Source organism: Triticum aestivum, chromosome 6B, assembly GCF_018294505.1.
Source record: "Triticum aestivum cultivar Chinese Spring chromosome 6B, IWGSC CS RefSeq v2.1, whole genome shotgun sequence".
Lineage (NCBI taxonomy): Eukaryota > Viridiplantae > Streptophyta > Magnoliopsida > Poales > Poaceae > Triticum > Triticum aestivum.
This window is the reverse complement of record NC_057810.1, coordinates 385,057,794-385,129,882: the sequence shown is the minus strand read 5'-3', so window position 1 is coordinate 385,129,882 and position 72,089 is coordinate 385,057,794.

Below are 72,089 nucleotides of genomic sequence, written 5' to 3'. Positions count from 1 at the left end.
TGGTATTGTTGAGGAGAATGACGCTATGCTTGCACGTTTTCTAGGTGGATTAAATAGTGAGATTCAGACCATTCTAGACTATAAGGAGTATACTAATATCACTCGTTTATTCCATCTTGCTTGTAAAGCTGAACGTGAAGTGCAGGATCGACAAGCATTGGCGCGAACTAACTTTTCTACAAGCCGACCTTCATCATGGACACCGCGTGCTTCTTCTACTTCAACTGCACCAGCACCTCAATCAGGTGCCTCCTCCAGCCGTGATACAAGAAAACAGGCACAACCACCATTATCTGCCAAGAGCGCACCTGCCGGGCCTGCACAGAGTTCTTCTTCTTCCATGGCATCAACAGGGCACACAAGTGATATTATTTGTCGTCGTTGTAAGGGAGGAGGTCATTATGCGAGAGAATGCAAATCTCCGCGTGTGATGATTGCTACCGAGGGTGGTGGATATGAGTCCGCTAGTGACTATGATGAGGAGACTTTGGCTCTTATTACACGTGTAGAACATGGTGGAGATGATTCTGATCATGACACGCAATACATGGCTCCTGAAGACGCTGACAGGTATGAATGTTTAGTTGCTCAACGTGTTTTGAGTGTGCAGGTCACACAAGCTGAGAAAAATCAGAGGCACAATTTGTTCCATACCAAGGGAGTTGTGAAGGAACGTTCTGTGCGCGTCATAATAGACGGAGGGAGCTGCAACAACTTGGCTAGCATGGAGATGGTGGAGAAGCTTTCTCTCACCACAAGACCAGATCCACATCCTTACTACATCCAATGGTTCAACAACAGCGGCAAGGTTAAGGTAACACGTACTGTTTGTGTGCATTTTAGTATCTCTACATATGCTGATTATGTTGATTGTGATGTGGTACCTATGCAAGCATATTCCTTATTACTTGGTAGACCATGGCAATTTGATAAAAATTCTGTACACCATGGTAGAAACAATCACTATACTCTTGTTCATAAGGATAAAAATATTACTTTGCTTCCTATGACTCCTGATTCCATTTTGAAAGATGATATTAATAGAGCTAATAAAGCAAAACAGGAAAAGAATAAGAGTGAAAATCAGATTGTGGCAAAAGAATTTGAGCAACAAATGAAGCCTAATAATAAACCATCTAGTGTTGCTTCTGAAATTAAATTGAAAAGTGCATGTTTATTTGCCACCAAATCTGATATTGATGAGCTAGATTTCAGCAAATCTGTTTTCTATGCTTTTGTGTGCAAAGAGGCATTATTTTCATTCAAGGACATGCCTTCCTCTTTGCCTCCTGCTGTCACTAACATTTTGCAGGAGTTCGCTGACGTCTTTCCACAAGACGTGCCACCGGGATTACCGCCTATTCGAGGGATTGAGCATTAGATTGACTTAATTCCCGGTGCTTCACTGCCAAACCGTGCACCATACCGTACCAATCCAGAGGAGACGAAGGAGATTATGCGTCAAGTACAAGAGCTTCTCGACAAAGGTTATATACGCGAATCCCTTAGTCCTTGTGCTGTTCCTATTATTCTAGTGCCGAAAAAGGATGGTACATCACGTATGTGTGTTGATTGTAGAGGCATTATGATGAGGACATCAATACAATTGTTACACCCACAGCCCCTGCTGCTATAAATACTGGACCAATTACTAGAGCTCGCGCACGCCAACTAAATTACCAGGTACTTTTGTTTCTTGGTAATGATTCTAATGTTCATGAGAATATGATGCTGCCTAAATTGGATACATTTGTTTTGCTTACAAATGAAGGGCCTAGCTTGGAGAAGGATGAACATTGGATTAAGAACAATCATGGAGATGATGGCATGCGCAAGGGGAACAAGAACGGAGTTACAAGTGATGATTTCAGGACTTTGAAGCCACCATAATGGGTGCATGAAGCCTTGGACGAAATATACAAGATGCCACTTCATAAATTTCGTCCCGAGGCTATTATAGGTGCTGCGTCACCTTATTATTGGGCCAGGCCCATGTAATTTCGAAATACATAAGTATAGGCTATTTTTAGAGTCCGTATGTGTGGGGAAACAAGAGATAGGGTTGATTTCGGACCCCTCCACCAAGGGTCACGAAATTCCCCCCTCTTCCTCCATATATACAGCCCTTAGGGCATCGTTTAGACTTTGGGTTTTGTTTAGATTAAAAGTTCACCATAGCTGCAACTTAGCGTACTTCTTTGTGTTCAACGACCGGACAAAGGCGTCACAGAACCCCACCTTGATCAATAAAGCTTTCATCTTATATTCGCAATATCCAGATTGCAATCTCAGTTTCTTGCTTGTTCTTCGTTTGCTCGCAGGAAACAGACCCTCGTGGTCAGGTTGATCGTGCTCCGGCGTGGTCAATAACCTCTCGGAGTTGGTTTAGCGATTGCTAAGGCGCGACGTTCTCGCATGTTCGTAGTCGGATCGTCAAAGTCGACTGCCACCAAAGCGATATCCATCATCTCATCGAAAGACAGGACACCTTTGCCTCTATCAAGTGGTATCAGATTTCCAGGTTGCTCGGTGAGATTTTACAGTTTTTCGTAGTTTAGATCGAGTCTGTTCTTCATACCTACAGTCCACGAAAAAGCCACAAAAAAATTAGGGTTAGTTCATCATATCCGAACCAATCTGAGCCTTTGCATAATCTTTTTAGGGTTTTGCTTTGTTGAATTTGCGGTTGCATCGTCGTGTCTAGTTGCTGGTCCTAGAGTCTAGTCTTTTAGAGTTTCGAGTTCTGGTCATAAGTTGTCACGCCACCGCCGCACCATCATCATCGCCCTTGCCATCTGCCACTGCCGCTTATTCGCCACCTCTTCGAATCCGTATCCATATACCACCACCGCTGTCATATACCACCACAGCTGCCATCTACTACCATATATCCACCACCAATCCGAGTTCTTGTCATATTAGGTTTGTTTTCGAGATCCATCTAGATTCCGATTCGTGTTTCCTTGCCGGAGTAGGTTTCGAAAAAAAAAAGTCCGGAAACCACCCTCCATTTAGGCCCAAAATTTTTCGAAAACGCATTTTTCGAAAAAATTTCTGGCTATCCTATTTTTAGGTGTTTCTGAGTGTTTTGAGACAGGTGCCATTATAGGAAGTTTTTTTTGACCCGTTTCCAGTTTTTGGGTCCGGGCAGTCGAAAAAAAAAATTGGTCGAAAAAATTTCGTGCCCATCCTGTCAGTTTGACCTAGGAAGAGTTTTGAGACACTCGCCATTATAGTGATTTTTCGCAAAAAAAAAGCAGCGGAAAAAAAAACAGCGCAAACAAAAGAGCAAAAAAAATCCAGAGTGTGCTTTTCCCTTGTTTACGTGTCGCGCCGTGATTTTGTTGGTGTTCTAGGCTCGCGTCTCTAGCACAGTCTAGCCTAGGACCAACACAGTACCGCCGTTGAGCGTTTATTCAACTTTGCATCTCTGAATTGATTATTGCTGACCCTTTTTGCTACCATATTATAAGCCTTCCCAGCTCCACATACATCTACGTCGTGCGTTTGACTCTCCCTGGTAATCGCTCTATCCAAGCTTTGAGAGTTTTTGACTACAACGGTTGCCGATCACCGCCTGCTGCTGGGTAAGAACTGGTAAGAATTTGAGATTTGCTTGACGGATTTGTGACACCCACCACCACCTCTTGTTAGTAGTCTGTAGGATCATATTCTTGTGTGTTTCTATTGCTGCTAACCATGCCAGGATCACAAGCCGACGAGACTGACTGGGAGAACATGACGAATAAGGATTTGCATGATAAATTTCAGCAAATGATGAGTGGACAGGTGCAAGATGTGCTAAACAGATTTGAAGAGGCCATGGAGAAGATAGATGGCATGGAGAAGACGTTCTAAACAAAGCTCGATAACAAGTTTAATGAATTGCTCGCACGTCTTCCACCACCACCACCCGCTGCACCTAACGCACCTCTCCAACAACAACAACAACGACTACCTCCACGTCGCGAAACAGATCTCCGCCGAGCGAGCCGTGTTCCTCTTGCGTTTGGCCAAACTGTTGGTGCTGCTGTTGATACTTCTGTGGCTCCTGCTGCTGATGCGGAGGAGGATGATTATGTGGGAGATTACGAGGATGAGATTGCTCAAAATCAGAACTACGTGCAACCACCTGCACCACAACCACCAGGTCATACACATGCAAATAATCACAATGATAGGGCTTTCCCTCAGGTACGAGATCATGACCATCTTCCTAAACTGAAATTGAATATTCCACCTTTCGAGGGTAGATATGTTCCTGATATATATCTTACTTGGGAGTTAGAAACTGAACAACGATTTACATGTTTACAATATCCCGAGGAGAGACGGGTTGCCACTGCTGTTTGTGCTTTCACTAGTTTTGCATGTGTATGGTGGTCTGAACATTGTAGATAATATCCTATTCCAACTACTTGGGCTGCTTTGAAAACTGCTATGCATACTCATTGGGTTCCACCATATTATCAATGTGAATTGCTTTAGAAATTACAGCGCTTAAGACAAGGAAAAAATTCTGTAGAAGAATATTATCAGGAATTACAAACTGGCATGATTAGATGTGGTATTGTTGAGGAGAATGAAGCTATGCTTGCACGTTTTCTAGGTGGATTAAATAGAGAGATTCAGACCATTCTAGACTATAAGGAGTATACTAATATCACTCGTTTATTCCATCTTGCTTGTAAAGCTGAACGTGAAGTGCAGGATCGACAAGCATTGACGCGAACTAACTTTTCTGTAGGCCGACCTTCATCATGGACACCGCGTGCATCTTCTACTTCAACTGCACCAGCACCTCAATCAGGTGTCTCCTCCAGTCGTGATACAAGAAAACAGGCACAACCACCATTATCTGCCAAGAGCGCACCTGCTGGGCCTGCACAGAGTTCTGCTTCTTCCATGGCATCAACAGGGCACACAAGTGATATTATTTGTCATCGTTGTAAGGGAGGAGGTCATTATGCGAGAGAATGCAAATCTCCACGTGTGATGATTGCTACCGCGGATGGTGGGTATGAGTCCGCTAGTGACTATGATGAGGAGACTTTGGCTCTTATTACACGTGAAGAACATGGTGGAGATGATTCTGATCATGAGACGCAATACATGGCTCCTGAAGACGCTGACAGGTATGAATGTTTAGTTGCTCAACGTGTTTTGAGTGTGCAGGTCACACAAGCTGAGCAAAATCAGAGGCACAATTTGTTCCATACCAAGGGAGTTGTGAAAGAACGTTCTGTGTGCGTCATCATAGATGGAGGGAGCTGCAACAACTTGGCTAGCATGGAGATGGTGGAGAAGCTTTCTCTCACCACAAGACCACATCCACATCCTTACTACATCCAATGGTTCAACAACAGCGGCAAGGTTAAGGTAACACATACTGTTCGTGTGCATTTTAGTATCTCTACATATGCTGATTATGTTGATTGTGATGTGGTACCTATGCAAGCATGTTCCTTATTACTTGGTAGACCATGGCAATTTGATAAAAATTTTGTACACCATGGTAGAAACAATCACTATACTCTTGTTCATAAGGATAAAAATATTACTTTGCTTCCTATGACTCCTGATTCCATTTTGAAAGATGATATTAATAGAGCTAATAAAGCAAAACAGGACACGAATAAGAGTGAAAATCAGATTGTGGCAAAAGAATTTGAGCAACAAGTGAAGCCTAATAATAAACCATCTAGTGTTGCTTATGAAATTAAATTGAAAAGTGCATGTTTATTTGCCACCAAATCTGATATTGATGAGCTAGATTTCAGCAAATCTGTTTGCTATGCTTTTGTGTGCAAAGAGGCATTATTTTCATTTGAGGACGTGCCTTCCTCTTTGCCTCCTGCTGTCACTAACATTTTGCAGGAGTTCGCTGACGTCTTTCCACAACACGTGCCACCGGGATTACCGCCTATTCGAGGGATTGAGCATCAGATTGACTTAATTCCTGGTGCTTCACTGCCAAACCGTGCACCATACCGTACCAATCCAGAGGATACGAAGGAGATTATGCGTCAAGTACAAGAGCTTCTCGACAAAGGTTATATATGCGAATCCCTTAGTCCTTGTGTTGTTCCTATTATTCTAGTGCCGAAAAAGGATGGTACATCACGTATGTGTGTTGATTGTAGAGGCATTAATAATATTACTATTCGTTATCGTCATCCTATTCCTAGGCTAGATGATATGCTTGATGAATTGAGTGGCTCTACAATATTCTCCAAAGTTGATTTGCGTAGTGGATACCATCAAATTCGTATGAAATTGGGAGATGAATGAAAAACAACATTCAAAACTAAGTTTGGATTATATGAGTGGTTAGTCATGCCTTTTGGGTTAACTAATGCACCTAGTACTTTCATGAGATTAATGAACGAAGTTTTACGTGCTTTCATTGGACGATTTGTGGTAGTTTACTTTGATGACATATTGATTTATAGCAGATCTTTGGAAGAACGTTTGGAACATTTACGTGCTGTTTTTATTGCTCTACGTGATGCACGTCTGTTTGGTAACCTTGGGAAGTGCACCTTTTGCACCGACCGAGTATCTTTTCTTGGCTATGTTGTTACTCCACATGGAATTGAAGTTGATAAAGCCAAGATTGAAGCTATTGAGAGTTGGCCGCAACCCAAAACGGTCACACAAGTGAGGAGTTTTCTTGGCCTCGCTGGATTCTATAGGCGTTTTGTGAGAGATTTCAGCACCATTGCTGCACCTCTCAATGAGCTTACAAAGAAAGATGTGCCTTTTCTTTGGGGTACCGCACAGGAAGAAGCCTTCTCGGTATTGAAAGATAAGTTGAGACATGCTCCTTTACTCCAACTTCCTAATTTTAATAAGACTTTTGAGCTTGAATGTGATGCTAGTGGAATTGGATTAGGCGGTGTGTTATTACAAGATGGCAAACCGGTTGCGTACTTTTCTGAAAAATTGAGTGGGCCTAGTCTGAATTATTCTACTTATGATAAAGAATTATATGCTCTTGTCGGACTTTAGAAACATGGCAACATTATTTATGGCCCAAAGAATTTGTTATACATTCTGATCATGAATCTTTGAAACATATTAAAAGTCAAGCTAAACTGAATCGTAGACATGCTAAATGGGTTGAATTCATTGAGACTTTTCCTTATGTCATTAAACACAAGAAGGGAAAAGAAAATGTTATTGCTGATGCATTGTCTCGCCGCTATACTATGCTTTCACAACTTGACTTCAAAATATTTGGTTTGGAGACCATCAAAGATCAATATGTGCATGATGCTGATTTTAAAGATGTAATGCAGAATTGTAAAGAAGGAAGAATGTGGAACAAGTTTGTCGTTAACGATGGATTTGTGTTTCGTGCTAACAAGCTATGCATTCCAGCTAGCTCCGTTCGTCTTTTGTTGTTGCAGGAGGCACATGGAGGAGGATTAATGGGACACTTTGGCGTGAAGAAGACGGAGGACGTACTTGCTACACATTTCTTTTGGCCAAAGATGAGACGGGATGTTGAGCGTTTTATTGCTCGCTGCACTACATGTCAAAAAGCTAAGTCACGACTCAATCCTCATGGTTTATATATGCCTTTGCCTGTACCTAGTGTTCCTTGGGAGGATATATCTATGGACTTTGTTTTAGGTTTACCTCGAACAAAGAAGGGGAAGGATAGCATATTTGTTGTCGTGGATATATTCTCAAAAATGGCACACTTTATACCATGTCATAAAAGCGATGATGCTGTTAATGTTGCTGATTTGTTCTTTCGTGAAATTATTCGCTTGCATGGTGTGCCAAATACTATTGTTTCAGATCGTGATACTAAATTTCTTAGCCACTTTTGGAGATGTTTATGGGCTAAGTTGGGGACTAAACTGCTTTTTAGTACTACTTGTCACCCCCAAACTGATGGACAAACTGAAGTAGTCAATAGAACGTTGTCTACTAAGCTTAGGGCTGTTTTGAAGAATAATAAGAAAATGTGGGAGGAATGCTTCCCTCATATTGAATTTGCTTATAATCGTTCATTGCATTCTACTACTAAGATGTGCCCTTTTGAAGTTGTGTATGGTTTCCTACCTCGTGCACCTATTGATTTGTTTCCTCTTCCATCTTCGGAGAAGGTTAATTTTGATGCTAAACAATGTGCAGAATTGATTTTAAAAATGCATGAGTTAACTAAGGAAAACATTGAGCGTATGAATGCTAAATATAAACTTGCTGGAGATAAGGGTAGAAAACATGTTGTGTTTGCACCTGGAGATCTTGTTTGGTTACATTTGCGTCAGGATAGATTTCCGGATTTGCGCAAATCAAAGTTAATGCCACGTGCTGATGGTCCCTTTAAGGTGTTAGAGAAAATAAATGAATATGCATATAAACTTGAGCTGCCTACAGATTTTGGGGTTAGTCCCACTTTTAACATTGCAGATTTGAAGCCTTATTTGGGTGAGGAAGATGAACTTCCGTCGAGGACGACTTTATTTCAAGAAGGGGAGGATGATGAGGACATCAATACAATTGTTACACCCACAGCCCCTGCTGCTATAAATACTGGACCAATTACTAGAGCTCGCGCACGCCAACTAAATTACCAGGTACTTCCGTTTCTTGGTAATGATTCTAATGTTCATGAGAATATGATGTTGCCTAAATTGGATACATTTGTTTTGCTTACAAATGGAGGGCCTAGCTTGGAGAAGGATGAACATTGGAGCAAGAGAAAGCACGGAGATGATGGCATGCGCAAGGGGAACAAGAACGGAGTTACGAGTGATGATTTCAGGTCTTTGAAGCCACCATAACGAGTGCATGAAGCCTTGGACGAAATATACAAGATGTCACTTCATAAATTTCGTCCAGAGGCTATTATAGGTGCTGCGTCACCTTTTTATTGGACCAGGCCCATGTAATTTCGAAATACATTAGTATAGGCTATTTTTAGAGTCCGTATGTGTGGGGAAACAAGAGATAGTGTTGATTTCGGACCCCTCCACCAAGGGCCACGAAATTCCCCCTCTCTTCCTCCATATATACAGCCCTTAGGGCACCGTTTAGACTTTGGGGTTTGTTTAGATTAAAGTTCGCCATAGCTGCAACTTCGCGTACTTCGTTTGTGTTCAACGACCAGACAAAGGCGTCACAGAACCCCACCTTGATCAATAAAGCTTTCATCTTATATTCGCAATATCCAGATTGCAATCTCAGTTTCTTGCTAGTTCTTCGTTTGCTCGCAGGAAACAGACCCTCGTCGTCAGGTTGATCATGCTCCGGCATGGTCAATAACCTCTCGGAGTTGGTTTAGCGATTGCTAAGGCACGACGTCCTCGCACGTTCGTAGTCGGATCGTCAAACTCGACTTCCACCAAAGCGAAATCCATCATCTCATCGAAAGACGGGACACCTCCGCCTCTATCACTTGGTGAACTTGAGGTTCTTGTCGAGGTTGTGGAGGATTTTGTCGAGCTTGTGGAGGAGCTTGATGAGCTTCTAGAATGAAGCTTCTAGAATTGCCAAACCTGAAGGAAAAGATAAACATACACTAGTTGTTGGCATGCCCGTTGTCGGTGTCAAAACCGGCGGATCTCGGGTAGGGGGTCCCGATCTGTGCATCTAAGGCTAATGGCAACAACAGACGAGGGACATGATGTTTTACCCAGGTTCGGGCCCTCTCGATGGAGGTAAAACCCTACTTCCAGCTTGATTGATCTTGATGATATGAGTATTACAAGAGTTGGTCTACCACGAGATCGTAGAGGCTAAACCCTAGGAGCTAGCCAATGATTATTATGATTGTCCCTATACGGACCAAACCCTCCGGTTTATATAGACACCGGAGGGGGCTAGGGTTTACACAGAGTCGGTTACAAAGATGGAAATATAATATCCGGATCGCCAAGCTTGTCTTCCACGCAAAGGAGAGTCCCATCCGGACACGGGACGAAGTCTTGAGTCTTGTATCTCCACGGTCCCAACAGTCCGGCCAAAGTATATAGTCCGACTGTCCGGATACCCCCTAATCCAGGACTCCCTCAGTAGCCCCTGAACCAGGCTTCAATGACGGTGAGTCAGGCGCACAATTTGTCTTCGGCATTGCAAGGCGGGTTCCATCTCCGAATACTCGAAAGTACCTGTGGTAACAAACAGTGTCCATCTTCCCATCAATGTTGTACTCCTCGGCTTCTGTGCTTCAATAATGGCCATCTCCACATGTCGAGCTAATACGAGGAGCCGGGGCATTTTTGCATTTACCACCCCAGCCCTGTAGGCAAACCGTCTATTTGAAGGGACGGGGGATCCTCAGATCCAAACCTCACCTTCTTCCCTTGAGCAAGCATTCAGCAGAGTGCTCTGAAAAAACCATTCCAACATGGACGGTCGCCGCAACTCTTCTTATCGTTCCCTTAGCTCCAAGCAAGGTGACTGGGAAGACTGTTTAGTTCCTCAAAGCCGTTTGATAGAGTTGCAGACCCAAGGGTTTCTTCCACCGACGTTCATGGTCCCCGTCCGAGATGGACTTGCCACCTATAATGATGGGGAGCTAGCGGAGAGATCTCCTAACCCATCCCCGGGGGAGCGAATATGCCTCATCCTGCATCTGTAAGAGGTGTCGGGTTTCCAATCCACCCCTTCCTTCGCGGGCTCCTGGAGTTCTATGGCCTCCAGCTGCACAACTTCACTCCCGCCTCTGTGCTGCACATAGCAGGATATGTTGCCCTTTGTGAACTATTTCTGGGCTGCGAGGCTCACTTCGGGTTATGGAAGAAGTTGTTCTGCCTCGTCCCTCGCAACCAGGGGGAATCCATATGTCAAGTGGGCGGAGCCGAAGTATGGCGCGTCGTCGAGACCGGATACCTGTCTGGCACTCCCAAGAAGGCACCCCGAGAACTAGACCTCGGAGTGGTTCTATGTTGATGACGTTCCCTTTTCGGATCCAGTCCGGACGGGCCTCCCTGAGTTCAATAACGCTCCGCCAAAGGCATGCCGAAGTTGGCGCCCTTAGGGCCCCCAGGAGGAGGATACCAGAGAAGTACACTTCCTGATGAGCAGGATAAAGATACTGGCCAAATCAGGGCTGTCGATAGTCGAGGTTATGGCAATATGCATAATGCGGGGAATGCAGCCACTTCAATATCGGGGGAAGCCCATGTGGCACTATAATGGGGAATACGATGCCACCCGCTGTGGCTGTAAAGGTCCGGACTCCGCCACTACTTTGGCGAGAATATTATCCGATTTGTATAAAGGGGAAGAAGAAGAATTCCTTCATATTAAGCCGCGGGATGGATTTTCCATATACAACCCTCCAAGCTGGGTAAGTCGTCACTCTTTCTCCCGCTCCATTCATCCTGGCGTCCTTCATCATGATTATTTACCTTGATATTTTTGAGTAGGAACTGAGGAGGGTCGTGGAAGGATTCAACAGCCCCTCCCCGCAGCCAGAGGACCTCGGAAGGGCCTTCGATCTCGGACTTGAAGAAGATCCAGATATTACTGTGAAGCTTGTCAACGGGATATTTTATCAGGCCAGCTGCGATGGCGCCTTGGTGGCTATTATCGCCGACTATCCCAGATTGTTACCTGCATCGCGTGTAAGCAAAGACGAAACCTTACCCTCTGAAGAGGACTCCTTTCTGACATCATGCCTTATGCGTAAAATATCGTATTTCTTATAGAGACGACCATCGAAGCACGGCGCCGAGCCCCTGGGGGCTCGTCGGCAGAGGGCGTCCGGGTTAGGCAGGCTTAAGAGGAAGGCAGTTAGGGCCGAAATGCCATTACAGAGGTATGGTAAAAACCTGCTCTGTGATTATTGTCTTTGAAATGTAACGGCGTCCTTTGTGTTATGGCAGAAAGAGAAGTCATCAGACTATATCCGGAGCACCTGCCGATCATGCCTCCACCAGTCGGATTCCAGACCCGGTTTCGAGAGAGGAGGCCAATGCGGGGCCGATGCCGAATTGTCCTCCGACAGAGGATGCGGATATGCTCTCCGCCACGAATTCCAAAGTAGAGAGTGCCATGAATCACCGGCGCCGACGGGCCGTACTTTGCAATAACATCTTTTCCGAAGAGGCATTTAATGCTTTTAATTCGGGAGATGCGTACATTCGAGCTGCTCAAGGCGGGCTCGCCCGAGCGACAGACCAGTATGTGAAAGATATACGGGTAAGAAAATTTGATAAGAATGTATAGCAGTAGCCCCTGAGACTTGAAACGGTTGGAACAACTGATCATATTATGCACAGGTCCTTGTAGATAAGAATACCCAATTGTCTCAAGATCTGGAGGAGTGCAAGACTCAGCTGAGGGCCGCGGTTGCCAAACTAGAGGAATCCCAGAAGGCCTCATCTAGTAACATTTGTCTCAATAGAGAAATTTTAAATGAATATACCAGTTAGCAGTTGGCTTGCTTCATAAGTCTAACAGAAAATTCTGCAGACCATCACGGGACGAATCCGGAGATCGTAAAAGATAGCGAGTCGCATCTCCAAAGACAGTTGAAGGCTGGTGAGCATGTGCTTACGCAAGTTAGGCGGGAGAAGAACAATCTTCAAGATGCCAATGTCCGGCTGGGCATTGAATTAGGAGATGTTCGCGCTCAGCTGGCGGACTCCGTGAAGGAGAACAGAAGGCTTCGTCGCGGCATTTACGGAAAGTGCCTAGACAAACTGTAGTACAGCTCGGCGAGGAAGCATATTGAAAGAGTTTATATCTGTAGGTATGTTGACGGGCCGTTCTGAAGAGGAGATGCCCGCGTCCGCAGGTGATTTACTGCAAGACCTCTCACAGCTGCACGAGCGAGCTCGGCAGGTGATGCAGGGTATTGCCCAGGCCTTGTGGCCATCCACTTCCCTGCCCAATGGCATGGGGGAGCTCGTGGATGTGCTCCAAGGAGCACGGCGGCGCTTCCGATTGTGGAAGATATCAGCCTGCCGGCAAGGTGCAAGGGAAGCCTGGGCCATGGTGAAGACGCGCTACACCAAGCTTGACCCGAACCATATGGCCGAAGTCGGACCGGCGGGGCCAGATGGGCAAGAAATTCCCGTGAGTCTGGTGTATGACTAGGTAGCATTAGCCGCAAAGTATTCCCAACAGGATTGCAAGCTAGATAGCCTGTTGGACGGTATAGAGGAAGAATATAGTCAGTCCAAGTGACTATGTAATTAATGGACATATGTAGTCCCTAGATGGATTAAAAATCATTTGTCATGGCGGACCTTTTTGCTTCAGCCCCCGAATCCGACAGTCTGGGGTGTATCCGATTACCCGCTCAGTTATGCAGAACCGGGGTATGCGTGGAAACCAGGCGTAGGGGTCATAAGTGCTTGAACAGACAAGTACCCAACTAGTTATGTTATATTACATGGGTAGTAAGAAACATCTTCCAGGGAGAATAGTTCCGTTAGGGTTCGTTTCCCTGGGTACGCATGCATCAATGTACATGTCCGAAGTGCGAACAGAAACACAAGATACAAAACTTCTGGGGATTCATGTTTGTAATAAATGAAAGAAACGTCTTTTGTTCATCGACCGAATATTCCCTTAAGAATGCTAGCTTTCGGCTTCACCCAGTCTGAGGTACACATCCGGCTGAACCGGCAGTAACAATCGCAGAGGTGCTCCCCTTATGCCCTAGCCGAATTAACGGGAACGTAGGGCATAAACACAAGAGCCAGGCAACCCAGCATGGCCACATCTTAAGTCATATCGATGCATATAATGGTGAAGAAAAGACACATATGGAAAAAGAACGCATATGCAATAGTCGAGAAGCCATGAAAGTAATTATATTTAGCTTCCATATAAGAAGCCCCCAGGTATGGTTTACACACATAGTGCGGCCGGAGTGACCCGAGCATTCGCACTATATTGAGTACTTTTGTGTGAAGAAGGGTAAAAGGGTGAGAAAGGAAAAAAAGAGGGGGGGAGCATAAATAAAAGAGCGGGGGTAAGGAGACGAACACTGAGTTCGGCACTAGCCATAGAATCTCCGGAGTCTGGCCGCGTGCCATGGGTTAGGCTCAAGTCTGTTATCGGATGCATTACGCAGGCGGTACGCTCCTCCGGTGAGAACTTTATCAATAATGAAGGGACCCTCCCACTTAGGTTTGAGCTTGTCCTTCTTCTTCTCCGGTAGGCGTAGAACGAGTTCGCCGATATTATAAGTTTTGGCCCGTACTTCTCTGCTTTGATATCGTCGAGCCTGCTGCTGATAGAATGCGGAACAGGCTTTAGCAATGTCGCACTCCTCCTCCAGGGCATCTTAGTTGTCTTGCCGATCTAACTCAGCTTCCTTCTCTTCGTACATGCGCACGCGAGGCGAATCATGTATTATGTCGCAGGGTAGTACTGCTTCTGTGCCGTACACCATAAAAATAGTGTGTATCCGGTGGTGCAATTCGGCGTGGTCCGCAGCCCCAGAGTACGGAGTCGAGCTCCTCGACCCAGTGCGTGTCTGATTCTGTCAAGGACCGCACTAGTCTGGGTTTGATGCCGCTCATAATGAGAGCATTTGCATGTTCGACCTGACCGTTTGTTTGCGGATGGTAGACGGAGGCGTAATCGAGCATAATGCCCATGTTGCCGCACCAAGTTTTCACTTCATCAGCTGTGAAGTTTGAGCCATTATCAGTGATGATGATGTGGGGGACGCCGTAATGGTGTACAACCCCTGATATGAAGTCTATCACTGGTCCGGATTCGGCCGTTTTAATTGGTTTGGCTTCTATCCATTTGGTGAACTTGTCCACCATGACCAATAAGTATTTTTTCTTATGGCTTCCCCCTTTAAGGGGTCCGACCATGTCTAGCTCCCAGACCGCAAAGGGCCAAGTAATGGGGATTGTTTGGAGAGTGGTAGGGGGCATATGGCTTTGATTGGCAAAAATCTGGCAACCGACACAGTGCTGGACAAGGTCCTATGCGTCTGCTCGGGCTGTCGGCCAATAAAACCATGTATGATAGGCCTTGCTGACAAGTGCCCAAGCCGCAGCGTGGTCCCCGCCGAGTTCGGCATGGATTTCAGCCAAGAGCTACCGCCCTTCCTCTTCGGAGATACATCTTTGGAGCACTCAAGTCGCACTTTTCTTGTAGAGTTCTCTCTCATGGACCTTGTAGGCCTTGGAGCGCCGCACAATACAACGTGCTTCATTTTGGTCCTCGGGGAGCCCCTGCCTATTTAGGTAGCCCAAGAAAGGCTCGGTCCACGAGGCGATTACAGCCATGATTTCATGGGCCGAAGGTGTTATTTCGGTGGTGGAGCCTTCGATTACATCAAATGGTTCGGAATCTGGGGTTGTATTCGGATTCGGGCTAGTTTTGCCGGACTCCCCTTCCCATACCACAGATGGTTTGAACAGTTTTTCCAGGAATATGTTAGGTGGGACAGGGTCACGTTTAGCGCCGATGCGGGCGAGGATATCCGCCGCTTGATTATTTTCTCGAGCCACATGGTGGAATTTGAGCCCCTCGAACCGAGCTGACATTTTGAGGACGGCATTACAGTAGGCCGCCATTTTCAGATCCTTGGCATCAAAATCTCCGTTTATTTGTGATATTGCGAGGTTTGAATCCCCACGCACCTCCAGGCGTTGAATGCCCATAGAGACTGCCATCCGAAGACCATGCAACAGAGCCTTGTATTCGGCTGCGTTGTTGGAGTCTGTGTATAATATTTGGAGTACGTATTGGACCGTGTCTCCGGTGGGGGAAGTCAGGACTACCCCCGCTCCCAATCCGACCAGCATTTTAGAGCCGTCGAAGTGCATGATCTGGTTGGAGTATGCGCCGTACTCTTTAGGGAGTTCTGCTTCTGTCCATTCGGCGACGAAGTCGGCCAATACTTGGGATGTAATGGCCCGCCGTGGTTTGTATGTTATGTCGAACGGAAGGAGCTCGATGGCCCATTTAGCAATCCGTCCTGTGGCGTCGCGGTTGTTATGTCGTTGAGTGGTACTTCTGAGGCCATCGTAATCGAACACTCTTGAAAGTAGTGTCGTAGCTTCTGGGATGCCATGAAGACCGCGTACGCTATCTTTTGATAGTGTGGGTATCGGGATTTGCATGGAGTGAGGACAGTGGACACATAATATACCGGCATTTGGAGCAGGAACTTGTATCCTTCTGCTTCTCGTTCGACGACGAGCACTGCACTGACAACCTGATGTGTCGCAGCTACGTATTGTAGCATACGTTCGCCGATATTTGGCGCTGTCAAGACTGGATTACTGGCCAGTAAGGTCTTTATTTCATCCAGTCCGGTCGCGGCTGCATCCGTCCACACGAAGTGTTCGGTGCGTCGAAGAAGGCGTTAAAGGGATAGTGCCTTTTCTCCTAATCGGGAGATAAAGCGGCTTAAGGCAGCCATGCATCCAGCTAGTTTCTGGATATGCTTGAGGTCTGTTGGGATAGCTAACTGTGACAGAGCTCGGATTTTTGTCGGATTTGCTTCAATTCCTCTATTGGAAACAATGAAGCCGAGCAACTTCCCGGAGGGTACGCCGAAAACACATTTTTGCGGGTTTAGCTTGATGTCATATGTTCGGAGGTTATCGAACGTAAGCCTCAAGTCATCTATTAGGGTTTCGACGTGTCTTGTTTTTATGACCACGTCGTCCACATATGCCTCCACTATTTTGCCGATTTACTTCTCTAGGTATGTTTGAATCATGCGTTGATAGGTTGCGCCAGCATTTTTAAGCCTGAAAGGCATAGTGTTGAAGCAGAAAGGGCCATATGACGTTATGAAGGCCGTTGCGGCTTGGTTGGACTCTGCCATCTTTATTTGATGGTATCCGGAGTATGCGTCGAGGAAACACAGTGAATTGTGTCCTGCGGTGGCGTCGATGATTTGGTCGACGCGAGGGAGGGGGGAAAGGATCCTTGGGGCAAGCCTTGTTGAGGTCTTTGAAATCCACGCGTAGGCGCCAGGATTTGTCCTTCTTTGGTACCATTACCAGGTTTGCCAGCCAATCCGGATGCTTGATATCTCTGATGAATCTGGCCTCAAGTAGCTTGGCTAGCTCTTCTCCCATGGCCTGCCGTTTAGCCTCTAAAAAGCGCCTAAGAGTCTGTTTGACTGGCTTGTATCCTTTCAGTATATTGAGGTTGTGTTCAGCCAGCCTGCATGGGATGCCCGGCATGTCTGAAGGATGCCAGGAGAAAATGTCTCAATTCTCGCGTAGGAATTCTCGTAGTGCGGCGTCCATTGTGGGGCTCAACTGTGTCCCGATGGAAGCTGTCTTCGTGGGGTCCATTGGATGGACCTAGAATTTGACTATCTCGTCTGCGGGTTTAAATGATGTGGACTTGGGTCGTTTGTCGAGTATCACATCGTTCCTGACCACTGTGGCGCGCAGCATTGTTAGTTCTCCGGCCGCTAGGGCTTCGGATAATGCTTCCAGGGCTAGTGCTGCAATTTTATTTTCAGCGCGGAGTGTGACGTCCGGATCACTGGCTAGAGTGATGATTCCATTGGGTCCGGGCATTTTAAGCTTCATGTACCCGTAATGGGGTATAGCTTGAAAGCCTGTGAATGCGTCCCACCCTAAAAGGGCGTGGTATCCGCTGCTGAAAGGAGCCACTTCGAATGTGATTTCTTCGGATCTGTAATTCTTCAGGGTGCCGAATACCACATCGAGTGTGATTTTTCCCGCACACCGTGCCTCCTGACTAGGGATGATTCCCCTGAAGGTTGTGCCGGTCTGCTCAATGCAGCTTTTATCAATTTCCATCTTGTTGAATGTTTCTTCATAGATCAAGTTTAATCCACTTCCGCCGTCCATGAGTACTTTAGTGAGCCGAAAGCCATCCACGATTGGGCTAAGGACCAAAGCGGCAGGTGCCCGGACTGTCTGGAATTGGGGTTCGTTACTAGCACTGAAAGTTATAGCAGTGTCATTCCACGGATTTATTTTTGCCACATGGCAAATTTCAGCGAGATTTCGATGAGCTCGCTTATGCCTATGATTTGAGGCAAAAGTCTCGAAGACTATCCAAACCGCATTGTTGTCTTCGGCGGGACGTTGCTCTGCTTTACTTACAAGAAGATCCTCGCCGCTTTTTGCTACCTGTCGGAGTATCCAACATGCTCTAAGGCTATGCGTTGGCTTAGTATCCGGCGTGCTATGAATTTTGCATGGCCCATTGAGCCATTTTTCCAATACGGTTCCACGTCCTGGAGTGGGCTTTGGCTTTTTGGGAATCGGATCAGGTGACTTTAGGAGAGTTTGCCCTTTTGGCTCGGAGGGAGGGTTTAGTGAGAGCCGGATTATCCCAAAAGTCTGTTTGGGTTTTCCAGGTACTTTCCATCATACAGTACTTCTGTACTATGGCTGCTAAGTCGGCAAAGTGTACTATGTCACGGCGACTTATAGCATTAAGGATCCCTTTGCTGGTGCAATTTTTGCAAAAAAGTGAGATTGCATCCTCCTCGCGATAGTCCTTGACCTTGTTTAGCACAAGGAGGAATCTGGCCCAGTAGCGATGTACTGTCTCTTGTGGCTCTTGTCTGATATGGGAGAGATGGCTTAAGTCTGGGTGGGTGGGCGTAGTTGAATCTGGATTCTGATCTGATCTAGCGCCCAGGGGCAGAGGAGCTTCCGGGCTTGACGGCTCGGGCTCCAAGATGTTGCCCGATTTTTCCGGCCCGTTGCCCGATTCTAAGTTCGGGGTCTGGGTCATGTCCTTCCGCGAACGGGTATCCGGCTCAGAGAGCTCAATGATCCGGACATAGTTCGTCCTCAAAATAGAGGGATAATCCATATGTGTTTCTTCCACTAGCGCTATCTCATCGGTGACCGGTGGGGATTTAATATCCCTTTGGTCCGGTTTAAGCCCAGTCCGGTCATAGTCTGTAGTGACTCCCAAAGCGGCGATGCGATCCAAGAGCACATTAAGGGAGGAGGGCTCCATTGGATCCATCTGTTCAGCGAGTTCCGAATTGACGTGGAGGCTATTTGCGATGACCCGAGAGGTCATCATCGGCGCGGCAGCCAATCGGGCCGCCATGACGAAGCCACCTAGTCGGAGAGTTTGGCCTACAGCCAGCACTCCCCCAGAGGTGATGTTGTCCTTGACAACGAGACGGGCCATCGAGCCTTGCAGCGACGACACAGAGGAACTCTCAATGAAAGCACCAATGTCGGTGTCAAAACTAGCGGATCTCGGGTAGGGGGTCCCGATCTGTGTGTCTAAGGCTAATGGTAACAGGAGATGAGGGACACGGTGTTTTACCCAGGTTTGGGCCCTCTCGATGGAGGTAAAACCCTACTTCCTGCTTGATTGATCTTGATGATATGAGTATTACAATAGTTGATCTACCACGAGATCATAGAGGCTAAACCCTAGGAGCTAGCCTATGATGATTATGATTGTCCCTATACAGACCAAACCCTCCGGTTTATATAGACACCGGAGGGGGCTAGGGTTTACACAGAGTCGGTTACAAAGATGGAAATCTAATATCCGGATCGCCAAGCTTGTCTTCCACGCAAAGGAGAGTCCCATCCGGACATGGGACGAAGTCTTGAGTATTGTATCTCCACGGTCCCAACAGTTCGGCCAAAGTATATAGTCCGGCTGTCCGGATACCCCCTAATCCAGGACTCCCTCACCCGCTGTCTCAGTGAAGATAGGAGATCACTGTTATCATGGGTTATGTGACCTGGGTGCTAGTGCGAGTGCTATTCCTTTCTCCTTATATCAAGAAATTAAAGATGAAATAGCACCTGCTGAAATAGAAGGCATAGATGTCACTATTAAACTTGAAAATAGAGATACTATATCACCAATTGGGATTCTTAGAGATGTTGAAGTCTTGTGTGGGAAAATAAAATACACTACTGATTTTCTTGTTCTTAGCTCCCCACAAGATGACTTTTGCCCCATTATTTTTGGTAGACCTTTCTTAAACACCATCAATGCCAAAATAGATTCTGAGAAACAAACTATCGGTGTTGGCTTTGGTGATTAATCTCATGAATTTAATTTTTCCAAGTTTAGTAGACAACCTCATAAGAAAGATTTGCCTAGTAAGGATGAGATTATTGGTCTTGCTTCTATTGTTGTGCCTCCTACGGATCCTTTGGACCAATATTTGCTAGAACATAAAAATGATTTGCATATGCATGAAAGAAATGGAATAGATAGAATCTTTTTCGAACAACAACCTCTGCTTAAACACAATTTGCCTATTGAAACTCTAGGAGGTCCTTCTCCACCTAAAGGTGATCCTATGTCTGAATTAAAACAATTGCCAGCCACTATAAAATATGCTTATCTTGATGAGAAAAAGATATGGCATGTTATTATTAGTGCTAACCTTTCAGAACATGAAGAAGAAAGACTATTGAAAGTTCTAAGAAAGCACAGAGCTGCTATTGGATATACTCTTGATGATCTTAAGGGCATTAGTTCCACTCTATGTCAGCTTAAGATTAATATGGAACCTGATGCTAAACCCATTGTTGATCACCAACGTCGTTTAAATCCGAAGATGAAAGAAGTGGTAAGAATGGAAATATTGAAACTTCTGGAAGCAGGTATAATCTATCCTATAGCTGATAGTAGATGTGTAAGTCCTATTCATTGTGTCCCTAAGAAAGGAGGTATTACTGTTGGTCCTATTGATAGGAATGAGCTTATTCCACAAAGAACCGTCACAGGCTATAGGATGGTAATTGATTATAGAAAATTAAATAAAGCAACTAGAAAAGATCATTACTCTCTGCCTTTTATTGATCAAATGTTAGAAAGATTATCCAAGCACACACATTTTTGCTTCCTTGATGGATATTCTGGTTTTTCACAAATACCTGTTTTACAGCCTGATCAAGAAAATAACACTTTTACTTGTCCTTTTGGAACATTTGCTTATAGACGTATGTCTTTTGGTTTATGTAATGCACCTGCTACCTTTCAAAGATGTATGACTGCTATATTCTCTGATTTTTGTGAAAAGATTGTTGAGGTTTTCATGGATGACTTTTCTGTTTATGGTAAGTCTTTTGATGATTGTTTAAGCAATCTTGATCGAGTCTTGCAGAGATGTGAACAAACAAATCTCATCTCAAATTGGGAGAAGTGCCACTTTATGGTTAACGAAGGTATTGTCTTGGGCCATAAAATTTCTGAGAGAGGCATTGAGGTGGACAAAGCCAAGGTTGATGCAATTGAGAAAATGCCATGTCCTAAAGATATCAAAGGTATTCATAGTTTCCTTGGTCATGGTGGTTTCTATAGGAGGTTTATCAAAGACTTTTCTAAAATTTCTAGGCGGCTTATGAATCTTTTGCAAAAGGATATTCCCTTTGTGTTTGATGATGATTGTATGGAAGCCTTTGAAACACTAAAGAAATCCTTAATTACTGCACCTGTTGTTCAACCACCTGTTTGGAACTAGCCATTTGAGATTATGTGTGATGCTAGTGATTATGTTGTTGGTGTTGTTCTAGGACAAAGAGTTGATAAGAAACTGGATGATGTTCATTATGCTAGTAAAACTCTAGTCAGTGCTCAATGAAACTATGCTCCTACTGAAAAAGAATTCTTAGCAGTGGTGTTTGCTTGTGATAAATTCAGATCTTACATTGTTGATTCTAAAGTAACTGTTCACACCGATCATGCTGCTATAAGATATCTTATGGAAAAGAAAGATGCTAAACCTAGACTCATTAGGTGGGTTCTTCTGCTACAAGAATTTGATTTGCATATCACTGATAGGAAAGGAGCAGAGAACCCCGTAGCTGATAACTTGCTTGAAAATATTCTTGATGACCCACAACCTATTAATGAGAGCTTTCTTGATGAACAAATAGCTGCAATAAATGTTTCTAATAGCACACCCTGGTATGCTCACTATGCTAATTACATTGTTGCTAAATACATACCACCTAGCTTCACATACCAACAAAAGAAAAAATTATTCTACAATTTAAGACATTACTTTTGGGATGACCCACATCTTTATAAAGAAGGAGTAGATGGTATTATTAGACATTGTGTACCTGAGCATGAACAGGAACAAATCCTACTGAAATGTCACTCTGAAGCTTATGGAGGACATCACGCGAGAGACAGAACCGCTCATAAGGTATTGCAATCTGGTTTTTATTGGCCTACTCTCTTCCAAGATGCCCGTAAGTTTGTCTCATCTTGTGATGAATGTCAAAGAATAGGTAATATCGGTAAGCCTAAAGAAATGCCTATGAATTATTCACTTGTTGTTGAACCATTTGAAGTTTGGGGATTTGATTTCATCGGACCTTTTCGTTCCTCTAATGGGTATACACATATTTTGGTTGCTGTTGATTATGTTACTAAGTGGGTAGAAGCTATTCCAACCAGTAGTGCTGATCACAAGACCTCTATTAAAATGCTTAAGGAAGTTGTTTTCCCAAGCTTGGGAATCTCTAGATATTTAATGACTAATGGTGGTTCACACTTTATTCATGGTGCTTTCCGTAAAATGATTGCTAAGTATTATGTTTACCATAGAATTGCATCACCTTATCATCCTCAGTCTAGTGGTCAAGTTGAACTTAGCAATAAAGAAATAAAAATAAGCTTACAAAAGACTATTAATAGGTCCCAGAAGAATTGGTCTAAGAAATTAGATGATGCACTCTGGGCTTATAGAATAGCTTATAATAATCCTATGGGTATGTCCCCATATAAAATGGTTTATGGAAAAGCTTGTCATTTACCTCTTGAGTTAGAACATAAAGCATTTTGGGAAATTAAAGAACACAGTTATGATTTCAAACTTGCTGGTGAAAAGAGGCTATTTGATATTAGCTCACTAGATGAATGGAGAACCCAGGCTTATGAAAATGCAAAATTATTCAAAGAAAATGTTAAAAGATGGCATGACAAAAGAATCCAAAAGCATGAGTTCAAGGTTGCAGAATATGTTCTTTTGTACAACTCTTGTTTCAGATTCTTTGCAGGAAAACTCCTCTCAAAATGGGAAGGCCCTATGTCATCGAGGAGGTCTATCGATCCGGAGCTATCAAAATAAATAATGTCGAAGGCACTAACCCGAAGGTTGTCAATGGGCAACAAATAAAACACTATATCTTAGGTACACCCATTAATGTTGAAAGCATTGTTATCCAAACTTTGACACCGGAAGAACAAATAAAGAAGACCTTCCGGGACACTCCGGAATCATGAAAAAAGGGAGGTACGTGATACGGTAAGTAAACGGACTCCGAAAAATCCGCAAAAATATTTTTTGTTAGTTTTGGAATATTTAGAAAATTAGGAAAATAAGAAACTTCCAGGAAAGTGACCCTGGTGGGCACGATACACCAGGGCGCGCCAGGCATGCCTGGCACGCCCAGGTGGGTTGTGCCCACCTCGGGTACTTTCCGGACTCTGTTTTTCTTCCGTTCTACTTGTTCCCCAAGATAAAAAATCTAGATATACCTCCCGAACCTGTTATCCTCTGTATCGCGGAGAAATCTCATGTTTTCTTTTCTCTCTGATTTCCTGACAGATCTAGAATTATGTCGTCCCAAGACTCGGAGGGTGAGAGCTATGTCGTATATTGGAAGCTTCAAGGTCTATGGGGATGTGGAGCACTATGGCTGGACTTCGGAGGAAGAAGAAGACTTTGTTCTTGAGAAGGAGGAGACGAGCTCGAAGGAGGATGAAGTTCCATTGCCCCAACCTGGGGACATGCACATTGAATTTAAGAAGTCAAGTCTCCCCAACAAAGCAAAGAGGCCTAAGATCCAGTTTATCCATTTTTGTCTCTTGTAGGAAAATAAGCAAGACTTGTGCAAAAAGGTGTTGGAGCTTGAGTGGGAGATTCGTGAACTAAAAGATGAGAATTCTGTCCTCAAGCGTAAGCTGAGGAAGGATGGCAAACCCACTACTTCATCACCACCACCTTCTTCTTCACCACCAAAAGAAACTGAGTATCGAGTATGGGCACTCCCCTTGGCTTTTTCCAAGCTTGGGGGAGGTGCCCCGGTATCGTATCATCTCCACTATCTTTTGCCTTTACTCTCTTAGTTTGATCCATGGTTATCTTTTGCTATTAGATGAATAAAAGTTTAGTTCGATCCTTTCTTTTTGTGAGTTTTCTTAGTGATTGATCATTGTAATCATGTGTGAGCTATATAATAAAGTTTAGTTTGAGTTTTGCCTTCTTTACCTTTTTTGCCGCAATAAGAAATAAAAGAGAAAGATCATATGCTAATCTTATGGTAAGTGATGACATTACACAAGGAAAAGTATAAGTAGAAAATTTTATTGTAGATTGACAAACATAGTATTGGTCTATGATGCAACTCATGAAAGAATTAATAAGGGAAGAGAATATTCACATATAAATATACTATCATGGATATGATTGTGAGCACCCATCAAAATATTATATGCCAAAATTGTTGACGTTGGACTAGCAAGACAACTTAATGATTTATGTTTGTTCATATTCACATAGAAGTTATATTGTCATAGATCCTTCAACATGTGGTGCTTGCCCCTATCTTTGCTAGCCAAAAACTCCGCACTAAGTAGAGATACTACTTGCGCATCCAAAACCCTTAAACCCTATCTTGTTTTAGAGTCCACCATACCTACCTATGGATTGAGTAAGATCCTTCAAGTAAGTTGTCAACGGAGCAAAAAGGGCAATAGGAATTGCTTCAAAAAGTGTGAGATCATTTAGTGTAAGGGAAAATTAAGCGTTGTACGAACTTGTGATGGTGAAGAATAAAAGTGACAGACTGCATAATGAAGGTTGCTATCACAAGGGGCAATATAACGTGACGTTCTCTTGCACTAAGGGGTTGATAATATAAACAAAAGGCGCATGGCAACCTCTGCTTCCCTCTACGAAGGGCCTATCTTTTACTTTCAAGTATTTACTTTTATGCAGGAGTCAAAGTTTTTCTCTCTATTCCCTTTATTTTTCTCCTTTGGCAAGCATCATGTTGTGAGGAAAGATCTAGGTACATATATCCAGTTGAATATGGGTAGCATGAGTTATTATTGTTGACATCACCCTTAAGGTGAATACGTTGGGAGGCAAAACTATAAGCCCATATCTTTCTATGTGTCTGGTTGAAACGTTTTGCGCATGTGTACACGGTGAGTGTTAGCAATCATAGAAGACTTAATGACGGTTGAGTATGTGGACTTGCCTAAAGGCTTCGATATGTGACCCTTCCTGAAAAGATGATGAATTGTAGTTCCAAAGTTGACTGAGAACATAGTTTGTTGGTTTCCAATAGAATTTATGCTTTATACTTCGATGTTGTGATGAATTGTCACTTGTTCATGAGAAGTCTATGATAAAAGATCTATAATAAAAGTTTTATGTTAAAGTTTGTTGCTGTTATAATAAGTCACATGATGTTGCTATGTCCGTATTTTTTGTTTTTATCGACACCTCTCTCTCTCTAAGCATGTGGACATGTTTTTCGATTTCGTTTTTTGCTTGAGGACAAGCGAGGTCTAAGCTTGGGGGAGTTGATATGTCCATTTTGAATCATGTTTTCCTAGTGTTATTTATTTTGTTTTATTGTATAATAATGCTTTATTGGATTAATTCTAATGCCTCTTCTCTCATAATATGCAAGGTATGCACCAAGGGGGAGAATTCTGGCAGCTGGAAATCTGGACCTGAAAAAGCTAAGTCAAGCTACCTATTCTGCACAACTCCAATGAGCTGAAACTTCCCAAGGATTTTCTATGGAATATTTAAAGATTACTGGAGCAAATAAGTACCAGAGGGGGGCCACCAGGTGGGCACAACCCACCTGGGCGCGCCAGGAGTCCCAAGCGGGCCCTGGTGGGTGCTGCCCTCCTCGGCCCACCTCTGGTGCCCTATATAAGTCATTTTAACCTAAACTAATTGAGAGGAGGAATTTCGGGATGAAGCACTGCCGCCTCGAGGTAGAACTTGGGCAGGTGCACTTTTGCCCTCCGACGTAGCGATTCCATCGGGGGAACTTCCCTCCCGGAGGGGGAAATCATTGTCATCATCATCACCAACAACTCTCCCATCTTGGGGAGGGCTATCTTCATCAAAATCTTCACAGACCCAACTCCTCACAAACCCTAGTTCAACTCTTGTGTTCAATCTTCGTATCAAAATTATAGATTGGTGCTTCTGGGTGACTAGTAGTGTTGATTACATCTTGTAGTTGATTACTATATGGTTTATTTGGTGGGAGATTATATGTTCAGATCCGTTATGCTATTTAATACCCCTCTAATCTTGAGCATGATTAACATTTGTGAGTAGTTACTTTCGTTCTTGAGGTCACGGGAGAAATCATGTTGCAAGTAATCATGTGAACTTGATATGTGCTCGATATTTTGATGACATGTATGTTGTCATTCTCTTAGTGGTGTGATGTGAATGTCGACTACATGACACTTCACCATATTTGGGACTAAGGGAATGCATTATGTAGTACTTATTAGATGGTGGGTTGCGAGAGTGTCAGAAGCTTAAACCCCAGTTTATGCGCTATTCTGTAAGGGACCGATTGGATCCAAAAGTTTAATGCTATGGCTAGAATTTATTCTTAATACTTTTCTCTTAGTTGCGGATGGTTGCGAGAGGGTTAATCATAAGTAGGAGGTTTGTTCAAGTAAGAATAGCACCTAAGCACCGGTCCACCCACATATCAAATTGTAAAAGTAGCGAACACGAATTAAGCCAACATGATGGAAGTGACTAGATGAAATTCCCGTGTACCCTCAAGAACACTTTGCTTATCATAAGAAACCGTTTTGGCCTGTCCTTTCCCTCAAAAGGATTGGGCTATCTTGCTGCACTTTTGTTACTACTGTCGTTACTTGCTCGTTACAAATTATCTTACTATCAAACTACTCTGCTACTTACAATTTTAGCACTTGCAGACAATGCCTTGCTGAAAACCACTTGTCCTTTCCTTCTGCTCCTTGTCGGGTTCGACACACTGTCGGGGAAATGACACCTATGGGATCACGAGGATCCCTTCTACGGTTGGCAGGGAGAGAGTTGCACAAAGAGCAGGTCTGATGATCAGCATGAGAGATTTTTACCCAGGTTCGGTCCGGTGAGGAGCATAAAACCCTAGTCCTGCTTTGGGTGTATATTTAGTGTTCTTGAGTTCTTAGACTAGCTGCTATGCATGCCTAGTCCAAAAAGTCTGAATCCTCCTCCAGTATGCCTCGGGCCTCCTTTTATATGTGAAAGGGGTCGCCATAGTGGCACACAGGAGGTGTAAAGTAGCTATAGTGTACAAGATTATCGCTGCATTGTAGGACAACGCATTAAATGCGCTGCTTACATGTCCTTCAACTTTATCAGGGACGGTAATAGAACACGTCCCGTTCGTTGCCCCCTCACTACAAAAAAAATACACTTCCGTGATGATACGTGTTTGTCACAATAGGTCGCATTTTTTGTCATGCATGTACATCCATGAAAAATTTATGACAGAATCAAGATAGTCATACCTGTGCTGTCGTAGAAGTGTTCCATGACATTACCAAAATTATCCTCACGGAAGTGTCCACTTCCATGACGATAAATCGCGCGTCATAGAAGTGCTTTCGTCAAGGGTGACTGACACGTGGCATCCACGGTAACGGAACGCCGTTAAGCTATCGTGTCGGGTTTTGGATTCGATAACCCGTTAACAGCCCCGACCAATGGGGATTTTCCACATGTAAAATCATCATTGGCTGGAGGAGACACGTGTCAGGTCCGCGCTGGCACAGGTGTCACTCATCCAATGGGCGAGACGTGCCTATGATATGTTGACACGTGGACCGGCCCATCAAGTTTAAATGGGCCGGCCCAACTAAAGGCCCACAAGATTTTGCGGACCATAATGGGCCGGCCCAGCTAAAGGCCCACGAGATTTTGCGAACCATAATGGGTTGGCCCAGCTAACGGCCCACAAGATTTTGCGGGCCATAATGGGCCGGCCCAGGTAAAGGCCCACAAGATTTTTGTTTGCCATAATGGGCCGGCCCAGGTAAAGGCCCACAAGATTCTTGCGGATCATAATGGGCCGGCCCGGCTAAAGGCCCACGAGATTTCGCCGACATTAACGGGCCGGCCCAGCTGTAGGCCCACAAGAATTTGAGGACCCTAGTAGGCCGGCCCATTAACTGGCTGCCATGTTTTGGGCCAAATGCCGGCCCATATTTGATCCGGTCCATTAATGGCCTGCCACGTTCCGGGCCTAATAGTGGCCCATATGAGATCCGGCCCGTTAAAAGCCTACCACGTTCTGGGCCAAATTACGGCCCAGATCAGGTACGGCCCTTTAAGAGGCTATGGGCTCAATTATGGCCCATATCAGATTCGGCCCGTCAACTGGACACTATGCTTTTGGGCCCACTTGCTAGAGGCCCACTTAGTAATTCGGCCTGACATTAGTTTTGGCCTCTTAAGGACCCGTTTAACATTTCGGCCCTATATTAATTTCGGCCTGTTAAATGCCCGTCATATAGTTGGGCCTAACTACGGCCCGGTTTGCATCCGGCCTGCTCGCAGCCGATATCTGATTGGGCCAAACAAGGACCGAGACAATTTTGGCCTGTTAAAAGCCCGTGATTTGATTCGCACAATCATGGGCCGGGGTTCATTTCGGGCTGCTGCCGGCCCGTTAGCTGTTCGGCACGTTTCAGGCCCAACCTACATCGTGATTGCATGACGGCCCGATTATGTACCGTAATTTTACGGTTTGGCCGGTTTACTGCGAAGACAGGATAAATATACAGTAAAATAACTGCAGCATCGTGAATAAGAAAAAACCTAGACTATACAATAAAGAAATTACAGCATATTACATCCACTGGGCATCAAAGTTCGCCACTATGATAATAAAGCACAAGCAGACAGCAGATTACATACACTGGGCATCAAAGATCGCCACCAGTGCAAATAAACACGCCGACAAAATAATATACAAAACCGACAGCACTTCAATAGAGTTCAAGAAAGGTTAGCCCTGCTGGGGAGCTGCAGCGCAAGCAGCTGAGCAAGATGATGAGACTGCGCTTGTTCAACACTTAAATCTTCCTCACTCTGAAAGATAAACAAGCAGACAGATGACAGGTTTTGCACATAAAAGTATCAGTGCTGACAATTCATCACATTTCTTACTGACGAATAAAGTGACACAGTTTAAAATTGCATTAACACAATATGGTATTGTTCAGGTCAAGACATGGCAGGAAATGACATTGTGAAGGAGTTGGCAGCTTCACGACACCACTGGATTACAGATCAAGAACTCATAAGTATCAATGGTTAGTGTGCTGTCAATTTATCCCATTTCAGATTGGCAAATAAAGAGACGGTTTAAATAATACTCCCTCCGTCCGGAATTACTTGTCATCAAAATGGATGTGTCTAGAACTAAAATACATCTAGATACATCCATTTCAATGACAAGTATTTTCGGACGGAGGGAGTAGTAGAATGATATGACATTGTTCATAGTTAAGACATTGCAGAATATGACATTGTGCTGTAGTGGGTAGGTTCACCACACCACTGGATTACGGATGAAGAACAGAAGCATACATGCAGTGCAAAAGAAGATCACTTGCTCTGTATAGTTTAATTTACATGGTATGAATAAGGAACTTGGTTGTACAACTGAAAACTTAAATTGAGAAAGGACAAACTTTTGTTTATGAACTACATAATAAACTTTAAACATGCAATTTGATGCAAACACCAAAAATAAACAGCTGTTGCAGTCATGCCTAACCAAATATATACAACAAAGTTTGAAGGCTTGAGATGGACAAACTTACATTATTGGTGAAGACAGGCTCTATAAAGGCCTTGTCCATGCTGATGGGGGGGGCAATTCAAGAAGTTTACCACAGAATCTTCTTCATAAGCATTGCCTTTATTCTACATTTTGTTAAGAGTAAATATAGATGTGATAATATACGAAAAAATGGAGAATATTTAAGATAAGATGAAGAGTGATGCTACATAACCAAGTAGCTATAAATGTAAGTGCAGCGATACAGGCAAAAGGTACAGCCAAGAGCAATGCACAGCTAAACTTCTTCAGTACCAACCTTATGGTAAGAGTAAATATAGATCTGATGTGTAGAAAATGGAGGGCAAAGGAAAATAAGCTGCAGAGTGATGGTACATGAACAACTACCTGTCATTATAAGTACACTGATAAAGGACAGCATGTACTTACAAGAACAATGCAGAGCTAAAAAACATTGGCATTGGATATATTCTACACTAATGTAACCATTCATACAGATCAGATAATTTGGAGCGAACAATTGATAAGCAAGCTATCATGCATACTGCTGTCACATAATGAACCAGGTATGTATGCAAGTACAGTGATACAGGACAACAGGTACTAACAAGAGCAAAGCAGCGGGCAGCATATTTGCGATATCCTGTCGTTCTTTTCAAACCGGAATTCTTCTTCGAGCAGATTTCCTGCAAACAAGATCCGTAAGGCACATGCGGAAAAGTAGAAGTTCAAATTGTCATGTGATTTCATAGACAGTACCTCATCCTGGGAACGAGACCAGTGCATAACAATGTTTTTCCATTCAATGTCTTCTAAATTTAGCACAGGAGACTTCACCGGAAATTCGTTTATAGATTTGCCACCAAAGTGTGATTTCCTCAGGTAACACCGATACTGCTGCAATGCTTCCTTGAAAAGCACAAGCAAGCTTTGCTCGTCATGACTATCCAGATTGACCCTCGCCTAGTTACAACAATGTAATGTAAATCATTGATGTGTTCAATCAGCAGAAAACAGGAAAATAATAACCATGAATAATAGCACTTACACGTAAGTTGGACAGGAAGATGTGAAAATGGTGTTTGTCTTCACAATAATCTTCCCATGATGGGAATATATGCACGTAGTCCCTAACAACATTGAAAGCATTGTCTTTTAAACTGGGAATAAATGGAATGGGGTTCCAATCTGCAGGAATTGGCCGTCTCTGCAGTTGGGATAGGTCTTCGGCCGGTGGACTTGCTGTACTTTTTGCTGGAGTGGGATTTTTCTGTGGTACAGCTGGTGCTATGGCAAATGAAATCGGTATACCTTTTGCTGGAGTGCAGGTCCTGTGTGGTGGGGCTAGTGGTGTGGCCAGTGAAGTATGGGTACAGTCTGCTGGAGTCGGTCCTACGTTTTGTGTCACAGCTCTATCGAACATGGTAAAGAAGAGCAAGCAGATTTTGGATAATAAAATGTTGGTTGCGCAGTGCCCACACATGATGAACCAGAGCGCATTAAGAATGCAACTCCCAGCTGTCTCTCGACCATTTCAGGCGGTTGGATGAAGATCCTACGTCTCCTAACCCTTCTTCTTCCTCGTCTCTGATTCTTCCCATACAGAACACCGCACGGGCCGCCGGACCACCGGCCCCCACCGCCTGTGTTCCTCCGCCACCCCCACCCCCCACCCGCGTCGAGTTTTCTTCATTCGGCGAGGCCCCACAACCACCTGAGCCCCTTGGATCGCACCGGTGAACTCCTGCGAGCTCTGAAAAATCGACTGACCCAATTTTGAAATTTAGTCTACTGTGATTTAACTAGTGTGGAATATAAAAGGGGAAAACGATAAGCATTGGGAGTATAGTGTTGAGCGTGCCATGGCGGATCTGAAGGTGCAAACCAGACAAAGGCAACTTCGCAACCAAGACAAGAAATCAGAGTAAAGCAGTGGCGATCTATTTTCTTGCTGCGATAAATAAGCTGAGCAGATATGAAAGAGTACCGCCTCTGGTGCGGCGCCGTGTACGCATCTGCTGAGAATTTGATGGTGCTGCGGTAGCGATGGCTGTCGGCGGTGTCGAAGCAGATCTAGGAGGGTAGACGGTGGCGGTAGGGCACGGTGGACGAGATGGTCATAGGAGCGGCGTCGACAAGGTGGAAGACGACGGGGATGAAGCGAGAGGACGGGATGCAAAGATCCTGGTACGAAGGCGTGGATGAGAGAGGTCGATCTCTTGTAATGGACGGTGGCGTCGGGGTATCAGCTCCGGCATGGTGGAGGAGGACGGCGGTGGATGGGGTGGAGGATGGAGGAGGGTGGGGTGGAGAGGGTGTTTTGGCGCCCACGGAGTATGAATGGGCAAAAGGGAGGTGGAGAGGAAGGGGGGACCATGTATTCAGGTCATGCTTGTCTCAAATGCGAGGAAATTTACAAACTTAGCCCCTGTTTCAAATTTCTACTACATCACAGCAACATTAGTCGGTTGGGGATGGGACGGTAATCTCGCATACACCGAATATTTGCCGATGAGAGTTTGTCTTTGGCGCCCACCGTGTATGAATATGAATCGGGGAGGGAGTCGATTTTGGCCGAGGGCACACTGTGTTTTGGCACCCACCGTGTATGAATCTGGGTGAGAGGTGGTTACGTCACGTTTGGGTGAAATTACAAACCTACCCCTATCGAAACCTATAGATATCCAGCAGATAGGCTTTGCGCGGCAGGGATAGGCAGTAGTGATTTCCATCTCGCAGATTTTGGTTTCGGGCGGTTACTGCGACTTTCCCGCTTTGTTCAAATTTTGCACAGTGCACGTTTGCCGTGCCAACTCAATTCGAATCCCGTTTGTATTCTACTATTTTTTTCGGGCGGGATCCATTTTCAATTGGAATTACATTCTATATACATCATTTTTTTACATATACTTTCAAAAGCACAACAAAGAATTCTGCTCCTTTATATGTATAATATGATTTACAAATACAACGATCTCAAAATCTTAAGGTTGATTTCGAAAATTTTTAACCAAATTATGTTCTACTAAAATGTATGGATCAGTAATATCTACATATTAAATAACATAGATGTGCGTGAATTCATATGAGTATGCATGTTTGATAGATCAATTTTGGTTCGAGTATGGATTACATGTATCATCATCTCGAATTCAAATATTTGAATCCCTTTTTTGTTCACTCCTTTCACGCCCATCTCTCTCGCATGCATGCTCCTTCAGGTAGCCATCACTCTCTTTTCTCCAGCTCACTCGCATGCTCACTACGTGTTTCTCCTACCTCGCAAACATGGTCTCTCGACGTCTCCCTTGAGAAGTGTCACACTCTCCCTATCATTATACATTACACGGTTTTCATTATCTCTCACGTCTCTACTGTACTCTAGTATCACTCGGTACCTAAGCTTTCTTTTTCACCGCCACACACACAGTCTCCACTCGTCTTTCACTTTGTCTTTCTCTCTATGGGATTCTCTCACACACCCTATATGTCTCCACATATGACTCATACCACTAAAATTACTCTCTCTCTCTCTCCTGTAGACACAACATTTGTTGCGGTCTCCTTTTCGTCTCCATCCCAGACTGACACCGATCAGACAACCCCGACTACCGTCTCCTCTCTCTCTCTCTCACAGACACACACACACACAACTCCTGCTTCCACTCCCCTTCCCGACTACAGTCTCTCTCTCACACACAAAACTCTCGCTTTCGCACCCCGACTCGTATTTCACTCACAAACATTTATCGACTAGCTAGCCTCTAGATAGATTTATACACCCGCACTCTCATGCTTCCACCATCGCATACATGTCTCTCTCCCGCTCCTTGTATCTATGTAGCTTTTTCTTCCCTTCTTGAGACACGCCCTCTCGATCGTGCACACACACACACACTATCGCCTCATTTTAAGCTGATACCTATCGCACACACACTACTTTTGTCTTTGTCACACATGCACTCCGTCCTCCTCCACTCTTCCTCTCTCTCTCACACACACATGGGCTTTTTGCAACAACTAGCAAGATGCACATGTGTTGCATGGAACATCAAGATGCATTTGTATGAGTAGTTTATCTTGTGGGGGAAAAGGATGAACGAGGGAAGACCTTATTTGCAAATGTGGAGAGGGGTGTGGGTATCTTTTTGCAAAATTGCCATAGTTTCCTTCCGACCCGTCAGATATAGATCGGACGGCCTATATTGCAGGATGGCAGGCACACGATCATCACCGACAATGCTTTTTATAAGAGTAGGGATAAAAATAGAGTTGGTGATGATGGTGGGCCTGCCATGCTGCAATGTAGGTCGTCCGATTTATATCTGACGGATAGGAAGGAAAATATGGCAATTTACCCACACTCTTCACCACATTTGCAGATAAGGCCTTCCCTCGTTCATCCTTTTCTCCCACAAGATTTTGATGTTCCGTGCAACGCACGGGCATCTTGCTAGTAAGAGTAGAAATTAGACATATACCACTTCTCGAATCTTGAAACCAACAACATGCCTCCCTTATCTCATCAAAACCGCCAAAGGAATAAATTTTGAGTGAAACATAACATATTTTTAGTGATATACGTATTTCAAAACTAGACTTTTTTTCTATCAAATCGGTGAATATGTATTAATCTACTTTGATCGTGTGGCAACGCATTGGCACATTGCTAGTAGTTATTATAATTTTTGGACACCAGACAAATGGTGGAGTACATATACGAAGAGAAGAGGCGCACGCACGCAGTCGGCCTCTCGCTGTCTCGCACACATAAGTGTTACGTAAAGGCGACGTTAACAAATAAACCCTAAAACCCTCGGTGCACGATTGCTGCATTCATGGGTACCGGGTACGTGGTGGAGCACCTTTGTAGGAGTTGATGGTCGGGACCACAGGTGAACGACTTGGAGCGCGGTGGCTCGCCAGTTGCCACAGATCGAGTAGCCACGTTTAAAATATCATTTTTTAGCGGGGTTAAGAGTTCCGATTTTAAATGGCACGTTATAAGTAGTAAGTAGTTTTTAGAACGATTGGTATGGAGCGAAAATGGAATTCATAGTACTACGTACCTCCTTGGCGTATGGCTGTATGGGTTTATGTTACGAAATGTTGAACCTGGTAGTTCTAGGGAAAATACTATGGTTTAGATTTAGATGCGGGTTTTCAGTAATCGGAAGGGGCAACCCTTCTTTGATTAAAAAAAACTACTACCTCCATTCTGGTTTACTAGTCCCCATCGTACTTTGGGTCAAAGTTTGTCCATGAATTTTACTTGTAAAATGTGAATGGAGAACGAGATTTTGTTATACCCAAACAAAAAAGGACTGGAGGGAGTGATTGCTCTGACACGGACGCGACCTCTCATAGCGCAGGCATTGAACCGGCGAACCGGCCAAGAGGGCCGCACTCGCTGCAGGACAGGCTGAGCACGCCTCCTTGCCGCGTGCAACCAGCTTAAGACCGCCCCGCCTGCCTTCATTTAATCCGCACGTGTGCCGGCAACACGTCCTTCCGCGAGATGGCAGGCATTTTGGAACACAAAAAGTGACTAAAACATAATTAATTTATGCATGGTCTTCACTTGTTGTGCTCGCACTGGTAGCAGGAACTAGTAGAAGTTTTTCTTTATTTATAACTCTCCTCACATTTTTTGGCTTTGAAGTGAATCATGGTTGTGGACATTATGTATGAATGTGCAGATATCTGTGAACATGAGTTTGATGTGGAAGTTGGACTTGGAATGTTGGGCTTGTGCGTGAACTATACCATGTCCAATGCTTCGTCTGTTATTGTTTGGAAATTAATTGCTGTTATTACATGACCCAAAAAAAACATTTTGTGCCACATTAGTAGATGCACAGACATCACAACAGGCATGTTGACTGGATAAACATTTGAACCTAGCTATTATGAAGGAAATTTTGTATTGACAACAGTTTTTGATAGTAGGAGACGCCTAGCCTGCTCTACCTCAGCTAGCTTATTTCTGGCTTCTTCCATCTCTTCTTTGGCTTGGGTGAAGAGAGCATCTGATTGCTCTTTTCGTTTCTTCAGGAACTCAGCTATATTCTCAAGGGCCGATGCACACTTTCTTTCAGCCTTTACTAATGCCACGAGGACACGAACAGCTGACGACTCCACCTTGCTTGTGTGTAATCCAGCATCATCTGGGAATTTGCACCTTGTGTCTAATCCAGCATCATTAGGGAACTGGCACCTTGTGTGTAATCCAGCCTCATTTTGGAAACATGATCTTGAGGTTGACCATACTTCCCTCCTCGCAGGAACTGCATCCTGACATGAAGTTGCTTCTTTTTTAGATCAATACTCAGAGAATCCTAGATCCATTTAGTAGAAGCCAGATAAACAGAACTCGGAGAAGTGAATTCAAAAGGAAAAGAAATATAAAAACAGACTACACGGTGGGAACACCCACTTCCTACATCAAGTTAAAAACGAAAGCATTAGGACGAGACTCTTCTTATTACACATCGAAGAACACCACGCTTAAGAGAAACAGAAACTACAACATATACACATGGAAGAACATGAGGCTAAACGAAAGTAATTGATAGGGTGTTACTTATCAAAGCTCGTTTTACAGGTTCGGTGCAGCTCCTCTTTAACTTGCCACGCTCCTTGAAGATGTCCCGAATAACCCGTGTTTGGTCTTCATTGCTCCTCTGCATGTTTACACTCATGGTTTCAAAATCTCAACATGGCAAGAAAAATACTACTAGTAATACTCGCGCATCTTGTGGGCAACATTAAAGCACTCGTCTGCCATGTTAGAGCATCTCCAACAGAATCGCAACGTGCGGCGCTTTAAAAAAGCATTTACAGTGCTGAGATCGAGAAGTAGATACTAGAGAGTAGAGGATTGTTCTCAGAATAGATAGATAAAAAAAGATAATTCAACTACTCATCATCCGACTGCTCCTCGGTGATGTCCTCCTCCGACGTCTGACTGTAGGCGTGAAGATACCGATCGTCGTTGGATTCCCAGGGCGACGCTGCTCCTAGCCTCATGTTGAATTGAGCGTCCGCTTTTCGCCTATGCTTGTCCTCGCGATAGGAGGCTCGCTCCGCTCTCCTCTTATCCCTCTCCGCCCTCCTTTGCACGTAGAACTCACGCTCGTTGATGATGTCCTGCGGGAAGTGTTGGCGCCACAGCGCAATGTCTTCCTCGTCCATCTCAGCATGCCGAGACGGTGCTCCCGCCTCCGGTTGTCGCGACGATCCTCGTCGGTGCTAAGCCGCGACAGATGCGCGAGCTCCTACGCCCGCTCCCGCGTCGGCACGTTGGGGAAGTTCAATATTCTATGAGGTCACCGGAGGCGCCACGCCGCCGTGTCGTACGCGCGGGCGGCTCGGTGGCGGTGTCAAAATTGCCGAGGCCGAGGCACATCCTGCGGAACCGGATCTCGGCGATGCGGCGGCATGGTGGCACGGCAGCAGCGAGGAGAAAAAGAGCAGGGAGAGAGCGGTGGCGAGGCACAGAGCGGTGGCAAGGCACAGAGCAGTGGGAGGGCGTTGGATTTTATAAAGCGCGCCGGACGCCACGCGCCAAAACTAGCGCAAGCCCGGCCGCTTTTTCCCGCGTGCGCGCGATCCTTTCCCGACGTCTCTGCTATCTCTACTCTCTTCTCTACGGTTATATTTATTTTATATTTTATATTTAATATTTATCTCTACTTCCTTTACTGTCTACTTTTTTCTCTATACTTTTTTTTCTTGCAATATAGGCTGTCCAATTTATATCTGACAGATAGGAAGGAAACAAATGGGAATTTTGCAAAAAGATACCCATACCCCTCTCCAGATTTGCAAATAAGGCCTTCCCTCGTTCGTCCTTTTCTCCCACAAGATAAACTACTCATACAAATGCATCTTGATGCGTGCAACGCATGGGCATCTTGCTAGTTCTAAAAACCTTTCCATCATTTGCCACACTGCTGGTTGCAGATGAAAAATCTACCCAAGCACAGCGCGATACAGGAGTGACACACAATTACAAGCTGATATTCTGTTGGACAATGGAGGCTATAACCAATTACTTTTATGGGAACAATAGCACCCAGGAAAATTGAAGGGTAGGTATGAACAAAATTGGAACTGCACATGTACTGCCAAGTGATTCAATACACACATTACCAATCGAGGAGGAGAACGATGGTCGCGGCAGCCTCTGTGAGTCATGGTTGGCAACGGGAGTCAGTTCATTGTCCACGATGGTGGTACTTCTGCGCTTGGCGTCGGCTTCCGGGAAGCAGATCCGAGACCGTGGAAGACGATGCCGGGGAAGAGGCTCCGTCTATGACGACGACTGTGGACCGGCTCCAGTGCGGCATACGAGGTCGTCGACAAGGCAGATGCGCTGCGGTGGACGAGTGCGCCGATGTAAAGGGGAGGAGCACAAAGGATGCGGTGCCGTGGAGAAGTCTATTTTGCGGTGGGGATAGAAAATGGGGAGTATTCAGGTGTACTACTCTCGGTGCCGGGGTGGGGCTGTCTGGGTAGGGTGAACCTGAAGTTACGAAAACAGCCCCCTACCAAGCGTCGTACGTAGGCCTATTCCGAAGGCTATGATGGTAACTTCCCACTGCTCGAATCAGGGTCGCGGGAGATTTTCCCGCCGACCTCAAAATTTTGTGACACTGGACTCCCCGTGTGGCGTGTTGAGTGATTCGGCTAAGCAACTAGCGAGTAGTAGTAGTAAACTCTGCATATTAGGTTTGACCGAAGTCAAACTTCCTAAAGTTTGACCAAGTTTATATAAAAATATAAACATTTACCATAACAAATATGTATGATGTTGTCGGTGTACTAGAATAGGGGTACCCTAGTACCCCGAACTTGTGCACGGGCAGTTGCAGCACCCCGCGGCAAGGCTTGTCGGGCGACCGCCAAGGACCTCCGTGGTTCCTTTGGAGCCATTCAAGAACAAAGTATTTAAGCTCAGGAGACAAGGCCCCGGCAAGAGGAGCTTGCCGGGAAGGCCAACCAAGGCATTTCAAGGAACTTCCCGCGACGCACCGCACGTCCCGGCAAGGCTCGGCGAGCGACAAGCTTCCGGGCCCGACAAGACAACGGCCGCGGCAAGGCGCTTACCGCGGCAGGCGGCCACTCTGTGCCCGCGCTCCAGCGCATCCACCAACGTGTCGCCCTGAGGGCTTTTTCAGTCACGCGTGGTGGGAGGCTGTGTAGCCAGGGGTGCGAGGTGGCATGCGATGCTGACAAGATCGCCATCGTGGCAGGTGGTGGCACCCCTGACGGTCCCTTTCTGCACTGTTTGGGCGACGCAGACGGGCATTTAATGCCCTTCTCCCTTTCCGTCAGGGTTAGGTAGGATACACTGTACAAGTAACTGTACCAACCACCTCGCTTTTTACATTTGTACCCTTCTCTGTGTTGCCACCTGTCGGTGACCCCTTTAAGCGTATAAAAGGAGGCCCATGCGCAATGTAGAGGAGGTTCGACTCTTTCGTAAGCCAGAAAACACTTAGCTCTCTCTCTCTGGAGCAAGAAGATAATAGAATCAAACAAGCAGCAGTAGGAGTATTATCTCTCCGGAGAGCTCCGAAGCTGGGTAAACTGCTCGTGTGCTTCGCCTTGATCCGCTCTTCGTGCGATCTCCGCCCCCCACCAAACCGAAAGGGGCTCGGTCCGCCGGCCCCATAGGTGTTCGTGGATAAGTTTCCCCGACATCTTTGGCGCGCCAGGTAGGGGTCGTCGAGGTTGTGTGAACCTGATCCGGCGGTCACATGAGCGACATCTTCACTTTCGTCATCGACATGCCACCGAAGAAGAAGGCTTCGGAGATAGCTGTTCCGTCCACGTCGATCCCACCGCCACCGGAGCAAGCGGGTGGTGGGGAAGACGTCGGCGGAAGGACGAACATCGACGAGGAAGCTCACGACGCTGCCAGGTCCAAGGGCAAGGCGGCGCAGACCTCGTCGTCCGTGCTTATTCCGCGCCCATCTCAGGAGGCGCAGGACCGACAACGCCATGGTACTCGCAGTACCATACGTTTGTTGGGCCAAGATCAAGCTGGTGGATCCCGGGGCGCTCAAGACCAACATGCACGCCAACGTGCTGGCACGAGCGAGACACGGTTGCCTGGGCGGGATACTGCTCCTTCTAACATAGTTAGAAGTTCGAGCACATCCCGTTCCTCACGCCGTCCGCCACTGCCACCCACCACTCCGGCAGAAGCTTTGGCGCGAGCTCAACTGCTCCTGGATTACCCTTCGACATCGGACAAGATCAACGAATGGAGGGCCACCATTCAGAGTCTCATCGGCTACGCCAACAGCGATACTCCGCGGCAGCCGAGCACGTCGCCGCCGCGGCAGGGTTGCCAGGCGCGAGCCGGTGGCGACGAAACTGGTGGGGGTGCAATCACCACCCCGAAGGCCGAGATCGCCGACTCGCCGGATCCACCTCGACAGCGACTCCACCGCATCGTCGGATCCACGAGCTCGTCGCGATCAGCGCCAAGTTCTCCACGATCGACAGCAAGAAGACGCTCGTACTCGCATCGAGCGCCGAAGAGAAGCGCGACGTCAATCCGACAAGCGCGTCGGGCCCTCTGTTGACATGCATGCGCCAGGGGAACCAGGCGACTTGCCGTACGCGGTAGGTTGCCCTGCGTTCACTCGTGAGCTGCGGCAAGTCCAGTGGCCCAGCACGAAGAACTTCAAGCCAGATGTACCGGAGAAGTACGATGGCAAGACGCATCCGTCGGAGTTCCTCAGCATCTACACCATTGCGGTGCAGGCTGCCGGGGGGCGGGATGACAAGATCCTTGCCAAGTACTTCCCGCTGGTGCTCAAGCCCAACATCAGATCCTGGCTCATGCACTTGCCGGACAACTCCATATCCTCTTGGGCCGATCTATGCCATCAGTTTGTCGGCGCCTTCACAGGCGGCCACAAGCCTCATGGCCAAGAGAGTGACCTTCATCTGCTCGCCCAGAAGGAAGGAGAACCTCTGCGTAAATACATTCAGAGATTCAGCAACGTACAACACAACATCCCAGATGTCCACCCTGCCGCGGTAATCAGCGCGTTCCACCAGAACGTGCGGAACCGCAGGATGCGGGAGGAGATGGCGATGTGCAAGATTAGAGACGTCAGTGAGCTATATGCCCTGGCCGACAAGTGTGCACGTGCTGAGGAAGGGAGGAGACTCCCCGGAGAGAATGTAGGAGCAGGAGGATCTGATAGTGAGGATGCCGCCCCGGCAAAGAAAAACCGGCGGCGAAATAATAGGAAGAAGAAAGGCAAAGAGGTGTTGGTCGTTGAGCAGTCTGGCAAGACGCCCAAAGCTGGCAGCTCCGGCAAGGAGGTTGCCGCGGAGGTGGCGGTCGCCGACAAGCAGGACGGCACCAACAAGCAATACTGCAAGATCCACCGCACCAAGGGCCACGATCTCCAGAGCTGCAAGAAAGTCGAGCAGCTTGTTGAGCAACAGAAAGCTGAATACGAGCGGCACGACAAGGAGAAGGCCCAGGAAGGTGCTGGAGGATCCGGCAAGAAACGTCCCGGCCGAGGAGGACGCTGCGGCAAGGCCAAGCAGCGGCAAGGAGACAGGCCTCCCCGTGGCCGCGACAAGGATGAAGATGACGACGACGACGAAGACATGGACAATTAGGAGAACGATGAGCAGGAGTTCCAGAAAGCCACAGAGGTCCTGTGTGTTGACGGCGGTGCTTCTCTGCATACTTCGCACCGCCACCTCAAGCAGTGAGTGCGAGAAGTTAATGCAGCAGAACCACCCGTCGAGTCATGCAAGCCTATGAAATGGTCCAGCACGCCTATCATCTTTGATATTGAGGACCACCCTAATCGCATAACTGCGGTCGGGTGCTTGCCGATGTTGGTTTCACCAACTATCCGCAACCTCAAGGTCACTAAGATGTTAGTTGACGGCGGGGCCGGCTTGAATCTGATCTCCTCCGCGGTGCTCCAGAAACTCCAAATCCCTGACAGCGAGCTCGAAGAGACCGGCACGTTCCAAGGAATCAACCCGGGAAGGAGCAAGCCGAAGGGAAAGATCACGTTGCCGGTAACATTTGGCAGCGAGTTGAATTTCAGGACTGAGAGGGTCACTTTTGACGTTGCTGACTTCCCATTGCCCTACAATGGGATACTTGGCCGTCCAGCGCTCGCCAAGTTCATGGCAGCCTCTCACTATGCCTACAACGTACTGAAGATGCCAGGCCCGATAAGTGTCATCTCTGTCCCTGGCGACAAGAAGGATGCACTTATCTGCGCCGACAAGATCTACCGGGAAGCAGCAGCCGCAACAGATCGCAAGTCACTTGCCGCTAAAGCTCCCGGGGGGAAGAAGAAGACCAAGTCTGGCAAGAGCTCTGATGCCCACTCCGGCAAGCGCACCTCTTCGGAGTGCTGCGCTACCCCGAGAAGTGCGTGTTTGGAGTCCCCTCCGGCAAGCTTCTCGGGTTCTTTGTGTCTCAACGGGGAATTGAAGCCAATCCCGACAAGATCAAGGCCATTGAGCAGATTGAAGCACCAAAGCGCGTCAAGGATGTGCGGAGGCTTGCCGGTTGCGTGGCTGCTCTCAGCAGGTTTATCTCCAGATCTGCTGAGTGCGCCCTGCCATTTTTCAAAATCTTGAAAAAGGGAGGTCCAATGAAATGGACTCCGGAGGCGGAGGCTGCGCTGCAGGACTTGAAGAGATACCTGTCCTCCACTCCAACACTTGTCGCACCTAAACCACAAGAGAAGTTGCTGCTGTATATAGCGGCAACCAATCAAGTGGTTAGTGCTACGTTAGTAGCGGAGAGGGAGGCAGACGATGAGCCAGCAACCGCGGTAGATGCATCCAGCGACAAGCAGGGGGCTTCGCCGACAAGCTCTGGTCCGGCAACCTCTGGTCCCGACAAGGATGGCTCTGCGCAGGAGCATGAGAAGATGCTGAAGAGAATGGTGCAGTGCCCAGTTTACTTTGTCAGTTCCCTTCTGCAGGGGGCTAGGTCAAGGTACTCTGGTGTGCAGAAATTGCTTTTCGGCCTCCTCATGGCCTCGAGAAAGCTGCGCCATTACTTCCAAGCACATGAGATCACAGTCGTCACTCATTTCCCGCTAAAGAGGATACTGCAAAATCCAGAAGCAACAGGCAGGATTGTCGAATGGCCACTGGAACTGTCAAGCTTTGGCCTCAAGTTTGAAAGTACTTCAACTATCCAAAGCTAAGCATTGGCAGAGTTCATAGCAGAGTGGACGCCAACACCAGATGAAGAAACTCCAGAGACGAGCATCCCCGTCAATGAGACAAGCAAAGAGTGGCTAATGTACTTTGATGGGGCCTTCTCGCTGCAAGGCGCCGGTGCGGGCGTGCTGCTTGTCGCACCCACCGGAGAGCACCTCAAGTACGTAGTCCAGATGCACTTTCCCAAGGAGCAAGCAACCAACAATACTGCAGAGTATGAAGGATTGCTTGCCGGTCTCAGGATCGCAGCAGACCTTGGGATCAAGAAGCTCATTGTCAGGGGTGACTCATAGCTTGTCGTCCGCCAAGTGAACAAGAACTATCAGAGTCCGTTGATGGAAGCTTATGTTGATGAAGTGAGAAAGCTAGAAGATCACTTTGACGGCCTACAAATGGAACATGTTCCAAGAGCTCAGAATGACGTTGCCGATGTCCTGTCAAAGTGCGCCGCACTGAAATTACCTGTGGAACCAGGGATCTTTGTGCTCAAGCTGACTCAACCGTCTGTAACACCATCGACTGGACAGAGCAAGAAGAGGAAGTTGATTTCTGGTGACTACTTTCCGGCAGAGCTCCCCGAAGCCGCCGTCAAGAAGGTCCCCAGGATCAACGCCAAGAGTGCTGAGGAGCAGTCTGCTCCAGCAAGCCTTATGGTTTGTCCCGTCGTAGCAGACGCTCCCGACAAGTTTTGCTCCAGCAAGCTTGCCGGGGAACATCAAGCTCCGGCTGAGCCGCAGGTTCTTGCCATAGAAGCGGATGTTCCCGCAGCAGCAGATGTGCCTTTAGTCCTTGTTGTCGAGCCGCAAGCTCCGGCATGGGCACAGCAGATTGTCCATTTCCTTCAGACAGGAGAACTTCCCGAAGGGCAAGAAGAAGCAGAAAAAGTAGCCCGGCAGTCAAGTATGTACCAGTTTGTCGACAGCACACTATACAGAAGAAGACTCAACGGTGTGAAATTGAAGTGTATTTGCCGGGAAGACGGACAAAAGCTGTTGGCAGAGATACATGGAGGCATATGTGGTCACCACATTGGCGCAAGAGCACTTGCCGGCAAAGCGTTCCGGCAAGGTTTCTTTTGGCCGACAGCCCTCCAGGATGCAACTGCACAAGTAACCAAGTGTGAAGCGTGCCAGTTCCATTCCAAGCAGATACACCAGCCAGCTCAAGCTCTCCATACGATCCCTTTATCCTGGCCATTTTCGGTCTAGGGGCTCGATATCCTCGGCCCCTTTCCCCGAGCTGTCGGGGGCTTTGAGTACTTGTACGTTGCAAAAGACAAGTTCACAAAGTGGCCGGAAGTGGAGCCAGTGAGGAAGGTGACAGCATAGTCAGCAGTCAAGTTCTTCAGGTCGATTGTTTGCCGTTTCGGGATCCCTAACAGGATCATCACCGACAACGGCACACAATTCACGAGCCGCACCTTCATGCAGTACGTCCAAGATCTTGGCGCCAAGGTCTGCTTCGCTTCTGTTGCTCATCCGGGAAGCAACGGTCAAGCGGAGAGGGCAAATGCTGAAGTGTTACGTGGGCTCAAGACCAGGACTTTCGACAGGCTGCACAAGTGCGGACGGAACTGGATCGAGGAGCTGCCGGTGGTTCTTTGGTCGATCAGGACGACGCCAAATCGAGCCACTGGCCAGACACCTTTCGCTCTAGTCTATGGAGCAGAGGCAGTTCTCCCCACGGAACTCGTATACGGATCGCCTCGAGTGCTCACTTATGATGAGCTTGAGCAAGAGCAGCTGCGACAAGATGACACGCTGCTCCTCGAGGAGGATCGTCTTCAGGCTGCTGTACGAGCTGCTCGATACCAGCAAGCTTTGCGCCGCTACCATAGCCGCAAAGTTAATGCCAGAAGCTTCGAGGAAGGCGACCTTGTTCTTCGGCGCGTTCAATCCGCCAAGAATTCCAACAAGTTGACGCCAAAGTGGGAAGGCCCTTACCGGGTGAAACGAGTCACTAGGCCTGGCATTGTCCGCCTTGAGACCGAAGATGGCGTTCCGGTGAGCAACTCCTGGAACATTGAGCATCTTCGTAAGTTTTACCCGTAGGGCGCGGTTGCCGGAACCCGTTCCGGCCACCACCTTTTGTACAAGTCTTGCCGATGTTGCATGTAATCCTCTGTACAAAGCCGGGCGCAGATCCTGTGCATAAGTAAAGCTCATATGCTCCGCACATCTTGTCAATTTCATGCATTACATTCTTTCTTGCATGCGTTATCTGACACCTTGTGCAGCACCAATCCCCGGTAAGCGATAACGAGCCGTAAGGCTCCATGTCGTTATTTTCTATTCTTTCTTTTTCTCAAAGGAAGGAAGATTCCCAAGGAAGATTCCCTCGCGCACAAGTTTGCCGGGGGGAAGGAGAAGATAATAATGTGGAACAGGCATCGTTCAAGAAAGTTTCACATTAACAGAAACCTTGCCGGGAAGCAAACGACAGAAAAGCTAAGTTGCCACAGTTTGAGCAATTAGTTTTAATTTTTAAGTTATCTTCCTCGAACGACCGTGCTTTGTATGGAAAACCTGTGCGCAGAGGAATCAACTCGTAGCTAGTTGCGCCCTTACTTTGTTTCGAGTCCGCTCAACAACTTAAGTGTGCTACAACTAGTCGCGACAAGGTTACTTGTCAGAAGTGGCACCGCTAGCAGGCTGCTGACATCCCACACTCAGCGCTCGCGGCTCGGGCGCCTGCGCCGACAAGTTCCCTAAAAGCGTAGGGTAAAAACATAGAAAGGAAGGAATCTAGTAAAGGAAATAACATAGCAGTCGATACCAGAAATAGAGTTATATTACAAGATAACTTGTCGTAGCTCTAACAGACTGTTTTCATAACATGATTAGCAGCGACAAGGGAAAAAAGAAACGGGCGGCCTAATCTACGCAATCGCCCTCAACCCTCCTGATCTCGCTCACCTTGTCCACAATGGGTGCGACAAGGGCCTTGAGCGCTTCCCGATCGGCGTCCGGCGGCAAGGATTTGAGGACGTTGGTGAGGTTGAGGCCTGGATTGCGAAAGGCCACCTTCATCAGCACCTTCTGGAGAGCTCCTGTGCAGATCCTGCACGACTCGTCGGCCAGCTGCTTGGGGATCTTCTCCCGGAGTCGCTGGAGTGCCGTCGCCACGCCCTTGAAGAACAAGCTAAGCTTGGCGCTGGGCTGGAGATGCTCGTCGGAAGAATACCCGAAGTCCTCCATCCCCAGCTGCGCCAGCTCCCCGTCGATGACTGCGGTGATATTCACCAGACCCTCGGTCTAGTGTTCCAACGTCTCCCTGAATGAGTTCTGGGTGACGACGATGCTCGCCAGCAGTGCCTCGTCGGCCTTGACCTTCTCCGACAAAGTCTTCTCTCGCTCCTTGGCGCCGTCCAGCGTCTGAGTCAGCGTGGCCAGCTTGAACTCGAGATCCGCGTTGGAGTCCTTGGCGGTGCTGAGCTCCTTGCTCCTCTCAGCGAGAAGACCCGGCAGCTCACCATGGGCGGCAGCATCCTTCTCGCGCTCACGCTTGAGCGCGGCAAGCTCCTCGCTGCTCTTCTTGATGTTCGCCTCCAGCTGCGCCACCCTCGCCTCCAGCTCCTTCTGGGCGGCCTCTGTAGTTGCAGCAGCATCCCTTGCTTCTTTGAGAGCCCCGCCAAGTGTTTCCTCGCGCGCGGCGAGCTCCTCCTCGTAGCTGTCTAGATTGGCCTTCCGCTGCACCAACTCGCCTTCTCGCGCGGACTGCTTCTCGGCAGCAAGCCTTTGTTCCTCCTCAGCTTCGGCCTTCTCGAGAAGGAAGGCCGTACGCTCCTCTGCGAGTCTCTCCCGCTCCTGTGCCAGGGACCGAAGAGCTTCCTGGTTGAGGCCCCGGAGCTCCTCTACGCGCTTCTCCATATCCACTCCCGTCTTCGCGACAAGTGCTTCCCGGGAAGCCAGCTTGGCTTGTCGGGCGCGGTAGAGTGACAGCAGCTTCCGCAGCAGCTGCTCCTCCTCAGGCTCGCCACTGCTGCTGCTTGGCGCATCAACCAACGACAGCCCGACGGAGGCGAGCAGCTCCTCATCGAAGCTTTCTCCTTCGACCGGCGCCCTAGAGCTTGATGCCCAGGGAAGCTTGATGAAGATGCCGTCGCCGGCCTTCAAGTAGGCACCGGGCTGAGGCTCTTCGGAGCCTGGCTCCGCGGCAGCGGCGGAGGGATCGGCGGTCGGCGCAGCGCCTGGCACTCCTGCGGCCTCAGGGCCGTCAGTGCGATCGCCCGACCCCTCGCTAGCTTCCGCGGCGGCAGCCTTGGCGGCCTCTTCGCCGGAGGGCTCATCAGCACCGGCCCCTTCTTCATTGGCGGCGGCGTCGTCGTTGCTGCCACGCGCGCCTTCCTCGCCGGCATCCTCAGTCTCCATTGGCTCCGCAGCAGATGGATCTGAAGAACGAAGAAGGGAGAAAAATCAAGCAAATACTCAAAGAGAAAATCAGAAGAAGAAAAACCCAAGGGAAGTTCTTAAGCAAGTGGATTACCTGAGCTGGGATCTGCGGTTGCTGTCCCTTGCCGGAGAGCTGCCCCTTGCCGGAGAGTTCTCCCTTGCCAGAGAGCGCTCCCTTGCCGGGGACTCCTCCCTTGGCGGCGTAGTCGAAGCCGATGGAGCTTCAGGAGCGGCTTCCGGGCCCTCCTGGTGAAGCTGCTCTGCTCCTACACAAATCCAACAGTCAAGATATCGGCAAAGGAAAGAGCACCCGTGCGCGCCCGACAGCGGGAAGTAAAACTATGAACTTACGCTGGGGGCCGCGCTGGGGGCTGCTTTGGGGAGTAGTTGCTAGGTCCATCAAGGTGGTCTCGGAACCACCCCCTGCTGACACGGTGGGGTCATCCTCGATGACGATCACCGGGGCCTTGGCTCTCTTCGCCGCTCTCTGGGCCAGCGTCCTGAAAAGGAATGGATTCAGATCGAAGCAAGTCAGATACAAGACAAAAACAGCAAGACCAAAACTACAAGAATACCAAAAAAACTTACTCTTCTTCCTCCTCGTCGGAGCTGAGCGCGGAGAGATCGAAGTCCGGCTGCCCTCCGGTGCGGCGAGGCGGAGGAGTAGGATCCCTTGCCTGCTTGGCAGGGGCGGTAGCAGTGGACCGGGAAGATCCCGCTCCAGTTGCCGCAGCAGCGTGAGGTGCTCCCGCGGCAACAGTACTTGCCGCGGTAGAGCGTGTCGCGCGGCTCGGCGGCTGTTGACCCGTCTGTCGCCCTGCTACGTCCGCGGCCCTGCGAAGACGCCTTCTTGGCGGGGCTGGGGGCTCCGCCTACGGCAAGCTGTCTGAAGGCTCGGGCTCTTCCTCGCCGGGCTCGCTCGGCTCAGCTTCAGGGCCGGCAAGATCTTCCTCGCCGGCGAAATCCTCGCGCTCGGCAAGGCTTGCCGCCTCTGCTGCCTCTGCCTCCTCCACGATGAACCCGAATGCGCCCGCGGCAGCTGCTGCCGCAGCCTCTTCCGTCCTGGTGGCGATGCGCTGCAGCTCCTCGTCGGTGGTGTCGCAGGTGAGGCTCTTCTGCTCGTCGGCGCGGACGGGCACTTCTTCCAAGTTGTCGAAGAACGCTTGCACGACGTCATCCGCAGGTTCTTGCCAAGTTGGGGCGATTCCGTGTGAATCGCACAACGGCATCATGGCACGGATCCGGTCAAGCAAAGAATTATTGCACAATGGAACTATGCCCCTCAGCAGCGTGAATGGATGCTGGGGATCGCGTTTGAACAACTCCAGGAGCATCACATCCAGCTCCAGGACGGTGAAATTGAAGTTGAGGCCCGGCCGCAGCCTCATGATGTCTGCTGACTTCTTGAACTCCCAGGCGGGCCTCCCCCTCTCCTGCAGGGGGGCGATGCGGCAGCGAAGGAAATCTGCGCCGACAGCGCCTACTGTGAGCCCGGCAAGCCTGAGGCGAAGGATCCTGGTGATGGCGATCTTCAGCCTCTCGTCCTCAGGGGCCACATTGCTCCAATCGTTGCCGCGCACTATGGGGGCTTGGCGCACAGCAGTGAACGGCTGTGGGTTCTCCTCGACGATCCAACACCACTCCGCTCTCCACTCCTCCCATTTGCTGCGTAGCTCACCCTCCAGATACGCCTCCTTCTTGCCGACTCTCGAGATCCAGGCGATCCCTCCGGCAAGCGGCTCTCCTCTCTCGACCCGAGGCATGAAGAAGTGGCGGAAAAGGGCTACATTGGGGTGGACTTCGACAAAGTTTTCGCACAAATGTGCAAAAACTGCCATGGTCAAAACGGCGTTGCGGGTGAAGTCAAGGAGGCCGAGCCCGTAGGTGTTCATTATGTCGCAGAAGAACTCCGAGAAGGGCGGGCAGAGCCCGCAATAGAAGAACAGCGCGAAGATTGGGTACCCGTTTGGAGCCAATTCCGAAGCGGCGGCCGGGACTACCCTCGTGCGTGGATGCGTTCGCGTCTCCGTCGACCAGAAGAGGTAGAAGTACTCCCTCAGCTCCTTTGCACCGAGCTGGGGGGAGAAGATCGCCCGCTCCTTCCGCAGCGCCGCGAGCCGCTGCACCTCGGCCGACTTCACGCCCTTCCCCTTGTCGGCTTTCGGAGCCATGGCAGAGGTGGTGGGGGAAGTCGACGACGTTGGTGATGCTGGTGGCAATGGGGGGGCGGAGCGATGCTCTCTCTCGGCTTCGAGAAGAAGGGGGGGTCGGCGGAGGTTTGGGAAGATGGAGTAGTAGCAACCAGCGAGGGGGAACGAACTGCCCCTGTTTCCCCTGCTTACAAAGAGGGAGGGGGCGGACGTTTCGCCCTTCCGAATAAAGAAACCACCCACGATCTCTCCCACGACGCCGCATTCGACGCGTGCCGTTAGGGAGGACGCGGTGGATACGGAGTCAGATACGGCGTGGCCCAGGCCGCGTCTGCCCGTGCCCTGTTTTTGGGCCTGGCCCAACAACGCTCGGCACCATGTATGGCCCAGGCCCGGGGGCTCCTGTCGGTGTACTAGAATAGGGGTACCCTAGTACCCCGAACTTGTGCATGGGCAGTTGCAGCACCCCGCGGCAAGGCTTGCCGGGCGACCGCCAAGGTCCTCCATGGTTCCTTTGGATCCATTCAAGAACAAAGTATTTAAGCTCAGGAGACAAGGCCCCGGCAAGAGGAGCTTGCCGGGAAGGCCAACCAAGGCATTTCAAGGAACTTGCCGCGACGCACCGCGCGTCCCGGCAAGGCTCGGCGAGCGACAAGCCTCCGGGCCCGACAAGACAATGGCCGCGGCAAGGCGCTTGCCGCGGCAGGCGGCCACTCTGTGCCCGCGCTCCAGTGCATCCACCAACGTGTCGCCCTGAGGGCTTTTTCAGGCACGCATGGCGGGAGGCTGTGCAGCCAGGGGTGCGCGGTGGCATGCGATGCTGACAAGATCGCCATCGTGGCAGGCGGTGGCGCCCCTGACGGTCCCTTTCTGCACTATTTGGGCGACGCAGACGGGCATTTAATGCCCTTGTCCCCTGCCGTCAGGGTTAGGTAGGATACACTGTACAAGTAACTGTACCAACCACCTCGCTTTTTACATTTGTACCCTTCTCTGCGTTGCCACCTGTCGGTGACCCCTTTAAGCGTATAAAAGGAGGCCCATGCGCAATGTAGAGGAGGTTCGACTCTTTCGTAAGCCAGAAAACACTTAGCTCTCTCTCTGGAGCAAGAAGATAATAGAATCAGACAAGCAGCAGTAGGAGTATTATCTCTCCGGAGAGCTCCGAAGCTGGGTAAACTGCTCGTGTGCTTCACCGTGATCCGCTCTTCGTGCGATCTCCGCCCCCCGTCGAACCGAAAGGGGCTCGGTCCGCCGGCCCCATAGGTGTTCGTGGATCAGTTTCCCCGACAGATGTGGAAGTACATTCAATAATGAATCTAATGGTATTTATTTGTTGTTCTATATGTTAATTTTGTTATAAGCTTTCTGAGAGTCTACAAAACTTGACTTTGACCAATGCTAATACGCGGACTTAAATAAAAATGGAGGAAGTACATTTGTTTTCTTCGTTTGTAGTGAACTAATCATTTGTTGAAATTGTGAAATAAATATATTAGGCTATTGACCTCAAATGTAATGGTCTATACAATTCAATAGTTACAATCATTGTCGAATCCCAAGATGTATACAAGGTCTATAGTACTTCACAACATGCTCAAACTCACATAATCCCAGTCAAATGAGAATCTAAATGCATTTCATAGTTATTACTTTGTAGGATGCAACAAAAACAACCAAAACTCTACATCAACCATTATAGAAGCAACATTTTGACATATCCCATTATGTGAATGAAACGTGCAAAGAGAGCTTTTGAAGATGGAGCAGATAGGGCGGGAAAGATTGTATGTATGTGGACGAGATAGTAGGAGACAAACCTAACAAGAGAGAGAGAGAGAGAGAGAGAGAGAGAGAGGAAGAAGTTAGGTCTGTGAGAAAGATGGAGACATGTAATATACGTGATTCTGTATACGTGGAAGGAGAAGAGACAACATGTTTGATGAGAGAGCTGGAAAAACATGGATGAAAGGGGAAGGATCTCATGGGTTGAGGTATTGACAATTTTGTGCGGGGGAGAGAGGAATTGGTAATTTTGTGCAAGAGAGAGAGAGGGTGGGGAGGAGGAGTCAGTTAGCCATCGTCACATCACCCTGCTTCCAAATGACCCCGCATTCTCTAGCGCGGTGTGGTCGCCGTCTTCGATCTGCTCGATGCCCTCTTTGAAGATTGAGGTGTTGTGCATGTTGGGGTGCAAAGAAGCACAAGCGAGAGTGGTCGCCGTATAACCTTGGATGGGGATGAATTGTGTGCTCGGGGGAGTGTGTGTGTGTGTTGTGCTGCGTGCGCGCGCGCGCGCGTGTGTGTGTATGACTGTGTGTGTGTGTGTGTGTGTGTGTGTGTGTGTGTGTGTGTGTGTGTGTGTGTCAGATATTGAGCGAAAACAAACCTAAGGAGAGAAATGGGTATTCACGAAGAGATTGCGCGGGCCTTGAGGTGGGCAAGGGCCGAGTGAGGGTGTCAAAATGTGCACGTTGATGCATATGTTGCATGTGATCATGCGAGGGACGCACGAATCGAGAGAGATGGTTGTTGTGTTACGGATGCTCCTCTCTCTCTCTCTCACACACACACACACACACACAAGTAAACTAGAAGACCGTTCTCTCATGTATACACAACGTATTGGCATCTGTCTATGTCTCACTCATGCATGATCATTTGCATATTCACACCTCTCTATGTCTGTATCACACGCACACCGTCTCCACATTGCCCTTCTGCCACAACACACATATGGACACATACACACGTTCTCTCTCAGTCACACACACAAAATAAGTATTAAAAAAAACTAGGGTGCACCTAAAACGTCCAAATCCAAATAAACACAAACTGGAGCTAAATTCAAATATATGGAAATATTGAAGCGTAATGAGGACATGGCTACCATAGTTACACCAATATCCCCTGTTGTTTTACCTCTTGGAACAGTTGCTAGAGCTCAGATACGCCAATTAAATTATCAGGTACTTTCATTTCTTGGTAATGTTTCTAGTGTTCATGAGAATATGATGCTGCCTAACTTAGATACATTTGTGTTGCTTGCAATTGAAGGGCCTAGCACGGACAAGAAGGATGAACATTGGAGCATGGTCAAGCATGGAGATGAAGGTGCGTGCAAAGAGAACAAGAATGGAGGTTCAAGTGGAGATTTCCGGACTTTGAAGCCACCATGATGACATACAAGAAGATGGACGAAATATACAAGATGACCTTTCATAAATTTCGTCCATAGCTTATTATTGGTGTTGCGCCACCTTATTTTGAGCCAGGCCCATGTAATCTATTTTTAGAGTCCATATTGTAGGGGAAACGACTTAGGAGGTGTTTTAGTCCCACCTTGCCAAGGGTGGACAAAATCCCCTCTCTTTTCCCTATATATATAGCCCTTAAGGCTTCGTTTAGACTTGGGTTTTATTTAGTTAAAAGTTAGCCATCGCTGCAACTTCGTGTATTTCGTTTGTGTCCAACGACCAGACCAAGACCGCTTATGAAACCCCACTTTTATCAATACTTCATCCATACTCGCAATATTCAGATTGCTTAATCATATTCTTGCTTGTTCTTCGATTGCTTGCAGGAATAGACCTTCGTGGTCAGGTCGATCATGCTCCAGCGTGGTCAATAACCTCTCGGAGTTGGTTTAGCAATTGCTAAGGCGCAACGTCGTGCACGTTTGTAGTCGGATCGTCAAAGTCGTCTCCACCAAATCGATAGTTATCATCTCATCGAAAGATCGGGGCACCTCCGCCCCTATCAAGTGGTATCAGTTTTCAGGTTGCTCGGTGAGATTTTACATTTTTTCATAGTTTAGATCGCATCTGTCTTTCATACCTATAGTTCAAGAAAAAGCCACAAAAAAAGTTAGCTTAGTTCATCCGTGTCCTAGACAGTCCGAGCCTTTTCGCTATTATCAATTAGTTTTGCATTGTTGAATTTTCAGTTGCATTGTGTGTCGAGTTGCTAATTTTTAGTGTCTAGGTTTTTAGAGTTTCAAGTTCTAGTCACGTTTTTGTTCACACCGCATCCACGAACACCAACCACTGCCACTTCCACTGCCACTTATTTGTTTCGTCAGCATCACCATCATCCATCCGCTGTTTTGGTTTGTTGTTGTCTTTGAGCATCAAAAAAGATTGAGAATAGAGCCCAAGAAAAAAGAGTTTTGAGAGAGAGAATCGGGTGAGAAGTTTGGATCAAGGAGAGATCAGAATACAACAGCGCAGCAGTCCATGCTTCTTGGGATTAGGCGATACCAAAAACCAGCTATCAAATCTAATTCAGTTGTTAAAAAAAGTTGTTCACCGATTGGAAGAAGAGGAGGACGTGACTTGGAAGGACTTCTTTTCGGTTTGGGTTCCAAGAAAAGGTTCACGTGGGGTGGAGCTCGAGCCATCCACGTTTGCTGGATTTTTTTTTTGGACTGGTCCACCGTGAGATAAAGAAAGGCAAGTCCAATCAGCCTAGTACAAAAAGGATTAAATGGTTCGGTTGGTCTGATTTGGATTGATCCCTTGGAATTCGTGAGTATTTGTGCCTACTATAAAGGAAGGAAACGTGAGATCTGGAAGGAGTAGTTTGTTTTGGCAAGTTTGGATTCCCAATGAAAAAAAAACTGCCGTTTGCTCTCTCTACGCAAAGAGAGAAGGAAAGTGCTGATTGGTTTGTTTATTTGGCAAGGCTCCTTTCATCTTGTTTTGGAGATTGTGCTCTAAAACAAAGTTGCCTTGTTACTTTTGAGCCAGAAAAGGGGAGAGGAGCGAGTTCAGATCTGTTGCCACGTATAAGGAAAGTAAATTTGCTTATTTGGAAGGGTTGGATTGGCGCATAATAAAAAATCAGATCGAATCCTCCTAGTTTGGTAACTTTGGATCAGAAAAAAAAAGATTGGCTCGACCAAAAAAAGAAAAGAACTGCAAGAAGAACGTGGGAAATAAAAGAGATCCATACTTATTAGGAAAGAGAAGGAGAGCAGATTCGTTTGGGAGAAGTGGAAAAAAAATTGTTTTCTTTTGAGTCCTTCTAGGCGTTCACGTTTTGGGAAAGACAAGAAGAAAAAAGGCAACTGCAGATCTGCTGTTTGTTTGGAACGAAGTAAAAAAAAAGAGGAAAGTGGGACCAGTTCGGTTGCGTTTTTGGGGCGTGATCCCCTCCCACGTGGGTTGTGTTACTTTGGAAGGAACTTAAAGCGCGAAGGAAAAGGAAAGTCTGATCCGCAAAAAAAAGGGGCTGATTCGATAGAGATTTCTGAGGAAAATAAAGAGGGCATACATTTTTTTATGGAGATTTAGATGGAAGGAAAGTGTCACGTGGATTTTGTTGCCTTGGATCATTCCATTGGAGAGTTTAAAGGAAAGAGTAATTGTCCGTTGCCAAAAAAAAAGAGCAGGTGTTTGGAAGAGAATATAGTGCTGATATTTTTGGTTCGGTTGGAGAGTGGACTTTCAAAAAAAAGAACACGTGGCTAGTAATGCTACTACTTGGATCGTGGTGAGGCAAAAAGGAAAAAAAAAGTGAAGTGGCTTGCTAGCACTACTTGTTTGTATATCCTCTTTTGATCTAGCACTCAGTATTTTCATTTTGGGTTCCGGTCGTGAATTTGTCTGTGTCTTAGGCTCGCGTCTCTAATATAGTCTAGCCTAAAATCAGCACTCGACCACTTTGAACGAATTTTCCGCTTGCATTAATTAACGTGGTTGTAGCATTTTTCCCACATATTTAAAGCCAACCCAGCTCCACATATTTCTACATCGTGCATACATACATTCACCTGGAAATCGCTTTACCCAACTTTTGAAGTTACTTGACACCGCTGGTTGTTGATCACCGCCTGCTGCATGGTAAGAACTTGTAAGACATTGATATTTGCTTTACTGTGAGCGTCTTACCACCACATCCTAATAGTTATAGGAACATCATTTTTGGATTTTGTTTCTTGTTTCTACTAATCATGACAGGATCTAGAGTCAATTCATGGGCTTTGTCGATCGCGGGAGACGTGCCACCACCTATGCAAATTCCACAACGATCACGAGAGGTGCATAAACATCCAAATGCACATGATCAGGTTAATATTTCTATACCATCATTTAATGGCCGTTTTAGACCTGCTTTATATATTGAATGGGAGTTCGACATAAATATTATATTTGCTTCCCATAATTTTGATGAACGTAAAAAAGTTAAGGTTGCGGTTGGTTCTTTCACTGGTTATGCTTTAGTTTGGTGGAGTGAATATTGTCGGTTACACCCTGATTATATACCTATTACTTGGGATGATTTGAAACTTGCCATGCGACATACATTCGTCCCCGCTTATTATACTCGTGACATGATTAAAAAGTTGCAACATTTAAAACAAGGTAATGACACTGTCACAAAATATTATGATGATTTACAAACTACCTTGTTGCATTCCTCTTTGGAAGAAAGTGAAGAAGAATTTATGGATAGATTTTGGGGAGGATTAAACCGTGACATTCAGAAGATACTAATTCATGAAACATGTTATCCTATGGACCGTTTGTTTCGTCTTGCTTGCAAAGCTGAAGAGGAGATAACAAGACGTGTTGCCCACAAGATAAACAAGCAGAAGGTGCAAATCCCACGAGTTGCGACGGTTGTTCCTTCCACCACTGCGTCTCCTATGGCAACAACATCCATTGTTGAGAGCACTGCATCACCTCCACCATGTGACGTGTCGCCACCTAGAGTGCCTACATCATCTTTGTTGATCATAAGAGGTAATGACAAAGGTACCGATCTTCCTCCTCCACATGAGTATGATGAATGCCTTGTCAATTTAACTGAACCATGCGATGAGCTACCCACTACTTTGATCACATTTAGAGGACTATGTTCACGATTTGACTTTGCCATGTGATCAAATAATTTTGAGTGAACCCATTGAACTAACTATTGATGCAAAAGAACCATGTGAATCAGTGAAAAGATCAGATTTGGATCAAATACGTTTGAAAATAGTTGTGCCAATGTTTAATCATTTTGATATGACCTCTAATCTTGGTGATGGTTCATCAAGGTTGGGATGGTTTAATGATGAGCATTGCCAATCTTTTATTATGAATAAGAGCTTCACTTATATGTGCAAACTGAGTTGCAATATTTTCATGCCTTTGACTTCTTGTGATAATATATTGGCTTTATTTTTCACGACTTTTGAAGGGTGCTCTTGTATAACTGTGTCACATGTGCCACAAATGAGATCAGTTAAAATGGATGACATATACATATACAACATGTACACCTTGTCTCTATTGTTAGCCATATTTCAGATTAAGCAACACCGAGGACGGCTTTGTTTTCAAGAAGGGGAGGATGATGAGAACATGGCTACCATAGTTACACCCATATCCCCTGTTGTTTTACCTCTTGGAACAGTTGCTAGAGCTCAGATACGCCAATTAAATTATCAGGTACTTTCGTTTCTTGGTAATGTTTCTAGTGTTCATCAGAATATGATGCTGCCTAACTTAGATACATTTGTGTTGCTTGCAATTGAAGGGCCTAGCATGGACAAGAAGGATGAACATTGGAGCATGGTCAAGCACGAAGATGAAGGTGCGTGCAAAGAGAACAAGAACGGAGGTTCAAGTGGAGATTTCCGGACTTTGAAGCCACCATGATGACATACAAGAAGATGGACGAAATATACAAGATGACCTTTCATAAATTTCGTCCATAGCTTATTATTGGTGTTGTGCCACCTTATTTTGGGCCAGACCCATGTAATCTATTTTTAGAGTCCATATTGTAGGGGAAACGACTTAGGAGGTGTTTTAGTCCCACCTTGCCAATGGTGGACAAAATCCCCTCTCTTTTCCCTATATATATATAGCCCTTAAGGCTTCGTTTAGACTTGGGTTTTATTTAGTTAAAAGTTAGCCATCGCTGCAACTTCGTGTACTTCGTTTGTGTCCAACGACCAGACCAAGACCGCTTATGAAACCCCACTTTTATCAATACTTCATCCATACTCGCAATATTCAGATTGCTTAATCATATTCTTGCTTGTTCTTCGATTGCTTGCAGGAATAGACCTTCGTGGTCAGGTCGATCATGCTCCAGCGTGGTCAATAACCTCTTGGAGTTGGTTTAGCGATTGCTAAGGCGCAATGTCGTGCACGTGTGTAGTCGGATCGTCAAAGTCGTCTCCACCAAATCGATAGTTATCATCTCATCGAAAGATCGGGGCACCCTCGCCTCTATCAAGCGTCAAGAACTTTCCCAGGAAAAAAAGTTGAGTAATATTCAAGGATTGTTTTCACACACACAAAAAGGTTCGGTGGATGTCCTTCGAGCACGACACGGTGACGCACCATTTGATCGACCGCGCGGCCGCGGTTCACGCGCTTGCACAGGATTCCGTATCGTGGCTGTGGTACTAACTTCAAAAAAAATAAAAATAAAAGCGCTGCCTAAGTCTAATGTTTAAGTGTACTAGTACGGGTTTCTTTTAAGTTTGACCAACCTCATCTAAAACTAAAGTAAGCACCCATACGCGCACTCATCAATATGCCGCCGCCGCTGTTGCGCATGTCAGCGCCCGCCTGCTCCGGCCAACAATTTCTCGCCCATCACTGCCGTGTCGCCGCCATCCCTATGCCATGAAGTCGAAGGCTTGCCCGCTCACGTCGTCTGCAGTCCCTCCTCGCCATGCCGCCGTGCTGCCAAGCACGCGAGCAGCTGGTGGAGCCGCGTCTATGCACGCAGCGTACAAAGGGGAGGACGAGCGCGTGCTCCAGCACGCCGTTGAGGAGGAACTAGCATGTCATTGTCGTCTCCGCCCGCGCGGAGGAGGCGTGCATGGTGGCTGTCGCGCGGAAGCCGGTCGCGCAAGCGTCGAGCCCGCAAACCGGGTGCGGACGCGGAATCTACCTTCGAGACCTTGAATGCCACGTGGATCCTGCAATCTGAAGGAGCAATTTGGGTCAATAGACTCATGTGAGCCGTTTGATGCAACATGGATGGCTAGAAGGGCTTCTTCCACCTCTTCTGCAGTCTTCTTCCTTCGCTCCGTCGAACTTCTTTCACAAATCGACTGACCCAAATTATACTACTAGTACGAACGTATTAAGTACAGTAGGAACACGAAGGTACGAGCAGTAGTATCACTGTAAGAAGAACAGTAGTAAGACATAGTACTAGTACTACTCTACGTACTAAAGAGTTCAAATAACAAGAAAGAACATAAACATAGTTCTGCTGGGGCCTCAGCACAACACACTCTTGAAAATAAACTAAGCAACTAGTCAGCTTGACACTGCAGTAGAACCAGCATGAGCGACCGCACTGCCACCTACTCGGAGTCCAAGTCCACGTCCTCGACTTCGTCCTCGTCCCTCTTCCTCTTCATCTTCGCCGACGCTTCTTTGCTTGAACCGGACACTGGGCTCTGCTTCTTCATCCAACCCATGTAGATATTTAAACAAAGGTAGGCATCCATGGCTGTGTACAGGATGTGATCTTCATCTAATGTCTTCGACTCCCATGCATGATGAATCAGCATTGAAGGTTGAGAGGAGGACACCAGGCTTGCCTTCTGGAGATCGAAGGGCTGGCCTACAACGAGACCTATCCGACGCAGGACTTCTTTGTCGTTCTTAAAGCCTACAGTAATGAATTTCACTCTTTTGTCCTTGAGGAAGTTCTTAAAATCCTGGCACTCAACGTCGGCATGGCATATGTGGTAAACCAAGCAAACATTATGTACGCAAACCTGGATCACGACGGGCTTCGTCCTTTAGATCCTTCTCTCGTCCCAGGATTGTGGTGTACTCAACATCTAGCCCAGCGACCCACTCATCCGTTGAACTGTTGAACATGCATAGGAAGCGAGCAAGCCATGCTTTCACTGTCGCGGATCCACGTGTGTAGATGACGATGAACTGATCACCGATGATGGCTCTAACCTGGTACTCAGTGGCAACCATGGAGATTTGGGAGGCCATGGATTTTGGAGGAGGGTTAGGAAAAGTTGAACTGTTGTACCCCGCAAAAACTGGGAGCGAACTAATGTGAAAGGACGGGACGACTGGGAGCGAACTGTTGTGAGGTAGAAGACGGGGACGAGTAGGGTGTGCGAACGACGTGGGGTTGCTGGCTTGCCCGGTGGATAAATGGCTGCAAGCCCCCAAAGAGTTCTCGAGAACTATGCGGGACCCACTAGATGTCATGTCTACTAGACCCATATCGTAGGCCTGACGGTATAGCTTCTTCCTGTTCGCATGCCATGCCGGCGCGTGGATGTAACTTCACTTAATTCCGTCAACCGTCGCGCCTCCCACGACCATCGCCTCCCTCGCACGGTCGCGCCCTTTGAGACTTCGACCGTCTATAAATGAGCAATTTTTTTGCCTACTCCGCATGCATGATACTCCCTCTGGTCCTTTTTACTCCCGTCAACCGTTTGCAAAGTGTTTGACCAAATATATACTTTTTTTGAACACCACCTTATATTAATTAACCAGCTACACCAGTACACTCATTCGATACAATATTCACCACACAGGGCGGTATGTTATTTACAAGAATACCATCTAATCTATTGTCAAAGCTATACTTAGCAATTAAGTGTGCCACCTTATTGGCCGAACGGCTAATCTTTGACAATTGAAGATTGTTGATCAACTTCGAGATGCTCAACGCTTTCATATTCAGGTCATGCATAGCAGACCTGTCATAGTCCCCCGATGCAAGAGACGCTACCACAAAAGCGCAATCAGTCTCTAAAATTACAGGATTATGAAGAGAAATACCTATGTAGAGACCGACAATGCAAGCCCTAAGCTCCGCTTCCTCCATGCTTTGACAGGCATCAATGAAATCCCACGACCAAATTTATACTAAAAATATCAATATCTACAATACTGATTATAATGAGTATAAGAACTACATTTTATAATGAGTGTAAAAATATTGATTTGACATTGTGAATGTTGATACTCCCTCCATCTTTGTGAGTAAGTCATCTTAGGTTGTGCACCATGACCAAGGAGGAGGGGAAAATGAGAGACATTAATGTTTATTTGCTAATTAAATAGTATTGCATGCAATGAACTAACCACTGCATGTCATGTTTGATAGTCTCAGGTCATTAAAAGCATGCACACCGCCTACCTGTTTTGGGATTATTTGGTTCTCGTAAGATGACTTACACACCTAGCTATTAGAGTACCACTACCTCCCTTCTAGTTTAAAGGGCTCGACTCAAAATTTTCACCTACTCTTAGCAAGATAGTAGAGGCAGTGGAATAGTTTTTGAAGTCTGCAAAAGTACTCAACTAATGTTGTCGTTCCTTCACAAAAAAATATGTTTACCAATGCATGCATGAACACTAGTTAGTCTAACCCCCCTCTCTTCTTTAATTCTTTGCCACATCAGCATGTTTGCTACTCCCGTGTGCATGATACCAGCTAAGATACCACCATGATGGCCAGCCTTAATCATCACATGCAATAATTTAGTGCACCTTGAAACATGAACATGTGTGGGGCGTGTATGTTTTTAATGACTTGAGACTATACCTAGCCCGGCATGCAAGATGACTTATTATGCACCGTTCCCCATACCTGTAGGAAGCCCGTTCGTCTCCAAATCTTTTCCTCTCCATGTGTGGAAACAATATGCCTGCCAAACTCTCCTTCTCCCTCCGGCGGTCCCACCACTCCACCCTATGTGAAAAAATCTGCATGCATGACTCTCCTCCCCCCATGCTCGTCCAATCCGTTGTGACCAGCAATATTTCCACCCCTTCGTTCCCCTGTAATTTACTCCAACAAATATGCCCACATAGCTTTTACTTAACTTTAGGTGCATTGGGTCACTGACATACGGGCCCAATAGTGTACTGCCCCACATGTCAGTGATGCAACTGGACCTGCAGTTAAGTCAGTGCAACTCAGTCCATATCTTACGTAGGTGTGCCATTGCTCGCTATAAATACCGCGCCTCCCACGACATCACTATCTCCTCCCCCTCACGTTCACGTTCATCGCTATCTCCTCCCCCTCCCTCTCAGGTCGACCACCATGGCATCTCCCCTCCCAAGCCCTAGGAGCCCTTCGCTACACCGCGCGGACGGTCACGCGTCGCTGTTCCGTTCCTCGCCGCCACTAGTCGAGGAGGACGCGTCGCCCTTCCGCTCCTCGCCGCTACGCAACGTGTCGCCGTTCCGTTCCTCGCCGCCACTAGTCGAGGAGGACGCGTCGGTGTTCCGCTCCTCGCCGCCACTAGTCGAGGAGGACGCGTCGGTGTTCCGCCCCTCACCGCAACGCGTCGAGGTGGACGCGTCGGCGTTCCCAATCCCGCCAGCACGCACGTCGAAGGACGCGTCGGCTCCCCGCTATGAGGAGAACGCCGCGCCGCCCGTCGAGCCCCCCAGCCTTGAGGAGCTTTGGAAAGAAATGGATGTTGCCTTGTGGGAGGCTTTGCCTCCAGCAGAGCGCGCCAAAATAGAGGCGGAGAAGAAGGCCGAGGAAGAGAAGCGCACCGCGCAACAAGCTTTCTGGGAGATCTATGTCGCGTCCGAGAGAGTCAAGCAATTGGTTCTTTGGCAGAAGGATCGTGCGAGGGCCGTGAGGGTGGCAGAGGACGCCCGTGCCGACGACCTGAGTGCAGTCGGGCCCAAGCGCCTCATCTACGCTTGGCGGTACATGGACCGGGTGCACGCTTCCAGCCAGGAGGAGTACCTGTTGGCGCCAGATCACCACACCGGTGAGATCTCGCTCGCCCGCTGGCAAGCCGCCAATCAGCACCTCGCGAGTTGCGAGGCTGAGGAAGAGGTGTTGTGTCGGCGCGCTGGGAAACGGCCGGGCACCAAGGCACTCGTGGCGCGCCGCAAGCGCTCCTACGAGCGTTGTGGCTTTTAGGAGGAGTATATTTTTTGTTTTGTAAGGTGATCTCATTAGTTTTGGGATGCAAATGATAAATGCTGAACGTTCAGGAATTTTTAGCATCCTTAATTAAGTATGTAAAAGGGAAAGTTTGGAAACGTTGTGTATTATTACGCATTTTGCAAATACCTGCATATAGCACAAACTTTACTATATACTATCGGACTACACGTCTCTCTTGATATATGCTTGCAGACTGTGCTACTCCCTCCGTCCAGGTCAATAAGTCATCTTTGGTTGTGCACGGTGACCCAGAAGGAGGGAAGACTTGTACACCTAGACGGAGGGAGTACTACTATTACTTATGTACGTGCAAATGCACGTTTTAACATTACGATGCGGTTTTTGTAAAAGTAGAAAAACAACACTAGTCAAGCTTGTGAAACGATTCAATGCAAAACAAATGCAAAAATGCTCGTTTGTTTGTTTACTTTTAGCTTCCTTCTCTGTGGTTATTTCTCTGTGCACCGTGACCAAGGAGGAGGAGAAAACGAGAAACGTTAATGTTTATTTGCTAATTAATAGTATTGCATGCAATGAACTAACCACTGCATGTCGTGTTTGATATCTCAAGTCATTAAAAGCATGCACACTCTTTATCTCTTATTGGTTGATATGTCAAGAAACAAGAAACGAGGTAGAAGTTAATGCAATGCGCCTAAGTGTTTTGGGATTATTTGGTTTTCGTAAGATGACTTACACACCTAGATGCACCGCGCCTAAGTGTTTTGAGTAACATTTTATTAGTTAAATCTTTGGTCAAGATTTAGCACAAATTACAATGGTGAGGAATAAACCAGGACGGAGTAGTAGTTTAGAAGCCCAAATAAATGAGTGAGGCGCCTTATTGTTACTCTCCACTGTGACTAGTCTTGTGGGAAAAGCTGGGGAATCCGCCAAAAGATTTGGCCCTATGAGTAGTAGCTAGGGATCGAGTGTGGGAGATGAACCGGAGAAAGTAAATGTAGAGAGATGAAATGCAAAAAAGACGGTGGGATGTGATGGTTGCTTGTCCATTTATTTTACCAGGCCATTTATTACTAGGAGTGGTTGGGTTTTGTGATATGACGGCTTTACTGCAGCGCCACGAGCGGGGTGAGAGGTGAGACTCCCGTGCAGCGCTGCCCTCTACACTTGTACTACATCGGTCGTGGTTTATTAGTCCCCCATTGAATTTGACTGACGATTTAACTGACAAAATGTTAGTGCATGTCAACAAAAACTATATCATTGGATTCGTATTTGAACATAGTTTTGAATGATATAATTTTAGGTGACATGCATCAGTATTTATCATACTATATAAAATGTTAGTTCAATTTTTGGTCGTACTAATCTATAGTAGTAAGGTGCTCGTGTGTTGCACCGAAGAGTGAAATGCATTAATCGGGGAGTTTTTTATTTTGACAAAGGATGTGGGGGTCATCTCATGTGTAATGGGTATCGATAGGTTTCTTCGGATATTATCTCATCTCTAGAGCTCACAGACATCCGGGTGAAATAGATAAAAAGGTATCTTTTGCAAACAAAAGCGTTCAACTGTTCAACCTGCATCCAAAACTTGTGAAGAAATAACACTTATTGTGCTTTGCAAGAAATGATCTTTAAGAATTAGTTTTTGAGTATCGATTGTTATACATGTTGGCTACAGATGACATGACACTTTCTTATAGACAACAGTTGGCTATACTATTAAGTAATATTAACCATGCCCTTATACACCTAGACGGAGGGATGAAATCAGGATGACTTGCAAGGGGGCAGAGGAGATGTAAGAAATGGTTCATCGTAAGTCTTTCACCAATACTGTAGTAAAAATTCATACATGGAAGATTCTAGACTAAACCATAAACGGATACACTTTTATTCATGCGCGATACTCCAATAGAGCAAGATCATGCATGGAAGTCTCCACATGCTTAGACAGTAGATTACATTGAGCGAAGACTAATGATCAACATTTAACTAGATAATGCGTATTTTTTTAGAAGGACAGGGAGGCTCCTCCCCGGTTCCATTATCAAATGAAACCCAAAGTGTCTTACATCAGCTCACTGAGAGGAGCAGTTCAAAGGAAGGACTGCGGCGAAAGCCACTCAAGTTTAACGACAAGCTTACAGAATCAAAAGCGGCAAAGACACGGGCCATAAGCACCCACACACACTACATGTTTTGTAAGTGCACTTGATAATGCGTATGTCTAGGTGAACCTCCTTGGAGTCCCCGTGCACCGAGTCGACGGGTAAAGGATGGAACGGATGCCATGGGTTTTCCAAGTCCACATTGGCGAGATAGTCCTAGCTCCTCAGAGTCCAAGTTTGTCCGATGAGGCCGGTTTCGCCGCACACGGCCGGAGGGGTAGTAACATTGACCACACACCCGTACATCTGCCTCGTGTCAGTGACAGTGTCAGCGGCAACGCCCCTGACGCACATTACAGAGACGGGGCGGTGGCCTGCGCAGGCCTCGCCGGTGCCCACGATCAAGAGGAAGACGCTGCCATCCTCCTCCCAGACTAGCAGGCTGCGGTGATCTTCCAGCGACTCCGGCATGGTGAACCGGTAGCACGTGTCATACTTGATGTTCTCCGCCAAGGGCCAGCAGTGACCGCTAGACGCATCCGTGAGGTGATGCACCATGTCCGCCGGCGAGCCACAAAACGGCATCGGGCACTCATAGTAGTGGACGAAGGGCTCCTTGGAGGCGTCGACCAGGCCGTCCATGAAACGGGAGTGGCTGTAGGGGACGTTGCGCCAGTTGAATATGTGAGCAAGTTACTACGAGATTAAACCCGAATAAGCACAAAATAAATCATGACGGCTATAACAGAGATGAAACTAATCATGTGGACTAGCATAGTACTAGGATACAGAGTAGAAACATGAATTCTACCATGATTTCGAACAGGAAGGACAGAAACACATACGGTGCAACGGGAGCAGCACCGTTGGCGTTGAGGTTGTCGCCCATGTCGTTGATGAAGAGGTTGCCGAGGTCGGGGAAGAAGTCGTCGTCGGTGAAGTCGTGGCTGCCAGCAGTCGCGAGAGTGCGCTCCCCAGATTTCAACAGCGCCCGCCGAATGGAGCGCAAGAGGGAGTGGTTGTAGGGGATGTTGCGGCCACTGAATAGAGGGCAGGAGTAGCACACGAAGCAGTAGATGGTGTCCTTACTAGTACTCCCTAGTCTCTATCTATCTATATCTATATATATCTACTCTTATAGAAAACCGAGTTGGTGATGATGGTTTGCCTGCCGTCTTGTAATATAGACAGTCCGATCTATATCTGACGGATATAAAGCCAACTATGACAATTTTACAAAAGATACCCGCACCTCTCTCCACATTTATAGATAAGGCCTTACCTCATGCTCCTCCCTATGTCTCTATCACTACAAGTACTTTTTTATAACAAATTGAATAGTGTTGCGCCGTCTGCTGCACGCCCGACTGAACATGCCTCCTCGCCTCCATCATCACCAACTGAGTCTTTTATAGGAGTAGGAGTAGAGAAAAAACCGAGTTGGTGATGATGGTGTGTCGTGCAATGCACGGGCATCTTGCTATTTTTTTTGCATATAAGTCCAAACACCACGTAGACAAGGTCTTTGAGCACGGTTCGTAGTCGTTCCACGATCGGGCATCGAAGTTTGTAACTATTTTAGATTAGAATATACTACTCCTCCGGTGCTAGTAGTAGAGCAGAGTCCTACTCTACTACTCTACTCTAGAAAGCTAGGGCATAGTAGTGTAGTAGGTACTGTAGGGAGTACTAGTACTGTGATCACTCAAGCAAGTTGTCTGGCATCGATATGACCCTACGCTGCTGGTATGTGTCTCGTAAGTCAAGCGGCGTGTTGTAGTCATCATCACCTGTCCACTTCCAGCAGCACATATTCACTTCTCCATCTTTGTCCGCACATAATCTCGTCCAAGCTTCCATCCCCGCTATGGCGCCTCCCCCCCCCCTTGTCCGAAACCCAAGCACTAACAATGGCAGAACCGAGCAGCATCCGCCGAAAGAGTGGCTGGAATTCGCTCCCCACAGAGGTAATCAAGCTCATTGTTTCGCGTGTGGACAATCTCAGTACCATGCCGCTCACCGCGTGGCCGTCGGGGCTATACCGTTTACTCAAAGCCCTCAGGCCGGAGCTTTTTAAGCCAGATCCTTGTTTGCTGATGCCGCCTCATCTTCAGAAACAGCGTGTCACGCAGCATAACAATCATAGGGTGGCGAGCATCAACCCCCTTCACTACGATCCGATCCCCGTCAGCCTCAGCTACATTAACGGTATGTACTGGGTCGGCATGAACACGTCTTGGATGGTGCTCGTCGACGGTCGCGGCAGCTGGATGCTCGTGGAGGTCTACACCCGGCGATTGATCCCCCTTCCTTCGATTAACAGTGCACTGCTTTGGCACCGCGGCCAAGCATACTCGAAATTTTACAGTAGCCAACATGATACCAAGTTTGATTTGCTCAAGGTTGTAATCTGCCAAGTGCCCACAAGATCTGGGAATTATAAAGATTTCAGGCTAATTGTGTTCTTCAACCGCGGTCTCGCCTATCTGACAGGTCACTGCGGTAAGTGGATAAATCTGCACGTCCATCGCAGGATCATACATCCTCCATGGTTCTCTGATGCCATTGAACACAAGGGCTTTATTTACGCTGTCGACTCCTTCTATGGCTGGACGTATTGCTGGCCTACTCCAGTCATCGCTACGAACGGCTGTTACAGCAGTTTGTTACTTTCCTATGATATCATGATGGCTTGCTTATATTACTGTCAACATTTACTGAAAAAATATTCATGCTCATAACATGTTGTTCTTAAGATTGACTAAATCAAGAGCCCTTTTTTATTTGACTCCAACTTGATATGATGTTGTAGGCCGCCTGGTGTCCCTACCCTTCCTAATCCCAGAACCTTTCAAAGAAAAGCGGCATGGCAGTTGCAGGTGGTTCCTGGCTCGATCAGACGACGGCGAAAGATTGATGATCGTTCGCACGTACCGGACGTGTTGTTTCGCGGAATACAATCACAGTCACTGCAAGGTCTTTGAGTAGGATCCCAGCTTCTCTGGGCCTTCAGGAATTTTTGACTGGAGGCTGGTAAGTAGCCTTGGTACACGCTCTCTGTTTGTCGGACTGAATTATCCGATTAACTAGGAGATAACCGACGGCAAGGATCATGATGGCAGCGCAGTTTCGTTCATCAGGCAAAACTGTGTGTACACAGCGTACCATGCGTCTCTGCATGCACCATACCCTGATATGTACCGCCACGCTCTGCAGCCCAAAGTAGGAGAGAGGGTCACAAGTATCAGACTTCGACCTGCTAGCTGGAGTTTCCCCCGTCAGGCATCCATCTGGTTCAAGCCGTCAGCCAATCTCCACAGCTTAATAAATAGTAATGTCTAATTGAGCCAGTTAGGTAGATGCGTACACTTGGTGTAGTAGGATCTTTATTTAGTTTCATGCATACACTTGTTCTTTTTTGGTAGCCCTTTTGTAATGATGGCTGATGTTTGGTTTGGAAGAGAGAGCTGCGTCTTCACTCTTCTGGCCTGCTTACTGCTTCTGTTGCACCCCCAGCCCTGGTTGTTGCTGCTGCTGTTTTCAATGTACAATCAGTAGTATATTTCGTCTGTTGGTTGAATATAAATGTGTTGTTAGAACGACAAACGCAATGTTTTGGAAGTCGTTGCATGGTTCGATCCTTTAGTGCCCCGTACCATACGTAGCTCATACTATTTTTCACTCGGAACACATTTTCCACTTGTTGATAACATGCAGCCCACTGATGAAGGCCCAATAGAGAAGCCCATAATTAACTGGAAGGGACGCTCTCACATGAATCCGGCCGAGGTACATGCTCATGGTCCCCTAAACATAAATAAGTAAATAAATAAATAAAGCTAAATGCTCATGCACCAGTTCTTTGGGAAAATAGGTAGCCCAGTATTTCTTTTTGAAGAATACCCAAGCAAGGCCTATTTGTTTTCTCCGAATTACTGGACTGCAAATCTTTCAAGACGAGCAAATGGGATATTAGTTTTCATTGGATTTAACATGACATAGTACTAAGTTATTTTTAAATTTGTTTTAGTATGGATATTAATTTTTGGATTAAGAATATTTCGTTCCCCAGCAAAAATTTCCCACATATTTAGTTAATTTTTTTACCCTGATACTGACCAGAAAATGGCCGGCAATTCTAAAAATGAAAAACGGGCTGCAATAAATTCCATATGAATTAGAAAATGAGTAAAAATTATAAAAATAATACCAAATGGGTTGTATACGCCACAGATTTCCAGGCTGACTTGTTTACGCAAGGCTTTGTCAGTGAACACACGATTCTAGCCGCCGTGCTTCTTCAATCTTTGATCTTCCTGCTCCAGCCGCCTAAACTAGCACCGGCAGGACTGCCTGCTCCCTCCTCTTGTGGCCCGCTGTGATGCCGCGCAGGCTTCCCCGGCCCACCCTACTCCCTCCGCTGGCCTGGCCGCACACAATCAACTGCCTCCTTATTACGCGAAAAAATGATTCCTCCCACTGACATCTGGGGCGCACCGGTTGGGAGGCTGACCTGTGGGCCTACTACGTTGACGCGTACACAGGGCTTGTTAACTTAGTCAACAAACGATTCTAGCAGCAGTAACCGTTGGATTTGAATCAAACGGTCCTGCTGCTTCTTCAATCGTTGCTCTTCTTGCACCGGCCGCCCAAACCAGCACTGGGGAGACCGCCTGCTCCTGCCTCCAGTGGCCGGCTATGCTGCCGTCGAGGCCTCATCGCCCCCTACTACTCCCACCGCTAGCCAGGCCCTGCGGCAACGGCAGCCTCACACCTCAGCCGAACCAGTGAACCCTCATACTCCTCTCCGCGTGGGCATCCACTGCCGCGTCTTCCCCGGCTCCGTGTTGTCCCCTTCCTAGGCCTTGCTGTCGTCCACCGCCTTGGTGCTCTCGGCGCGACGTGGTCAATGTGATCAACGACATTCCATCGGGAGAGTACTGTACGTGTAGAGGCTGACAGCTGGGTCCACAGCCACAGCCCAGTTTTTTTGTGATTTGCCAAGTAAGTCGCTTTGTCAGGCCTATTGGGCTGCAAATCTTTCAAGACGAGGAGAGCTTTCATTCGGCTGGCCGAGAAAATGGCCCATCGGTAATGAGAAATGGGCTGTACATTTTTAAAACACATCAAACCGGCAATTAGTTTCAAATATCTTTTTTTTATTTCAAGATTTTAAACACTAATTTTTATGCATGGAGAATTTGTTGGATTTTATATTTATATACATTTATTTTCAAAATCAATTTGAATGTGAATCAAAATTTCGGGATTAAAAACAGTTCGGACCACACCGAAATATGCAAAATTTCGTATAAGTTTTTAACCATGGCCACAATATGGGCTGTAATGCTAACAAAAAGAATATGGGCTCCAAAAAAACCCTTAAGAATTAGCAAATGGGCTGTAAATTATTAAAAATAATGGCAGATGGGCTGTATGCTGTTTTCCACAGATTTGAGGCTTTCCTAAAAAAAGGTTGACGCACAAACAGTGACTGTTGGATGGCCATCCAACGGCCGTCGTGCTTCTTCGATCTCTGCTCTTCCTGCTGCAGCCGCTCAAACAAGCGCCGGCGGGACTGCCTGCTCCCTCCTCCCCGCGGCCGGCTCTGACAGCTCGGACCCACCAGCTATATCTTTGTACACAAGGAAGTGCCTCCTTTTTACGCACAAAAAAATGAATACTCCCCCTGTTAGCTGGGACCCAGTATAGTGGCAGGATGACTTGTGGGCCTACTAAGTTGACAGGGACGGAGGGCTTTGTCAACTTAGTCAATATGCATGATTCTAGCTCCAGTGACCGTATGATGTCCATCCAACGGTCGTAGTGCTTCTTCAACCTCTGGTCTTCTTGCTCCAGCCGCCCAAACCAGCGCCGGTCATGCCTCATGCTCCTGCCTCCCGTGGCCGGCTACGTTGCGGTGGAGGCCTCACCGCCCCCTACTACTCCCACCGCTGGCCAGGCCATCCCTCTACTCACCCACACCCCCTGTTATTCTGCAGCGACGGTAGCCTAACCCTAGCGAACCAGTGAACCCTCGTACTCCTCTATGTGTGGGCATCCACTGACGCGTCTTCCCTGGCTCCGCGTTGTCCCCTTCCTAGGCCTCACTGTCGTCCACCGCCGTGGTGCTCTCGGCACGGCGTGGTCAACATGGTCAAGGAACGGCTTCCATCGGACGTGGACTGTACGTGGAGAGGCTGATAGCTAGGTCCACGGCCGCAGCAAGGAAGTGCCTCCTTATTACACGCAAAATAATTATTCCTCCACCTGACAGCGGGGACCCACCGGACGGGCCACCATATTTCGCGAAAAAAACGTTTCCCCCCTGACTACTGGGACCCACCAGCTACACCTTCGCACGCAAGGAAGTGCGTCCGGGCAAAAAAAAAACGATTCGCCCCCTGATTGCTGGGACCCACCAGCTGCATCTTCGCATGCCAGGAAGTGCGTCCGGGCAAAAAAAATGATTCGCCCCCCTGACTGCTGGGACCCACCAGCTACAACTTCGCACGCAAGGAAGTGCGTCCAGGCAAAAAAAACGATTCGCCCCCTGACTGCTGGGACCCACCAGCTACATCTTCGCACGCAAGGAAGTGCGTCCGGGCAAAAAAAAAACAATTCGCCCCCCTGACTGCTGGGACCCACTAGCTACATCTTCGCAGGCAAGGAAGTGCCTGACAGTCGGGACCCACCTGGTTGAAGTGTACGTAGCATTGTCATTCTGGTCGCGAACGTGTATGTACATATATACTGGTCGATGTAGAGGCGCGCACGTGTCGTAGTAGAGGCGCGCGCGTAGCATGTACACGTACGTACAGCAGCGAGGGTGCAAGAAAGAAAATACGGCCACGTACGTACATACGGGTAGGGTCTCGAACGCCTACTCGCGCATACGTACATGGCTGGGTCGGAACAGAGAAACAACGTCGTCGTCGTGTTCATGGGGAGGCAACGGAATGCGTCGTGTTCATGGGGAGGCAACGGAATGCGTCGTGTTCATCGGGAGGCAACGGAACGCGTGGGAGCCAACCGGCTGGGTCGGAACGGAATGCATGGTTGTGTTCATCGGGAGGGCTTGGACGGAATAGGCGATGGAAACGAGGCCTAGTGTACCGCACAACAGAGGAAACGGACCTCCTACGTTCGGAACGGGGTCCTATTGATTGGGAGGGGTGTGGCATACCGCAAAACGGAGGAAACGGACCTCCTACGGTAGAAACAGGGGGGTCCTGTTGATCGGGAGGGGTGTGGCGTACCGCAAAACGGAGGAAACGGACCTCCTACGGTCGAAACTGGGGTCATGTTGATCGGGAGGGGTGTGGCGTACCGCAAAACGGACGAAACGTACTTGTGTTCGAGCGCCACGGTCGAAACGGGGGTCCTGTTCATCGGGAGGGGTGTGGCGTACCGCAAAACGGGACTCCACGGGATACTGTTCATCTCCACCGTCGACCTCCTCCAGCCTCCACGGGCTACCGTCGACCTCCTCCAACCTCCACGGGCTCCTGTTCATCCAGCCTCCACCGTGCGCTACTCCACCGGCTACTG